The sequence below is a fragment of the Grampus griseus genome, assembly GCF_964374135.1.
Source record: "Grampus griseus genome assembly, chromosome: 2".
NCBI classification, from domain to species: Eukaryota; Metazoa; Chordata; class Mammalia; order Artiodactyla; family Delphinidae; genus Grampus; species Grampus griseus.
Window position 1 is genome coordinate 76,531,140 of NC_139018.1, and position 70,166 is coordinate 76,601,305.

The following is a 70,166-nucleotide window of genomic DNA, read 5'->3' on the forward strand; positions in this document are numbered from 1 at the left end:
CGGTACGTGGGCCTCTCACTGTTGTGGCCTCTCCCATTGCGGAGCATAGGCTCCGGACGCGCAGGCTCAGCGGCCATGGCTCATGGGCCCAGCCTCTCCGTGGCATGTGGGATCTTCCCGGACCGGGGCACGAACCCGTGTCCCCTGCATCGGCAGGCGGACTCTCAACCACTGCACCACCAGGGAAGCCCAGTCACAGAGATTTTTAATTGGTACATCTGATTCTTAAAATGACTTGCCCAGGCTGGAGCCACGAAAATGCAAGCTGGGTGGTCAGCTGACTTGAGAAAAGGATGCATGAAGGAAGGGAATGGGCATCACCCGGAACAGGTCCAAAAGGGTCTGTGTGAAGCCCACTGTATGCACAGCCACAGCTACTGCCTAGGAGAAAGCAAATATGATTCCAGTGGAACTGCCAAGCTCCAGACCCAGGCTGTGCAAGACAAGGAAGTAGGTACCACCTGAGAGGAGAGGAAAGAAGAGTCAATCGGTCTCACCAACTCCCAACAGGACCGGGGGCCCTAAGAGGTCATGGAGTCACAACAGACTCACCAGCCTTGACTTTGCCATTGGTGGAGATGGCTGAGATAGACAGGCTGTTGATAGTAGTGACTGAAGCCGAGAGCAAGGTAACGAGCAATCTGAGCCCTGGAGTGGGATGGGAATGGGGCTCCTTTAATTCACTGAGGCCGAGTCCCAAATCCCTTCCTACTGTCTAGCAGAGTGCTGAGCCCACACCTATGCCAGCCTGAGCAGTGATCCAAGGCAGCTGCAGGTAGAGGATGATGCCCCTGATCATCAGGGAGGGAGGAGTCACGGTCACCCTCAGCCCTTTCCTCTCACCCTCGGAGGGACCCTTGAGACTGTCCTCTGGAGCGAAGTTCTCTTTCCCTGCTTCCATCCCGAACCTTTGGGAACCCTAAGCACCAATCCGTTACCATGACTCCCATGACCCAGATAAAGCCAATGGGGCCTTGCCAGGCCTGGCCCCCGAATTCTCCACATCATTTTTGGGGAGTATGGCTCCACATGGGGCTCCTAAGCAGAGGTGGAAGTAATACTGTCCCCTGGCTGAGATGCCAAGACCCTGCCCCAATCAGCAGGTCAGCAACAAGAAGGACGGCCAACAGACCTGGAGGTGCTATGGGGGGAGGTCAGCCATAACGCATTTAATGGAGGGTGGACGATTGCACAGAAGAGCAGGTTTCATCCAACCTTCGGGGATTCGCTGTGGGGTATGGGTCCTGCCATGGTGGAGCCGAGCAGAGCCTCCAGAGACACATGGCTGTGGTGGAGCTGTCCCAGGACCATGGGGTTGGCAGAGAACGCAGATCAGGGTCCAGTGTCCTTGTCCTTGTTGGCAGAGGGAGGGCAGAGGCTGACCTGGGGTTTGTCTCTGCCAGATAGCGGTTCCTCCTCTTCCTGGTGGGGGCCCAAGGTGTTGGCCACCTTGTCTTGCAAAGGGGAGGCCATAAGAAGATCCACACAGAGGCTGGTCACTATTGCCCATTTCACAAGCCAGGACAACCATGGGCTGCCTCTCTGTTTACCCATTTGGAGGAGTGCAGCCCGAGGGTTGGGTTTGGCTCTCTCACCACCAACTCCACGTTGGCACAGGGAGGAAACCCCTCGCTACGGGTGGGTCACCCGTGGTCGGTAGCCCTGACCCATGCCCCTTCAACTCCCACACTCCTCTGCCCTTGTTGGACCAGATGGATGGGTTATATTTGAGTTTCACGTCAGGATTGTTCGCTCCAGGGTCCCAGCTTTATCATGCACAGAAAAATCAACAAAGGCCAGGACTGACCCCAAACACACGCTTCACTCTTTCTCCCCACTTTCCTGCAGGTGTGCAGAGTCCAGACTTTCTTCACGCACCCCCTCCAGCCCAGTCCAGTGAAGGAAGCCTTTCTGGCCTGGCTCACTCCACCAGATCCCCACATCCTACTTGGCTTCTGAATTTGCCTCGCTCAGCACCAGGGCATGACCTACAAGTGGAAGGGGAGAGGAGGTCATATCAGGTCAGGCCCAGGGGATTGGGTGTCAGAGTTTGGGCACCTGGAGACCAGTCCCCAGCCTGCCAGCACTGCCTATAATTAGCTGGGTTCGGTCAGGGACGGGGCCCCGGGGGCGCGTTCCCTCTGCCACACTGTCAGGAGTAGAGCAGGCTCAAGTGAGAGGGCAAGCAGAACGCTGGTGTCTTAGGAGGGTGACTACTGGCATGGGGGCAAGACGGGCAGGGTACAGTTCCGGGTACTGGATGTTTACACATAGATCTTGCGTGCTTTGCTGCACCTGGGGAACCGCAGAGTCGCGTGGTGTGGCCTACACGCTCGAGCCCTGGGATGGGGGGAGGGGGTTGAAGTAGGAAGAGGGACTGACATGTCGCCGGACTGAAGGCAGGGCTTCCTCTGGCCTCTGTGGGCCCAGCTCTTACCCTCTCTTCTCTTTCCTCTGCTTACCTGCAGCAATCCAGTGAGCTTGGGCCATGAGCGTCTCGGACTCGGCACATCGTCCCTCAGACCCTGAACAAGTCTCTCTTCCAGTCCAGAAGGACGGCCTTGGCCTCCCTTTGCCCACCAGGAGAACCCCCTCCTGGCCTCCGTTCCCAGACCAGGATCCTGGTTTGCCTCCCTTTCCTCTGGAAGAGCCTGGCCCCAGGCCCATGGCCCCGGGGAGCCTTCCCTCTCCAGCCTTGTCCCTAGAGAAAGAAGAGGAGGAGGAAGAGGATGAGGACGGAGAAGACGCAGAGGAACCCGAGGAGCTGCACAGCGAGGCGCATCCCAGCCAGTTTTTCGCGGAGGCACAGCGGCTGCGAGAGCAGAGGTTGTTGCTGGATGAAGACGTGTCAGTCGGGGGGCGAGTATACGGGGTGCATCGGGTGATCTTGGCTGCAGTCAGCAGCCTCTTCAGAGGCAGGTTGCTGGGCAGCAGAGGTCTGCAATGCCCCCTCAGCCTGGATGTAACCCCCGGGGCCTGGGAGGCCGTGCTGACCTTTGCCTATGAGGGGGTGCTGGGACCCGCCCCACGGGAGGATGTGCTGGTCGCGGCTGAAGCCCTGGGCGCACCCCGGGTGAAGGCTGCGGCCCAGTGGGGACGCGAGGGGGCTGGAAGCACCCGGGAAGATGAAAAGCAGCCCAGCCAGGCAGAGGAACTGAGAGAGAACCTGCGCACCATGGAGCTCCTGTACCAAGAAGGCATCGGGTGTGACCTGGAGCTGGAGGCAGACGGCTGCCGGCTGCGGGGTGAGGGTCTGTGGGGCATTACATTAATGCAGGCGCATATGCCACCTGAAATGGTGTGTGCAAGCAGCGGGTGGTTCGGTCCCTACCATAGTGGTTTTGATCCCTGCTGCGGTCAGAATTTCCCCAGGGTGACCTTTGGCACCTCTCCTGACCCACTGAGAATGGAGCATGCGCAGTTGAGTTGTTTTCTTAAGAGCACTGACAGATTTATGCTGTGGCTTTCCCTGTGCCCAGAAACAAGAAATTTACAGTCAGCTGGCTGGAGCTAAGGGTATATAGTCCATGCCAGTAGAACAAGCAGGAGGTGATTGACTCAAACAAAGATTAACCAAAGGCCCTTCTTGGCATCTTCTATTTAGGACACAGGAAAAGCCAGAGGAACACAGTGGAAAAATTCAGTGTGTCCTTTCCCCTAAGTGAGCTTGACACCATGGCAGACGTGGACCCCACAGCTAGTGAGCAAGGTCTGGTACTGTTTGGCCAGAATCTTAAGGCTACCAGTTCATGGCACTTTGAAGTTAACTCTGCTCATCACCAGGAAAGCTGAAGAGGGTTGAATAAGTTGAGATTTATTCAGATTCTACTAACATTTAGTGAGGTACTGGGTACCAGGAATTTCTTTTACACATGCCATCTCTTTTCATCTCACTGAAAACTAGTGAGTTAGATATCATTATCCCTGGGTGCAGATAAAGAATATTAAATTCAGAGATGTTAACAGGTGAAAACCAGGATACAGGCCCACCTCCACTAACCCAGTCTGCTGTCACTAGGTCATGCATTGCCTCCTATGCAGTCAAGTCAAAGACACATAGCACCTGGCAAATGGAGTCAGAGTGCAGACACATAAAAGTTTAACATTAAAAGGGATTTGTTTAGATATTATCTAGTTCAGCTCTTACACTTTATTGATAAGGAAATCAGTCTTTAAGACAAGTCCAAAGTCACATAGCTACTGCTCATTGGAGGAATGACTGGCACCCAAAGTGCTTCTGGGACTCCCCAAAGGAAAAGGATCCTTGGGCTGCTCTAACAAAAATACCACAGACTGGGTGGTTTAACAATAGAAATTTATTTGTCATGGCTCTGGAGGCTGCATCAGGGTGTCAGCAAGGTCAGGTTCTGGTTAGGGCCCTCTTTCTGGTTTGTAGATGACCACCTTCTCACTGTATCTTCACGCAGCAGAGAGAGAGGGAGATCATCTCTCTCATGTCTCCTCTCATAAGGGCACTAATCCCATTCATGAGGGTTTCTACTCTCATACATAATTACCTCCCAAAGGCCCCACCTACAGATACTATCACGTTGGAGATCAGGGCTTCAACATATGAATTTGGTGGGGGCGGGGAACACAAACACTCAGTCCATAACAGACTTCTAAAGTGTTTGTTATCATTTCCAATAGCACTAGATGCAGGGGGAATTTAAAATTTCATAGTTATAAAATTCTCACGAGGGTTTGGAATTTAAACATCCTTGTATTCAATATCACTGCTTTCACTTCCTTTAAGAAACATTCCAACTTAGTGGTGGAAACCTGTCACTTAAAATTCTAAGGAATAATGATGAGTGAGAAGGGGCACAAAATACAAGTGGTTGTGAATCCTTTGTCAGTGGCTCTGAGCTATAGTCTGATTGATGGTATGGAAGATGAGATGGCTTACCTGCTTTACGGAATGCAGATTTTCTCAGGCAATATGGAAGCTGTCACTAATGTGACAGCTTGGGAAGCACCAAGCTACTACCTACTGCTCAAAAAGACAGTGGAAAGCCACGCCGATATCACCTGCCCTTTGAGAGAAGTGAACATGCTGCAACTGATCAAAGCAGCCTGAGGTTCATCAGGCTCACTGGGAGCTTGGGTCTGTGTGACCTGCCTGAGAGGACTTCTAGAAGCATTTCCCCTCTTTTTTTTAAAATAATTAATCAATTAATTTATGTTTGGCTGTGTTGGGTCTTCGTTGCTGTGCGCAGGCTTTCTCTAGTTGCAGCGGGTGGGGCTACTCTTTGTTGCGGTGCGGGGGCTTCTCATTGCGGTGGCTTCTCGTGTTGTGGAGCACGGGCTCTAGGTGCACGGGCTTCAGTAGTTGTGGCATGCGGGCTCAGTAGTTGTGGTGAATGGGCTTAGTTGCTCCGTGGCATATGGGATCTTCCTGGACCAGGGATCGAACCCATGTCTCCTGCATTGGCAGGTGGATTATTAACTACTGTGCCACCAGGGAAGTCCTCCTCTCTTTTCTGTTATGAAGCATTTCAAACATAGCAAAGAAAAGAGAATATTAAGATGAACACTCAAACACCCATCACCCAGGCTTAACAATTAACATTTTACTATATTTGTTTCATTTCTTTATTTATTTTTTGCTGAAGTTTAAAGTAAATCTCAGACATTTCACTCACAAATACTTGGGTATGTGTCTCTCTAAAAGAGGACATTTTCTCATGTAACCACAATTTATCATATCTAACAAAATTAACAATGATTTCTTAATATCGCATAGTCCACATTGAAATTTTCCCACTTGTCCAAAAATGTGTCTTTTAGAGCTGCTCTGTTCAACCCAGGAGCCAATCAAGGTTTGCACTGAACTCAGATATATGTCTCTTAAGCTTCCTTTACTCTCGTACAGTCCTCTCTCCCTTTTTTATGACTTATTGAAGAAACAAGATTAGTTGTCCTATAGAGTGCTCCATGTTCTAGATTTGTAAGCATTTTCCCTCATGGTTTTGTTTAACTCATTCTTTCAGCCTCTCAATTTCCTATAAACTTGAATTTAGATCTGAAGGTTTGATTAGATTTCGGTTAAATATTTTGGTAAGGATACTCCATACTTGATGCCAACTGCCTCAAATTGAGTTACATTAGGGAGCATATAAGGTCTAGTTATTTTATTTTATTTTTTTTGCGGTACGCGGGCCCCTCACCGCTGTGGCCTCTCCCGCTGCGGAGCACAGGCTCCGGACGCGCAGGCCCAGCGGCCATGGCCCACGGGCCCAGCCGCTCCGCGGCATGCAGGATCCTCCCGGACCAGGGCACAAACCCGTGTCCCCTGCATTAGCAGGCGGACTCTCAACCACTGCGCCACCAGGGAAGCCCAGGTCTAGTTATTTAATAGCATTTTTGAATAGGATATTTTCAGAGTCACAAGGGCCATGCAGATAAGCAGGGAACTGATACACAAGTATGCTCACTGCAGCCTGACATCAGTTACAGTGATCTGCCCAGACAGCCCCTGCATGGAGATAGAAAATGAATCACTGCCTTTCACTAGGACTCAGTTTCCATATCTTAAAAGGAGCAATTGAAGCAGGTGATTTTGAAGGCTTCCCGTTTACAAGCACTAAATCTTGGGTAAGAGGAGATGGCAGTTAGATGAGTGTGGCTCACAACCATTCCTGAGTGTGGTACCACTTTCTGAGTAAAATCTGACTAGCAGAATGGCTGACGTCAGTGGCTCTTATAATTGTAAAGAACTTTATTCTGTGCACAATATAGAAAGACCTACATAAGTTGCACACCGGTCTTTGCAGTTTATCTTGTACCCCCTCTTAGCAAATGTTCTCTGTAGCATCTTCACTTGATTGCTCAAGACCCTTTCTCTAATTGGCCTGCATCAGGAAGACTAAAGCAATGTTTTTCAAAGTGTCTTCAGGCCACTAACATGAGAATCATGCAGGGTGCTTGAATATGTGAAAACACAAATTCCTAGGGTCTCCGTCTAGAGCTACTGAATCAGAATCTCTGGAGGTGGGTCCATGAAACCTTCACTGTAACAAGCACCCCACGTGGTTCTGGTGCATATACCGCAGTTTGGCCTGTGGTCTTGGGTGGTTGGCCCAAAGTTGGGGCTGTGAAGACAGGGGAGTGCCTTGCAGTTTGCAACACTCTGGGTCCCCCTCTGCTTCTCCCTCTTGCAGTGCACCGAGCAGCCCTCGCCTGTGGCAGTGAGTTCTTTGGGGCCATGCTCCTGAGCGGGATGAGGGAATCCCAGGGCACAGAGGTGTCTCTGCATACCATCTCTGCCCAGGACCTGCGGCTCCTTGTCTCCTTTGCCTACTCTGGGGTTGTGCGGGCAAGGTGGCCAGGACTGCTGAGAGCCACCCAGGCTGCTCTGCGGTACCAGAGCTCTTCCTGCCTGGCTCTGTGCCAGAGAGCCTTGGCACAAGGCCTCAACCCTGCCCGTTGCCTGGCCCTGATCCCCATGGCTGAAGCCCCTGGGCTGGAGAGGCTCTGGAGCAAAGCCCGTCACTACCTCCTCACCCACCTGCCTGCTGTGGCTTTGTGCTCCACTTTCCCATCTTTACCGGTCGCCTGCCTGGCTGAGCTCCTGGACAGCGATGAGCTACACTTGCAGGAGGAGTTCGAGGCCTTTGTGGCTGCACTGCGTTGGCTAGCTGCCAACCCGGACACCCAGGAGTCAGAGGCCAAGGCCCTGCTTCGATGCGTCCGCTTTGGCCGTATGTCCACCAGGGAGCTGCGGAGGGTAAGAGCGGCCAGGCTGCCTCCACCCTTGAGCCCGGACCTACTGCGTCAGCTGATGGTGGAGGCTGAGGTTCCAGGACAAGAGAGGCGGAGGGAGCCTGACCAGGCACTAGTAGTGATTGGCGGGGACGGGCTCAGATCAGACATGGCCACGAGACAGCCGTCCCGAGGAGTGTGGTGGGCCCGGGCCTTTCGCTGCGGCGTAGGACTGGTTCGAACTGTGGAGTGGGGACGGCTGCCTGCCCTGCCTGCCCCCGGGCGCTTTCGGCACGGGGCTGCGAGCCTAGCAGGAAGTGAGCTCTACGTGTGTGGCGGACAGGATTTCTACGGCCACTCTAACACCCTGGCTTCGACTCTCAGGTATGGCCCCCTGAGAGCGGCCGGTCCCAAGGTGGGCAGCTGCGGGAGGTTGGCAGCCCAGCCAACCGCAGACTCCCAGGGTCACTCTTCCCATCTCTTGTCCCACTGTGTCCAGGTGGGACCCCAGGCAAGAGGACTGGGAGGAGATGGCACCTTTGTGCCAGGCTCGGAGCTTTTTCCCCCTGGTGGTGCTGGATGGACTGCTTTATGCCCTGGGTGGACGAGACAGTGGTGTTGCCCTCAGCTCTGTGGAGACTTATAGCCCCAAGCTCAATATCTGGAGGTGAGCAGGGAAGGGGGTGTTTCAGGCATCAGGGAGAGGCTAGGAGTCTTGGAAGAGGAGAACGGAAGATGACTGTTGCCTGATCACGTGCCCTGTTCTCCCACAGGCCGGCACCTGCTCTTCCAGCACCACGCTTTGCCCACGCAGCTGCTGTTTTGGAGGGCCAGCTGTACGTGAGCGGCGGCTGCAGTGGGACTGGCCAGTACCTGGCCTCGTTGCTGCACTATGACCCCAAACTTGAGAAGCCGGGGACACTTCTGAGCCCTATGGGGGTACCTCGGGCTGGCCACGTCATGGCTGCTCTGGGTGGGCGGCTGTATGTAGCGGGTGGGCTAGGTGAGACTGGGGACCTGCTGAGCTTCGAGGCCTATGAACCAAGGACCGATAGCTGGACTCACCTGAGCCCCCTGCCCTCGCCCCACGTCGGGGCTGCAGGCGCTGTGCTGCAGGGGGAGCTACTGGTGCTGGGGGGCTACAGCCACCGTACTTATGCCCCCTCCCACCTTATCCACGCCTTCTGTCCTGGCCTGGGCCGATGGCTGTGCCTGGGAACTCTGCCGAGGCCTCGGGCTGAGATGCCTGCCTGCATCCTGACACTGCCCACCGTGCAGCAAATAGCTTTGGTTCCCACACGACACCAAACTAAACCTGCCGGGTGAAGGGGGAGTGGCGGTGGATGGCGTGAGGAAGGGATAAGAAACATTTTGAGAGGATAGAAATGATGGGGGCAGGGATAAAGAGAAGGCTTTATTCATGCTCATGTTTCATTCTAGCACAGTGCTTTACAACTCACACAGCTTTTGTATGTATGATCTGCATTGAGGAAAAGGTGGTTCTGGAATTCCTAGGGAAAGAGCGTTGGGGAAGGAGAGGCAGCTGAATACCTAGGTAAGGAGAGGAGACCCAGGGGCAACTGTACAAGGTTTAGATTCTTGGTGGGGAAAGTGCATCTGGCTGGGCAGACAGTCAAGAAGCGTCAATGGCCAAGGTGTAGGGGCCATGAGAGGTCAGTTGGGAAAATGATATTCTGATCAATGGACGAAGGAGAAAAACGTGGAGAGGCCATCCGTGAAAGAGCTGAGGAGTGTGGGGGAAGGACTGCGATTGCTGCTTCTCTTTACTCTCCAATCCCTGGGACACCCAAACCCTCCTGAAAAGGTTCTTTCTCGGGTAAACTTGTAGACCCAGTCTAGCGTTTCCTCAGCCATACAGCACAGGCTGCCCCTAAGAGCCTCTTGGTTTTCAATCTGAGGAGGATGCTCCTGTCTGGACCCGGCACAGCACAGGGGCCCGAGATGCCAGGGCGACGAGGTGGGAGTGCTGCAGGCGGGGAAGATGAAGACGGGAAGGAGGGAGGCGCCCATGGCGGCAAAGGGATGAAACAGGATTTGAGGGCATGGGGTGGGAGAAGTCAGGAGCTTGGCTTTGTTTTGGCTGGCTTCTTTCCTTCCCTTTGGGGTGAATCGAGGGATCAGGAGAGAAAACAGTACAGTGTGGTGTGAGGTCCTAAGTTGTGAGAGGAAGTGGCAGAGAGAAGAGTAAAAGGCAGAGGAGGCCCAGAAAAGTGGTTCCTTCCTCTGTCCCTTTCTTCCAGAGTTTTTTGAATCCATTTCCCTTTTTCTTGGCCAGGGAAAGTTGAGTCAGATGTTTCCTCTCTCTCTTCCTCCACCCTGCTTTTCCTTCCCTTTTTTTTTGCTCTCTTCTATCTTTTCTCCTTTCTCCCTCACAGTTATTAATTATCTCCTGTGTGCCGGGTACGATGTGGGGCACTAAGGATCCCAAGGTCAGGGAGCTCCCGACCAGCACACAGACTTGTAAGCAAATACAAGTTTGACAGTGGACTTAGAGGTATGTACACTTGCCTCATGCCTCTCCCGAGAGCCGCGTACCTCACGTGCCTCGTAGTTGAAGGTATGAGAGCCCAGAGGATGGAGGAGGGAACTCTGTCCAGGGAAGACTTCTGTTAGGAAGGCATCATCAGATGGGTGTAGATTGAACTGGGTCTTGAAGGCTTCCTGGAAACTCACCTTCAGAGAAGGAGGGAGGCATTCCAGTCAGAGGAAAGAAGCAAATGGGGCATGTGGTGCCCTGTGTCTCCATAGCGAAGGGGAAGTCAGTATTCCAGGGATTCTTCAGAGAATTCTGCTGCTGTGCCAGCCTACTCTCTTCCCTGGAGCCTTCCTGAAGACAGTGGCTTTCACCTAATTGTATGGTCTCTTCCTCCACAACTCCCCTACGTCTTTCCTGTCTGGTATTTCCACTTCTGACCCCTGAACAGCTTAAGGCAAAGAAGGGCCACTTCTTTGTGCAGGTCAGTTTTCTCTTACCCTTGCTAATTTAGATTCTCATGCTGCTAAGGGTGAGGTGAGGGGGCCTCCCTCGCATCTTTCTTCATCCCGGCCAGGAGAGACTTGACATGTTTTTGTTTATTGTTTTGAGATTTCATTATTTTATTAAGGTTTCCTTCTATATCTCTGTTTAGGAACGTAGCTGAAAATGAGGAGGGGTAAGTAGGCTATATAAGAGAACAGAGAAGAAAGATTGAAGAAGACAGGGAAGAAGGAAATCGGAAACACTGAGAAACTACGAGGATTGAGTCTTTAGGGTGAACTTCTGTGAGCATGCTCTGTGATTTGTATGCAAAGACAGGCTTAAATAAAGGTTTCACCATGACTGAATCATTCTTGTCTGAGTTTCTCTATTGTAAGAAACATTCAATATCCCTTGTAATTTGGCTTCTGTCTCCACCACACTACTGAAACCATCCTCCTTCATTGTCACCATGACCTACTTCTCACCAAATCAAACAATCTAAGGCCATTCTCATTTTTCTTCATCTTTCTGCAGGAATTGGCTGGCTTGAAAATTGGCCTAAACATTTCTCCTTCCCTGGCTCCAGAGATAGCACACTCTCCTACTCTTCTTACTTCTCCAATCCAAAGAGGTGGCAGAAAGTCAAATCATAGTGTCCAAGAGGGGCCGGTGCCATCCCAGGCAGAGCTGACAGCCAAAGGGCCCGAACTATGTAGATGGGGGAGTTAGCTGCAAAAGGCTCTAGCTTTCATTACTTAGGTTTTTTTGTTTGTTTTTTGTTTTTGGCTGCACCCCACGGCATGCGAAACCCGTGCCCCCTGCAGGGGAAGCACAGAGTCTTAACCACTGGACCACGAGGGAAGTCCATTTGTGAAATTGTGGTTAGAATGAGAAGAGAGGAGGAGGTTTCTGATGTGAAGCAGGACACTGATCTTGCTCTTGGACCACTCTTCAGTGAGAGGGGCCTGATACAGGCAAGGCAACAAGCTGGGGCCCTGGGCAAGTGCACTGAGATTCAGGGTAGTATTTCGACCCCAGAAAGGAAATAGAGTAAGGATCAGGAATTGGGACAGAAATCATTCCTACGGAGCAGGCAATCATGGCAATCCAGGGATTAGGCTACAGTGTGGTGAGTTCCTAGAGATGCAGGATTCTTATCTCTGGTAAATCAGATAATGAACTAAGGTGTTGTATGTACTCCCCTACTACCTGCCCCCACTCTTCCTTCAACTCTTCCTTTGTGGGTGAAGGTGGAATTTACACACCTGCGCTCATCTTTTCCAGGTCAACTCAGGAACTGGATAGAACTGGGGGTGTAGGTCCAATACCAATAAGTGTGTTGGACTATATGAGTCTCCTATGCCTAATTCTGGGTTGCCCATGTGCTTCTCTTACTTTGCTTCATGATCCTCTTCAGAAAGCTCACCTCTCCTCTATCCCAAGCCTTAATGACTCAACTGGGTTCTAGTCGTATTATTATTATGTTTTTTTTAGCAGCCCTCACCTCTACTTGGATTTACCACTGTCATCGGTTCAGACTCATCATGCTTTGTTGGCACTATCATTTTTCCTTTTTCCTAGACACAAAACTTTGTAATCATCTTGAGCTTGCTCTCCTCTTATCTTTTTCTTCACTCAACTCATCATGTAATTTTGTTTTTTTTTTGTGGTACACAGGCCTCTCACTGTTGTGGCCTCTCCCGTTGCGGAGCACAGGCTCCGGACGCGCAGGCTCAGCGGCCATGGCTCACGGGCCCAGCCGCTCCGTGGCATGTGGGATCTTCCCGGACTGGGACACAAACCTGTGTCCCCTGCATCGGCAGGCGGACTCCCAACCACTGTGCCACCAGGGAAGCCCTCACCATGTAATTTTGAACTACTTAAATAGAAACCTTACTGGTCTCTTCTCCAGATATTTTCCCTGTCAAATATACTATATATATGTGTGTGTGTGTGTGTGTGTATATATATATATATATATATATATATATATATATATATATATATATATATATATATATATATAATGCCCTGGACATCTGGAAAATCGACAACAGAAAAGCTTAAAAAATGAAAAAAAAAAGGGGGGGGGTAAAAATCACATAGAAATCCTACTAGCTGCAAAACTAAGTGCTATTCTTTATCCAGACGGACAGTCCAGGAGGTAGAAGCAACAATGTCTAACCAAAAGAGTGAAAAACTGGATAGAAAGATTGTTTAATAGAACCACGGAATGAAGAGATTTTGGATAGTGCAATTCAAACCCTTCTCTACACAGTGTAGGAAGCCAAGGCAGGTGGCATAGTCTGGATAATGAACAGGAAGGCTTTTCAATGAGAGCAGTCTCCAGGTGACATACTTACAACATCAGGACCAAGAGACTCGCTGAGACAAGCATCACAGGTTAGGTCTACAGGCAGGACAGTAATTATGACATAATTACTCTGTCAGGGCCACAGACTACATTCCAAATCCTAGCTAACTCTTGGGATCAAGGGATCATAGGTGGAAAAGTGTGAATTTATCACAACTTCTGCTAATACAACTACAAAAATATACATACATTACATATATATACATGCCTATGCATAAATACATGCATGAATACATGTATATGTCATTAGTGGTGAGATTATAGTCGTTTTTTCTCTTAGAGATAGAGGTTTACGGTATTATTATTATGGCTGACGATTCAAGATACAATAACCTGTATTTCTGATTTAGAATTGTGAAAAAAATATAGCTTGAGAGTGTGAATTAGAGTGAATTAGAATCAGTGTCTTGGATTCAAGCCCCAAATCAATTGCTGTTTTGGTAATCATGGGTAAGTCCTTTAATCACTTTGAATACCAGTGTCTTTTTTTAATATATATACATCTTTATTGGAGTATAATTGCTTTACAATGTTGTGTTAGTTTCTGCTGTACAACAAAGTGAATCAGCTATATGCATACGTATATCACCATATCCCCTCCCTCTTGAGCCTCCCTCCCACCCTCCCTATCCCACCCCTCTAGGTGGTCACAAAGCACCGAGCTGATCTCCCTGCGCTATGCAGCAGCTTCCCACTAGCTATCTATTTTACATTTGGTAGTGTATATATGTCAATGCTACTCTCTCACTATGTCCCAGGCTCCCCTTCCCCCTCTGTGTCCTCAAGTCCATTCTCAATGTCTGAATACCAGTATCTTAATCCATAAAATAGAGATAATACCTGTGCTATCAACATCATAGTGTTATTACAGTCATGAGCTCCAGAGCTTGGGATAGTCCTAAGGATCTCTACACACATTTCAAAAAGTGTACCCTGGTACTCTGAAATTAAGTTTCCAGGCTATACCCTTTTAGATTAGCAAGCTAGGTGACACCAAACAGGGTGGCCAGTGTGCTGTAGCACCCCTGAGACCATGAGTGCCATACAGAGGGCTACAGGTTTGTCCCCAGCTACTCCAGACTAACACTGCTCCTGAGATAGGGATATGGATTCATGTGGACTCCAGCTGAGGCTAAGGCATTTAGGGAGCTAGAGGTCTTCTAGTTGTATACCAGCTTGACTCATTACCAGACAGGTAATCTGAGCCTCAATGCATTGCACACTTTTCAAGCAAACTGTCACTGATTAAAGCCAACTCTCTCACAACGGAGTAAGAACTGCTTGTTTTAGAATATAGCTAACATTGTTTAAGTGCCTGCTATGTGCCAGGCAGTGTGTTAACTGCTTTACATGCATTATCTCATTTAAATGCCAAACAACCCATAAAAAGTGGATGCTATTATTATCCCCATTTTACAGATAGGAAAACTGAAGCTTAGAGGAGTGAATTTACTCACCAAAGGTCACACAGTTTATAAATGTTGAGCATGTATTTAAACACAGGTAGAAGGACTTCCAAGCCTGCTGTCTTTATTATGCCACATCTCCAAGGCAGATTCACCTCCATGGAGTGGTAGGCTTTATTCACAAAGCTCATACTTAGACTCTACAAGTGGGAGCAGTTAAAGGGTATTAATATCTTTAAACAATCTATAATGGAAAAGAATCTGAAGCTCCTCTGGGATGCCAAGTGCAACCAAATAAGTGCTTGTCCATAAATCACTGCTTGGGTGATTCTTTGAAGCTGGCAGTGGATAGACTGAATAGAAGCACAAGCTGTGAATCTAAAGGTAAATATTCACAAAAGGGAAAAGAAAAATCTGGTGAAGCCAAGGGTCTTTATAATCCCCAGGCACTCACTGCCCTCTTAGCTTCTTATCAGAGATCTACCCTTCCCAGTTCAAAGTCTACTCCCTCCAGGAAGTTTCTCACGGTCCCCCCTTCACAGAATCCTGAGTTTGTTCCTTAGTAGAATATAGCATTTCTCATAACTTGCCTTGTATTCTTGTGTCTCCTGCATGTGTCTGTCTCCTTTATGAGGCCGTGAAGTCTTGAGAAGAAGGCATGTTTTATACACTTTACATACTGTCTTGCACTTCACAGGTGCTTAACAGATATTTATTGACTCAAAATGGGGGAGGATAAGAAGTGTGCAATAAAACTGACTAGAAGAGGTGAGCAATTTTAAAAAATTTAACTACAATTGATGTACAATTTCAGGTGTACAACTTCAGATTCTTTTCTATTATAGACTGTTACAAGATACTGAATATATTTCCCTGTGCTATACAGTAAATTCTTGTTGTTTATCTATTTTATATATAGTGTTGTGGACCTGTTAATCTCATACTCTTAATTTATCCCCCCACCCCTTTCCCCTTGGGTAAGCATAAGTTTGTTTTCGAAGTCTGTGAGTCTGTTTCGTAAATAAGTTGATTTGTATTTTTTTTTTAGATTCCACATATAAGCAATATCAGATATTACTTGTCTCTGACTTACTTCACTTAGTATAATCATCTCTAGGTCCATGAATATTGCTGCAAATGGCAATATTTCATTCTTTTTTATGGCTGAGTAGTATTCCATTATATATATATATATCACATCTTCTTTATTCACTCATCTGTGGGTAGACATTTAGGTTGTTTCCATGTCTTGGCTATTGTGAACAGTGCTGCTATGAATATAGGTGTGCATGTATCTTGTCGAATTAGAGTTTTCATCTTTTCTGGATGTATGTCCAGGAGTGAGATTGCTGGATCATATGGTAGCTCTATTTTTAGTTTTTTAAGGAACCTCCATGCTGTTCTCCCTAGTGGCTGCACCAACTTACACTCTCACCAACAGTGTAGGAGGGTTCCCTTTTCTCCACACCCTCTCCAGCATTTATTATTTGTAGACTTTTTGATGATGGCCATTCTGACCATCGTGTGAGGTGGCACCTCACTGTAGTTTTGACTTGCATTTCTCTAATAACTAGCGATGTTGAGCATCCTTTCATGTGCTTGTTGGCCATCTGTATGTCTAAAGGTGAGCAATTTTAATAGGTGGTAGGGCCTTTAATAAAGGGGCTTCTAAGGGCTGAGGAGATGGCACAACTTCACCCCAGAAAGTAGTAAGTCTGGACACTGCACTCATCAGTTGGATATTGCAGCTTAATACCACTGATCAACAATAATGGGTGTAGGTTACCTATGGAGGAGAAAGTGAGTCATCCTCTAAGAACTTGCAAATAAGCTCTATGAGAGTTAACCCAGTGGGGAATGGAGTGCCTCCTCAGCTCTGGTAGTTGTTCAGTTGGCAGAATGACAGTAATCTGAAGAAAGATTGCTTCAACTCAAGGGAGTGGCTAGTTTAGAAAAGCAGGACTCAAAGGAACAAATAATACAGGGTGCATTTAGCACTGTCCACTGAAAAGAAAAGCTGAGTTTGGACTTTGTAAACATCTTGTGAATTGAGAGATTTCCTCTGTTGCAAGGCAGAGACAGTTCATCTGGCTGTCTCAAAATCCAACTGAAATATCCTTTAGAGATCAGTCAGTTACTGTCTCTCTGCCTAGAGAATCATTCTTGACTGGTGATTTTCAAAATGTGGTTCCTGGATCAGAGGTCAGAATCCCCAATACCCAAGAGTTTCCTAGAAATGCAGATTCTCAGGTCCTATCCTAAACCTACCAAATCAGAAATTTTCAAGGGGGGGTGAGCAAAAACCCTAGTTTTAATCAGGGGTTCTTAACCTTTAGCATGTATCAAAATTGCCTGAAGAGCTTGTAAAATACAAATTGCAGGGCCTGGCCCCTAGGGCTTAAAAATGCAGACTCCAGACCCCACTCCACCTGTCTAGATCTGTGCTTCTCAAAGTTTAATGTAAGTGGGAATAATCTGGGAATCTTGTAAAATTACAGATTCTGATTCAGTAGGTCTGAGGTGGGGCCTGAGAGTCTGCATTTCTAACAAGGTGATGCTGATGTTGCTGGTCCACAGCCCATACCTTGATTAGCAAGACCCTAGGGCAGAGATTCCCAAACTTGTCTGCACATTAGTATTATCTGGGGAGTTTCAAAAACTTCTAATGCCGGGGTCCTCCTCTGAAGATTGTGATTTAATCAGTCTAGGGTGTGGCCTGGGTTTGGGGATTTTTAAAAAAGATTTCCAATGGTTCCAATGTGCTGGCTTTGAATTTCTTTGCTCTTGCAGCTAACCAGAAAGGAAACTCTAGATTCTCCTAGTCAACCAGGAAGCAATGGTCACCAGTTGCTACTCTTCCTGTACCACCAGTGTGATGCTAAAATACATTATTTATAAGTTGTAGTTCAGGATCATAAAGGCGACAGAAAAATATTTCTTTTAAAAATAGTGTAGGGACTAATGGGGTAGGTGGTAAGAGAGGCATCTTAGGAAGTTAGGTGGGATCTGGCTCAACAAATTGAGAATAAAGGATGCCCCTGATTCTGGGCTGAACCTTCAGTTGTTACCTGAGAATGCAAGGGTACCTGCTACCCTTAGGAAAGGGATATTTTCCAGAAGACAGATAATCTATCTTACATGAGGTAAGCATGTTTCTCCTGCTAATATCTGTTTGGCCCTGCTCTTTATGAAACAGCACCAGCATTACCATCCTAAAGGTCACTTGTCCCTTTCCTGAGCCTGGTCCCACTTTCTGAAAACAGTTCCGCATTAGCCATTCAGGATGGCTCCCAAAAATTCTTTGTCCAGGGACCTATCCCAGATGGACATAAGCTGCTTAGTTCACTCTGCCTTAATTATTTGATATCTACACCCGGTTACAGGCCATTGCTTTAGACTTTCCGTCTCCTTTTATTTCCATTTTCACCAAGTAACTTTCGCATGAATTAAGAGTCCCACTATACTATTTGATACCAGGACAAAAGGTGTCCAGATAGGCAGCGAACATGACAAAATCTTTTTCAAGAAATGGTGTTGGAAGATATCACTAAAGAGAGGAAATTTAGCAAAAGAGCGGAATTTGGTAGAAGCGGAAACCTGAGGGACAGGAGAAAAGAGGACGAGGAAGCGGGGGTGAAGGGGGAAAGGCGGCGAGAGGGAGTGGGACTAACCTCTGGCCCCAGAAAAGGGTGCAACGCCCTCACTGCAGTTGCATCGCCAGCCGCGCCTCTCTCCTCCCCGCGGGCCGCGACCGCCCCGCCCCGCGTCTGCGACGGCGCGCCGTCTCCTCCCCGCTGCCCGCCCGGCCCCACCTCAGGCTTCCACTCTACCCACCCGCGGAACCGAGAGCCCGGTCCTTTTCCTGCTGCCGAGGACTGAGCGGCCCCGCGTGACAGCCAGCTGCTCCAGGCCCGGGTGGCTCCGGGGACGGTCGAGCGCCGGCAGCAGCTGGCCCTGGCCCCGGGTCTAGGCGTGGTTTCGGCCGCCGGGGCCGGTGGGAAGGGCCTAGCACGGCCAGGTAGTGACCTCCCGAGACTCCTCTGGGCAGGCGCCGGGAGGGGTGCCTCGGCCCTGCGCCTCCGGCAGCTCCGGGAGCGGGTGTGGTGTGTGAAAGGGGGAGTGGGAAGGATGAGGGAAAGGGAGGGCCCGGGGATAGAAGGACACAGGAAGAAGGTGGAAGAGACCAAGTGAGAATGGGTCGCTCTTCCTTGTCTGTGTTCTCCTTGGAACGGAAACCCGGGCTGTGCTTAAGCCGGGTAGGCTGTCACACAGCCAACTTAAAAGTGTGGTGGCTATTAATGTGTTAACACGGCAAGGTCTCCAAGGCGTACTAAGTGCAGAATAGTCTCTAAAGTATGATCCTCTTTGTGTAAAACAAAACAAAACAAAAAGGGGGGTGGTGGTGGCTATGGGGGAAGGGAAGGTACAGACCTATACATATATTTGTATATGCAGAGAAAGTGTCTGAAACTCTTCATATAAAACTTAGCAGTGGTTATCCCTGGAGAATGGAATTAAAGATGGATATTTTTACTTTTCATTTGTAGAGACTTTTACTTTTCATTTGTAGGTTAGCTGAATCTCCCTTCACAAACACCAGGGTGTGAAAAACATGTAACTATTTTTCTGTTAACTTAATTTTTTTTCTTTTTTTAAAATTTATTTATTTTTGGATGCGTTGGGTCTTCGTTGCTGCATGTGGGCTTTCTCTAGTTGCGGCGAGCGGGGGCTACTCTTCGTTGCGGTGCACGGGCTTCTCATTGCGGTGGCTTCTCTTGTTGCACAGCACGGGCTCTAGGCACGCGGGCTTCAGTAGTTGTGGCTCGTGGGCTCTAGAGCGCAGGCTCAGTAGTTGTGGCACACGGGCTTAGTTGCTCCGTGACACGTGGGATCTTCCCAGACCAGGGCTTGAACCCCGTGTCCCCTGCATTGGCAGGCGGATCCTTAACCTCTCCACCAACAGGGAAGCCCTGTTAACTTAATTTTTGTTATGAGATGACTTCTTTTGAAAATCTTGAGTCGATTCTGAGATTCCCCAGTCCTTTCGCTGGGGGCTTATATAGTGCAAAGACATGAGGGAAATGTACAAGCCTATATAGGCCATCATTCTTGATGCAATTTGCCTGCACTTATGTCCAGTGAGATATCCATTGTCCTTTCTGGTTCTGGATTGTCAGTCGATTCAAGTCTTCTTGGAAGTATTCTACATTCCTGTCCATAAGCTCTTGCATATTAAGGATTAAGCAATTGACTTAACAACATACTTATTCCTAAAATACATAAATGTAAATAGGAGATAAGCATTTGTCCAAATAAGAGAGTATGCACATTCCTAATGATATAAATTCAAGCATCCTCTCAGGCAGAGGTTCTTAATTGGTAGTTAATGGAGATTCTAGGAGGTCCGTGGGTGGACTCCCTGAAAATTGAATGCAAAGTAGTATATACTCGTGTTTTTTCTGTGAAAAAGCTCCATGGATTTCACCAGATTCTCAAAAGCTTATGAATCCCACTGACTAGACATTGTGGCAACAATGGTGAACAAGGCTAAAGAGTCTCTGTGCTCAGGAATTTATAGTCTGGGGGGATGAAAGACAAATGACCAGGCAATTACAATATAGAGGATGTGTTCTATGCTAGAGGAAGTACAGTGTGGGAACCTAGAAGGACCACCTGTACCAGACTGGGGGCTGGGTGTCACCTGAGGCTCCTTGGAGGAATTGACTATTAAACTGAGGCCTTCAGAGTGAGAGGGAAGTAGAATTTGGCCTAGTAAAGGAGGGGCTGGGGAAGGGGGGTGGTCTTGGTAGAAGGAAGAATGTTCTAGGCCTCTGCCTATGCAAAGTCCAGAGTCAAGAGATACCTTGGCAATTCATAAGCTGAAAACAGTTTGTATGGTTCAAGCTTAACGTTGGATGGGAGTAGCAGTAAGAGGTGAGGCTGGGAGATCAGAAGCCAGGTTATGTGTGTGATGCTGGGCATGCAGAGGTGAATAAGACACAGGAGCCCTGACCCTCAGGGAGTTTTATTTTATTAAGGAGAAACCAGGAACAAGTAGGCAAATGGGCTAACAAGATAAATTTTTATTATGATGAAATAAACAAGGTGTTGTAAATGGTGGCTGGGGTATGTATTGGGAGCTCCTTTAGGCAGATCTACATACTGTGTGCCACGTGGATTGGAGGGTTTCAGCGATGACGGTGGCAGGCAGAACAGAGAATTGGATAGATCTGGGAGACATTGAGGGAGTAGAATCAATAGGATTTGGTAATTTATTGGATGATAACAATAATAAATAATAATAGCTTCTACTTATTGCACACTTACTAACTCTAAGTGCTTGATATATTTTTTCTTATTTATTCCTATACAACTCTATGAGGTAGGCATTTATTTCAGTTTTGTGAGAGTTTAAGGAACTAGCCCAAGGTCCCATCAGGATTCAAACTCAAACCTATTTTATACCAAACCCTTGTAAGCATAGGGGGCAATGAGGAGGAATGGATTTGGAGGAGAGGTAGAAAGATGATACATTTGGGATCTATGGAGTTTTGGGTACCTTTGAGTCATCCAAGTGGAGATGTCCAACAGGGGAATGGATAAATGAGTATGAAGCTCAGATGAGATCCAGGTCAAGGAATAAATAGTGAGTTGCCAGCATAGCAATGTTATGTGGAGCAACAGAGTAGGTGAGACCACCCTGGGAAAGTATATAGAAGGGTTAGAAAAGAACTCTAAGCAGCATCAACATTCAAGGAAGAGCAGAGAAAGAACCCCCCCCCCCAAGAAGGTGTGATCAGGGTTGTAAGAGGAAAACCGGGACAGCACCGTGCAAGTCAAAGGGAGAGTTTCAGTGAGGCAGTGATCACAGGGTCATATTCCACTTGAGAGATGAAGTAAGATAAGCTCCAAGATATGTCTATTCTTATAGTAAGAAGAATTCCATTAGTTACCTGAGAGGACAGCCTTGGAGGAATAGTGGAAAAAGAATCCCATTTAGTTGGTTAAGAGTGAGTGGGAGGCAAGGAAGTTGAGGTGGTGAGTATAGACAACTTGATCAAAATGTTTGTTTCTCTGGAGCTAAGAATCCAGAGTCCAGATTACGAGTATGGCTCCTGTGCTAAGTTGGGATCCTACTGATAGCCCTGGGGGGTCTCCTTTACCCCTTCATGTGGAGACATGTTCCTTTCCTCTCCAGCTCTTACTTTTTATTTATTTATTTATTTATGTCTGGGCCGGGTCTTCGTCGTGGCATGCAGCATCTTTTCTTTTTTTTTTTTGCGGTACGCGGGCCTCTCACTGTTGTGGCCTCTCCCGTTGCGGAGCACAGGCTCCGGATGCGCAGGCTCAGCGGCCATGGCTCACGGGCCTAGCTGCTCCATGGCATGTGGGATCTTCCCGGACCGGGGCACGAACCCGTGTCCCCTGCATCGGCAGGCGGACTCTCAAACACTGCGCCGCCAGGGAAGCCCCATGCAGGATCTTTTAGTTGAGACATGCGGGATCTTTTAGTTGCAGCATGCAGACTCTTAGTTGCGGCATGAATGCGGGATCTAGTTCCCCAACCAGGGATGGAACCCAGGCCCCCTGCATTGGGAGCACGGAATCTTACCCACTGGACCACCAACGAAGTCCCTTTTTTTGTTTTTTAAACTTCCTTACTCTTAAGCTTCTACCTCACCTTTTCCCTACTCCTTTCCCTTAGAATACTCCCTGTATACATCCTTGGAATGAACCCAGTCCTGGAAAAACAAATATTGGTTGTTTTCTGCCTTCAGGTCACTGGGATTACCAGGAGGACTATGGGAAAGATTTAGTCCCAGTACGCATGCACTCCCAATACAGCCAGCTGCTCATTACCTGTCTTTCTCTCCTTCTAGGCATATACTGGTTGGGCTCCAGCCATGGCGAAACTCCATGGGCATGTGTCTACTCACCTGGACATCCTCTCCTTGGAGAACCGGTGCCTGGCCACACTTCCTGACCTGAAGACCTTGGAGAAACCACATGGGCATGTGTCTACCCACTCAGAAATCCTCTCCTTGGAGAACCGGTGCCTGGCCACACTTCCTGACCTGAAGACCTTGGAGAAACCACAGGGGCGTGTGTCTACCCACTCAGACATCCTCTCCTTGGAGAATCGGTGCCTGGCCACACTTCCTGACCTGAAGACCTTGGAGAAACCACAGGGGCGTGTGTCTACCCACTCAGACATCCTCTCCTTGGAGAACCGGTGCCTGGCCACACTTCCTGACCTGAAGACCTTGGAGAAACCACATGGGCATGTGTCTGCCCACTCAGACATCCTCTCCTTGGAGAACTGGTGCCTGGCCACACTCCCCACTCTGAAGAGCACTGTGTCCACCAGCCCCTTAACCCAGAATCTCCAGATACCTCACGTGGTGCAATCTGACCTGTGCAGCCTGAGTGCCAGCAACCACCTGCTCTCTGAGCCTCCAGCCTCAAGGGCTCAGTGCTTCTCTGAGGGTCTAGGCCTTCTGACCTGCCCCAGGGTCTTGAAAACCATCTCTGCCACAGAGAGAGCTCAGGAAGCAGCTTTGGTAATAGCTCCATCAGTTGTCTTCACTGCAGCCATGTCTGTTAGAATGTCTAGTCACTAGCTTTCAGTGCCACAGTGTCCCTGTGTGCTGCTCTGTGTCTGTGTACCTTCTTTCCTCAGAGCCTCTTCCTGAGGCATCTTTTACCCGAGGGCTGTCTTCATGAGCGTCATCACTCTTACTGCTTATCTAGTGCAGAGATTCTGGACAATAGAGCATAAGTAGGTTTTGTCCTTGGAAAGCCTCTTCTCGGGAGGAGAGCTGATATACTATTGCAGTAACAGAGTCAATCAGGTGCTTTTGAGATCTTACAAGGCATGAGAAACAACTACAGTACCACTTCTCTGTGTTTGCATGTGCAGACACACGTCCACTTGTACACATCTATATAAGCACGTTTAGTATACAGGTCAGGATCGGTAGACAAACACACATTCCTTCTATGTAGACTTGAGATTTGGACTGAGGGAAAGGCAAATCTGAGCCCTCTACCATTTTTGCCAATTATAAGCCACTCGACCTTGGGCAAGACTCTTAACCTTTTTTTTTTTTCTAGATTAATTTTTATTGGAGTATAGTTGCTCCACGATGTTGTGTGAGCCTCTGCTGTACAACAGAGTGAACCAGTTACACGTATATACACATCCCCTCTTTTTTAGATTTCCTTCCCATTTAGGTCACCACAGAATATTGAGTAGAGTTCCCTGTGCTGTACAGTAGGTTCTCATTAGTCATCTATTTTATACATAGTAGTGTATATATGTCAATCCCAATCTCCCAGTTCATCCCACCTCCCCTTCCCCCTCTCTGGCATCCACAAGTCTGTTCTCCACATCTGCGTCTCTACCTCTGGCTTGCAAATAAGTTCATCTGTACCATCCTTCTAGACTGCACACATTAGCGACACCACACGATATTTGGTTTTCTCTTTCTGACATACTTCCCTCTGTATGACAGTCTCTAGGTCTATCCATGTCTCTGCAAATGGCACTATTTTGTTCCTTTTTATGCCTGAGTAATATTCTATTGTGTGTATTTACCACATCATCTTTATCCATTCCTCTGTTGATGGACATTTTGGTTGCTTCCATGTCCTGGCTATTGTAAATAGTGCTGCAATGAACATTAGGGTGCACGTATCTTTTTGAATTATGGTTTTCTCTGGGTATATGCCCAGGAGTGGGATTGCTGGGTCATATGGTAGTTCTATTAATATTTTTTAGTTTCCTGTTTTCCATAGTGGCTGTATCAATTTACATTCCCACCAACAGTGTAGGAGGGTTCCCTTTTCTCCACATCTTCTCCAGAGTGGTCCACTCTCGCCACTATTATTCAACATAGTTTTGGAAGTCCTAGCCGTGGCAGTCAGAGAAGAAAAAGAAATAAAAGGAATCCAGATTGGAAAAGAAGAAGTAAAACTGTCACTGTTGGCAGATGACATGATACTATATATACATAGAAAATCCTAAAGAGGCCACCAGAAAACTACTAGAGCTTATCAGTGAATTTGGTAAAGTCACAGGATACAAAATTAATACACAGAAATCTCTTGCATTCCTATACACTAACAACGAAAGATCAGAAGGAGAAATTAGGGAAACAATCTCGTTTACCATTGCAACAAAAAGAATAAAATACCTAGGAATAAACCTACCTAAGGAGACAAAAGACCTGTACTCAGAAAACTATAGGATACTGATGAAAGAAATCAAAGACAGCACCAACAGATGGAGAGACATGCCATGTTCTTGGATTGGAAGAATCAATACTGTGAAAATGACTATACTACTCAAAGACTCTTAACCTTTTGAAGCTTTAATTTCCTCACCTTTAAGATGAGATCAATGAAAATCCACGTCATAGGGTCATTGTCAGGATTACAGCTACTGCCATCTTACATTTATTTAGGGCTTTGCAATTTGCAAAGAGTCATACATACATGACCCCATTTAATCTTGTAACAGCCCCATCAGGTAGGTGGCAGGGAATGAGGAAGCTGAGGCTCAGAGGGTAAGCTCACGATTGCTGGGCGATTGATCTGGGACTTGGTCCTTCTTCTTCTGACTCTAAAAATACCTTAATAGCCTCTTGGGAGGTGTGTTGTGAAGGGCCCCAGGCTCCTAGGCTGTGACGTCCGTAAGGAGATGAAAGAAGCCGGAAGATCATGAAGCATCTGAGCAAAGGCTCAGAATGTTGATCTGGGAAAGGGCGTGTGTGTGATACTGAGAGATCACTCTTGTCAGACTGGACAGATCCATGCTGGGGGGTGAGGGGAGAAGAGTTTAGGTGCTAGAAGGTAGATGTGGACTCTTCCTAGCCCTGGATGCTGCTTTCAGATCTCTGTCTTGTATGAGGGGCTGTGGGTGAGTGCTGGGATTCATAGCTGTCACTATCCCCAGGGCCGATGGTCTTCTTCTGGAGAGAAGAAGCCAGAAGACAAGGAATGGGCAGAGGTTCAAATACCTTTTTATAGTCTAAGCTTGGGAGAGGCGGAGAAAGTGGAGGAGCTGACCCTGAAGCTCACCCCTGGGGACTCTGAGTCCCGTCCTGAGCCTGCTGACCAGGCCCTTCAGGAAAAGAAGGTAAAAGTTCCAGAGCTGGGGAGAGGTTGATGGTGGAGTGGGGGGGCCTAGGGAAGTTGGGTAGAGTGGGCACCAAAGGCTGATCCCCTCCACAGAGAGAAGGGGAGGGAACTCTGGTTTCTTACTTCCTGATCCCCTTTTCTGACCTCTCAGCCGGACAGACATCTTCCTGAATCTGGGTTCATTCTCTCTGTCTTTGGAAGTTGGCCTGAGTGGATGCTTAAGTTGGTCCTTATTACGTCTTTTCTCCTTTCTTCCCTCTCTTTCCCAATTCCCAGATGGTTCTAATGAGCTTCCTCTGTTCTACTCTGGTGTCAGACGTAAACACAAATGATGCAGCTTCCTCTACCCAGGCGTTCCTCCTCCAAGTCTGTAGTGAACTTGCCCCCTTGGAGCCTGAATTTATACTCAAGGTATTGTGACGTGAAAGAGGGGATGGGAGTGGGAAGTTAGGAGGAAGGGAATTTGGTTATGGTGTGTCAGGGGGATGGTGAGAGGCTTTATACTAGGGGCTGAAGGAACTTTACTTAGGAAGGTAGTAGGATCTCTGGGTGAGCCTGAGGCCCAGTCCCTAGGGTTCTCTGAGGAGTGGGGGAAGATAGGATTGAGAAAGTATCCTAGGGTTTGTTTATTTAGTAGGTACACAGGCTAAGTACACAATGCTAGGCCTTGAGGGTTACACCAACAGATAAAACGAAACTTGGACCCGGCTCTTAGGGAATGGTATTATTAATGGTATTATTAGCGAAGCAAAAACGATCCCAAATATTATATAAATGCAAATGGAGTAGCAGATAGTGAATGTTTCAGAAGCAGAAAAGAGAGGGAAAATGTTTCCTATGAAGCTTGGGAAGATGGCAGGATAAATCAGCAATTTGAACCGTGGGTAAGTTTTTGATAGACATGGATGGTGGGAGGTCTTCCAAAGCGGGAAAAGGACAAGGTTAAAGGCCCTTAAATTGGGATAAGTAGACTTAGGAGAAGACTGGTGAATAAGGGCTAGATCATGGAAGATATAGAATGCCAAGCCAAGAGGCTTGGATTTTATATTTACAGACAATGTGGAGGGCTCAGGAAAGGTTTTATGCAGGCAGATTAGATAAGCAAATTAGGGCATGGTGCTGTGCAGAAGTGGCTGAGAGGCCAGCGCTCCCTACCCTGTGCCCTAGGCATCTCTGTACGCCAGGCGGCAGCTGAATGTCCGGGATGTGGCCAACAAAGTCTTGGCCATTGCTGCCTTCTTACCAGTCTGCCGCCCCTACCTGCGACGATATTTCTGTGCCATTGTCCAGCTGCCTTCTGACTGGATCCAGGTAGCCAGGTTCTACCAGGTATGGCATTCAGTTCCCTGACTTTTGACCCTCACTTGGTTCCCTCTCCTTTGCTCACTGCATCTGTGGAGAAAATTCTCAGACACTTTGGCCTGCCCTCAGCTGTCCTCAACCCCGGTGCCCAGACAGGACAGCTTCTCCTGGTACCAGGCTGGGTTGCCCAACAGGGAGAATATGATTGAGAAGGGCTGGACTGAGTTTGAGGAAACTTGGTGTTATTCCGGACCTCGTGTTTCCAGTGAAGAGAATAAGAATCTGAGAAGTCTGCCCTCAGGTCCAGGACCACAGAAATTGTCATTGTAGAGCTGGGGCTGGGGACTTCCTATCCTGTGCTGTCACTTAACCCCATGAAGTGCTCTCATTTTGTTTTGGAGGGTCTCACTCCTGAGGATTTCTCGTCTCTCTGACAGCTCCTGGCTGGAGAAGAGGAGGACAGGCTGGTGCCCCTGCCTGCCTGCCTGCGTGCTGCGATGACAGACAAATTTGCCCAGTTTGATGAGTACCAGCTGGCTAAGTATAACCCTCGGAAGCACCGGGCCAAGAGGCGCCCCCGCCGGCCACCCCGCCCTCCAGTCAGTCCCTGCCTCTACCCTGGTCATTCACAGCCTAGGCCCTTTTCCCCCGGAAAGTGAGAGGGATGAGGGAACACGCTGACCTCCTTAAACAGCTGACATGTTTCTACCACCAGGACAGAAGGAGTCAGAGAAATGCAGAGGAGCTGGGTAGAGCTCAGAGGGCAGAGAGGGCAGGGCCTGCCTTTTTCCCAGCCAGTTTCCTTTGGGGTAGAGATGGGCCTTCAGGGCTATTGGAATGGGTCTCTCTAGGGACAGCCTCCACTTCCCCTTTTGAAATGGCTTGTCCTGTCCCTACAGAAGGAGCATACATTTTCTGAGACACAGAAATACTTGCCAAAGTTCATTCGGCCTCTTCGAGATGAACAGAGGATGGTGAGTGCCTTGTTCTGGGGTTCTAAACATACACGTACGGTCTTTTCTCAACTAATGTTTAGAAATGGAATTCCATTTGGTCCAGAAATACTACTAGTGGGTATGGTAGGCACATGCCAACGTCCTACCTGGATAATTCTCAGCTGCGATTATGGGGTTTTGAGAGCCCCGGGAAAGGCTCCTTTTATTTCCATTTTGCTCTCCTTGGTGTCGTTCTTTACTGACAGATGGCACATCCAGCTGGATAAGTGAGTTCAAAACATTATGAAATATCCACCTTCCACAGGAAGTTTTAAAAACAAGCCAAACAAAAAAAGCTTTTTTCTTTTACTTTAATAACAAGACACTGGTCTTCGCCGTTAAGAGCGTAGAAGCTGGATTCAGACCATCTGGGTTTGAATCTCCCCACCTGCCCCCCCACCGGTTGCTGGCTCTGTGAACCTAGGCTGAATGGCTTCCTCCCTCTTGCCTCATTTTACTCACATATAAAATGGGGATAATAGCAGTACCTTCTTCATTGGGTTTTTGTGAGGATTAAATCAGTTACTGTATTTAAAGTATTTCTAACAATACCTGGCACTGAGTAAGTGATGATTTCATCATCATCATCATTAAAATAGACTTTTAGGAAAATATATTAGTATTACAAGAAAATACATCCTCAGTTGGTCCATTGGTCTTTTCTCTTCATCCTATTAATACAACCCAAACTTAGCTCTTCTAACAGAAGATTCTGAAAGCCAGCTTCTTTCATTTTTTAACTCCTCACAGCCTACATTGTGCTGATGCCTCCATTTACACGCTCCAGGCCTCAGCGATTTATTTATTTATTTATTTTAAAATTTATTTTTTTATTTTTTTATTTTTGTCTGCATTGGGTCTTCGGTGCTGCGTGCGGCCTTTCTCTAGTTGCGGAGAGCGGGGGCTACTCTTTGTTGCGGTACGCGGGCTTCTCATTGCAGTGGCTTCTCTTGTTGTGGAGCACAGGCTCTAGGCATGTGGGCTTCAGTAGTTGCAGTGAGCGGGCTCAGTAGTTGTGGCTCACGGGCTCTAGAGCACAGGCTCAGTAGTTGTGGCGCACGGGCATCGTTGCTCTGCGGCATGTGGGATCTTCCCGGACCAGGGCTCGAACCCGTGTACCCTGCATTGGCAGGCGGATTCTTAACCACTGTGTCACCAGGGAAGCCCCCAGGTCTCAGTGATTTAAATAAGAGCTGCTTTTCCCTCTTCCTCCCTCTAAGAACAAGATGTTTTCTGTTTATTCAAGCCCCATCTTTCTTGTCACCACCCAGTCATCCCATGTTAACCATTGATAGTTCAACCTTGTGTAAATGAAACACGGTGACCCCATAGACCTACTCTGTTATGTTCATCACAGAAGCTCTTGCTGTTGGAGAGTTTTACCCTCTATTCCTATTCTTTGCCCAAATCGACCTTGGGGAAAGAAATTACCATAGTTATAGGATAGTCTTGGTTTTTGTTTTCTGAAGAAAGTGACCATGGTCATAGATTGAATGACCCCTGTGGGACTTGTGGATATTTCCACAGTTTGAGGCAACCTGCAGTGCAGTGTCAGAGAAAAAGAATGAGCCAAGTTTCACCCTGAAGAAGTTGGTACAGAGACTGCACATCCATGAGCCTGCACAGCTTGTCCAGGCCCTCCTGGGCTGCAGGTGAGAAGATGTACCCTGAGCACATGCTCCATCCGGGTAATGGCCTGATTCTTCAACACCCATGGCCCCAATCCCTGTAGTTGGACCCCAGCAACATTAGTTTGGGCAGACCTGGCCTTAAATGTGACTCACTAGCTTTGACTGACTCACCATTCCTTTTCTCAGTTATTTTCAGCTGGCTTTGAAATCCTAAGTTTTTCCTCCTCTGTTCCAGATACCCCTCCAACCTACAGGCCTTTTCTCGAAGTCGCCTGCCGGGGCCCTGGGATTCTAGCGGAGCCGGGAAGCGGATGAAGCTTGCTAAGCCAGAGACCTGGGAGCGAGAGCTGAGCTTGTGGGGGAACAAAGCTTCCGTCTGGGAGGAACTCATCGGTAAAGTAACCTTGACCGTCACACCTCTTTCCTCTCTTCCTCATTCATGCCTCTATGTTTTGGACCCTGACTAGAAGCTTTCCATGGCATGGTGCAGTTATTCTCTTACTTGGCAGTTCCATCACTGAAAATGATTGCATTTATCAGGTCTGCCATTGACCACACCAAAGTGAACGGTGGCACCTGCTTTGAATAGCACTGGCATCATAGGTAGGTCATAATTCCAGATGTGGTTAGGTGATACACAAGCCTTTATCAACACATGACAAAAGCAGTACCTTCTATCTGATTTCACTTGTGTCAATATCTGTGTAACTCATCCAAACAAGGTAGGACTAGTACGTGGCATACTGGAATCTCCACCAAAACCCTTTTTTTTTTTTTTTTTTGGTACGCGGGCCTCTCACTGTTGTGGCCTCTCCCGTTGTGGAGCACAGGCTCCGGACGCGCAGGCTCAGCGGCCATGGCTCACGGGCCCAGCCGCTCCACGCCATGTGGGATCTTCTCGGACCGGGGCACGAACCCATGTCCCCTGCATCGGCAGGCGGACTTCAACCACTGCGCCACCAGGGAAGCCCCCAAAACCCATTTTTTAGGACATGGATGTTTTAGGTAATTTGCCCACACTGATAAAAAGAATTCAAATGGGGAAGACCAAGTTCCTTTCAGTCTTCTCTTTCTGTTTTTTTTGCTAGTTTATTTTTAACTATAGAAGGATCTTCCTGTTCCATTTTTTCTTTTATGTCCTCTTTCATCTTTGAAGTCAACCTCTTTCTGTTGAAAAATACCTGATTGTAGCCCTTTTGACTGCTTGAGTTTTGTGGACTTCATATTTTGGAGCTTCAGAAGCCCAAGTTGGCTTTTATTGCTCTGTAAGCTGCCATTTATAGGTGGTACTCAGGGCAGCCCAAAAAGCTTAACTGCTTATATCGTTCCTCCCACTTTGGGGTTGTCACTAGTGCTGTATGTATCAGAATCACCTGGGAATTAAAACACACACACGCACACACACACACACACACACACACACACACATACACACACACATGCTTGACAACTTATTCTGCAATGTTGATACAACTTTGGGTAGAGTAGGATAAAGGAGCCTGGATGGCAGTCAGCATGTGTTGGTGGTTCTAGTATGCATCATCTCCCCTTTCCTCCCTCTGCCTCTGAAAATTAAAACTGCTATTTATCTGGGTTGAGACCAATGCCCATAATCTAAACCAGTGGTCTCCAGACCACTGGATCATTTATTGCAGAAACAATTTTTGGGATACACCAGAATATATGTATATATATATTAAAAATTTTTTTATACATGTACTAATCAATTATGTACTTTAGGAACTATATAACATATAATTATACAAATATAGATATGAAAATTAATAAAATAAATATAACTATAAAATATAAGATAAAATATAATTAGATATACAGATCCCTCTCTGGAAACCAGAGGCTCATTAACGACTCATTAATGAATTATTTGGAATGAAATCAGTGAATTTCTCAACCTATAGGATGAATATTCATTTATTCCTCTAGTATCATATCAATAAATATGATATTGAACTTAACTTCTTATCAAAGTGATCTAGAAAATCTTTCATACGTAGCAACATTTGAGCAAAACTAATGAGTTGACAGAGGATGCAATAGTTCATGAGTTGTCACACATCATTTACATTGCGTATACAACATAATTGTTCTACACAGTCTGTAAATCAGAAGTATTATGATTGGAGAACCCCAGGACTTCCAGCAGGCTTAAAGCTTTCTAGCTATAATTCAAATGAGACTTACATCACGTTAAAGAAGGTACCACCACTTTCCCAATGAAAGCTGCTGATGGTAGGGCTAGTGCCTGGGATGTGGGTGGGGACTAACAGGCCTGGTCTGTAATGTAGTCTGAACGCATCTCTGGGTGTTAGCCAGGAAAAATATCACACCTCCTATTTATGTTGACCTTTATCTAAAAGAAAGAATGTTTCCAATGTTTACTGTACAGATTGAACCCCTGTAGTCACTTAGTTCATGTTACATGGTTATGTGTCATGTATGATAGTTGAGGCTTCTTGAGGAAGAGGAGGCGTTCCACAACACAAGGGCATTGATGGGGCCCCCTCACTCTTTTTTGGTTTCTGCATAATGAGACTTGTTGCAGCTTATCTTTGAATTGTAAATGGCTTTAGAATTATTATTCAGTATTAACCAAACTAACCCTCTAAAATTGACATAAGCCTTAAAATGATTATTAAGAAGCTATGACTTGGGACTTCCCTGGTGCGCAGTGGATAAGAATCTGCCTGCCAATGCAGGGGACACAGGTATGGTCCCTAGTCTGGGAAGATCCCACATGCCGCAGAGCAGCTAAGCCTGTGTGCCACAACTACTGAGCCTGCGCTCTAGAGCCCGTGAGCCACAACTACTGAGCCTGCGTGCCACAACTACAGAAGTCCGCATGCCTAGAACCCCTGCTCTGCAACAAGAGAAGCCACTGCAATGAGAAGCCTGTGCACCGCAACGAAGAGCAGCCCCCGCCTGCTCGCTGCAACTAGAGAAAGCCCCCACGCAGCAATGAAGACCTGAGGCAGCCAGAAATAAATAAATAATTAAAAAAAAAAAAAGAAACTATGGCTTGAAGGTAATACTAATATCACAGGGACAAGTGAACAATAAGAAAGTGACAAGTGAAATTCTGCTTCAGGGCAAATCTTTCTCACCTATCTTTATTTTATTTTTCTTTTAATTAAAAAAACTTTTTTGGCCATACCGTGTGGCATGCGGGATGTTAGTTCCCTGACCAGGGATTGAACCCGTGCCCCCAGCAGTGGAAGTGCAGAGTCTTAACCACTGAACCGCCAGGGAAGTCCCTTTTTCACCTATCTTTATTTTTTTAATTTATTTAAAAAATTTTTTAATTTATTTTATTTATTTATTTTACTTATATTTATTTTTGGCTGCATTGGGTCTTCGTTGCTGCACGTGGGCTTTCTCTAGTTGCAGTGAGCAGGGGCTACCCTTCGTTGCAATGTGCAGCTTCTCATTGCGGTGGCTTCTCTTGTTGTGGAGCACGGGCTCTAGGCGCATGGGCTTCAGTAGTTGTGGCTCGTAGGCTCTAGAGCACAGCCTCAGTAGTTGTGACGCACGGGCTTAGTTGCTTCGCGGCATGTGGGATCTTCCCGGACCAGGGCTCAAACCCGTGTCCCCTGCGTTGGCAGGTGGATTCTTAACCACTGTTTCACCAGGGAAGCCCTCACCTATCTTTAAGTAAAAAATGATGACTATTTAATCAGCTCATACAAGACATTGACCAAAAAACTTAAGAATTATCAAGAAGACTATTTGAAATACCAATTTACACTCACAGTTAATGGTGAACCTTTACTTTAAATGTATATCCTGCCTTGAAATATTAACTAATGATTGTACTACATGTATATAATTTATAAGATTACACTAGGAAATTTCTCTTTAGCCATCTAAAAACTTTGGAAATCATTACTGTGGATTAGAGAATGTATTTTGCCTGTTGAGCCCCATCTCAGGGCTGGAGCCAGCAGGCAAAGTGATACCCTCAGTTGTTTATTGAAATAGCTAATCCCATAAACAGTGTTGATTAGGTTTTGCTCCAAGCTCAGGCAACCCAGTTGTTATCTTTCCAGACCTTTAAAACATTTTGGGTAGGATAGATCATATGTTCGTACCTCATTTGCTCCAACCTGAACATTCTGCATGGCTCTGGTCTCTGACCTCTCTCACTCGTCCTTTGTTTGCTTTTCTCACCCGATGTCCTACCTTCCATAGACAGTGGGAAGCTTCCCTTCATGGCCATGCTTCGGAATCTGCGCAACCTGCTGCGGGTTGGAATCAGCACCCACCACCACAACCTTGTGCTCCAGAGACTCCAGCATGCTGTACGTGTGAAGGGCAGGGAGTCAGCCTTCTCCTAGTGGTTGGGGAAGGTCATAGCCACCAAGCTATTTCCATATGGGCTGTAAACACATATGGAGCTTCAGATAGGTTGAGGGAGACAGGTTTGGGGGTTCATCATCCCTTAGAGTATAGAGTATAATAACTTTCCTTTTTATTTTCTGAGATCATTTCTGTGATTTAGCTAACTTCAGAGGGAGTCTGATATAAAAGAAACAGGGAACCTTCTGTTACTTCCTCTCCTTTCCTCGTATTCTCACGTGACATCTTTCTTTATTCTTCTCCACCTTTATCTAATATCCATTTTGGTCTTCCTCACCTTCCCACAGATCTAATAGAGTAGTTATCTCATCTTCCGGGTCCCTGGAGCCTCTGATGCTCCCCATGCTTCCTGGTCCTCTGCTCATGACCCCTCTCTTGCTTTGCAGAAGTCAGTGATCAACAGTCGGCAGTTTCCATTCAGATTCCTTAATGCTCATGATTCCATCAATGACTTTGAGGCTCAACTCGAAAAGAAAGGTATTATCTCTCTTCTTCCAACTCCTGTTTGTCTCTCATGCCTGAGAATAGATGAGACAGCAGCACTGGTATTTTCAGCCTCTTGCCTTCCAGTCTCAGGGTATGGGGTGGGCAGAGGTCAGACACTGGCCAGCCCAAAGGATCAGGACTCAGGACAGGCAATGATGGGAAGACAAGATGAGGGAATAGAAGCTGCCTGACTCAGATACTTACCTGTCGCCACCCAGAGTTGCCACTTCCTTCCAACACAAAACTGATAAAGCGGATAATAATTAAAAACACAAGATATGGCAAGAAGTGTGCCTATTCCTGGCAGTTTTACAAACCAAGTCGTCGGGAACTTCGGGCAGCAATGATGATCCCCGTGATATATGAGCAGCTCAAGCGGAAGAAGCTGAAAATACACAAGGCCAGGTGTGTGTGTGAGTGTGTGCTATCTGGGAGCAAAGGGTGGGCAACAAGAGGCACCCTGAAAGGGCTTGGGAGTCATCTGGAAACCCCAGCTTTTATTCTACAATGACATGCTTGTCAGTCATCCCAATGGCTGAGACTTGCCTGTTTCCAGTCTTCCCTCGCACAGCAAACCTTGTCTTTAACATTGTCCTGTAGAGAGATCATGAAACAAAATCTGTGTTTGGGCCTCCACTCTATTATCTGTGATTGCCTTATTGGTTTCTGTGGACTCCTTCAGCCTGTGTAGCATTTCCCTTCCTATTAGTACATGATAGTGCCTCTCTGCTTATGCTCTGGTTCACATTTTCTTTCTTTTTCTTCTCTGTGATATCTGTTTGTTTTTCTTTTTGTTTCTCTCCTCTGTGTATTTTCTGACCCATTCACTTTCCTTTTCCTTTTGACACATGTAAAGATAGTTATCATCAAGCAGACTCAAAGTCAGGCATAAAACCTGTTCTGTAAGCTTGGTGAAGTCCCAGCACTCTGTCCTTTTAGATGCATCCACAGTATCTTCATTCGTTTTCATTCAAGACAAATTCAGGGCTCATCTCTAACCTTCTAGTAGGACTCAGTGGCCAGGACTCACCTGAATCAGTGAATCAGTGGCAGAACATGGGGCCATTAAAGAATTAAGCTGAGGATGCAGTCCAAACAGGATGTCTTTGCTGGCCAGTTTGGTAGCCACTAGCCACAGGTGGCTGTTGAGCTCTTGAAATGTGGCTAATGGGAACTGAGATGTGCTAGATTTCGGGGCAGTGTGAAAAAGGATGTAAAATATCTCATTTGTAATTTTTGTATTAATTACGTGTTGAGGTGAAAAACTATACGTATATAAGGCTAAATTAAATGTAATATTAATGTGTCCTGTTTCTTTTTACTTTTTTAAATGTGGCTGCTGGAAAACCTTACATTACATGTGTAATTTCAATTTAATTTCATTTCATTAATTGTAATTTATTTCTACTGGATAGCACTGGTAGAGACTGCTGGATTCTCTAGATTAAAAAAACTGAAAAAATTTAAACGTGTACAAAAGTAATGAGAATAATACAATGGACTCCCATGAAACTGTTAGCCACTTTCACTGAAAATCTAGATTTTGTCAGTCTTCCTTTCCTGATCCCTCTCTTCCCTTTTCTTTTTTTTATGAATATTTTTTTAAATTAATTAATTAATTTATTTTTGGCTGCATTGTGTCTTTGTTGCTGCGCACGGGCTTTCTCTAGTTGCAGCGAGTGGGGGCTACTCTGTTGCGGTGTGCGGGCTTCTCATTGCAGTGACCTCTCCTGCTGCAGAGCACGGGCCCTAGGCACACGGGCTTCAGCAGCTGTGGCACGCGGGCTGTAGAGCATACACTCAGTAGTTGTGGCACACTGTGGCACATGGGCTTAATTGCTCCGCGGCATGTGGGATCTTCCCGGACCAGGGCTCGAACCCATGTCCCCTGCACTGGCAGGCAGACTCCCAACCACTGTGCCACCAGGGAAGTGCCCCTTTGAAGATGTTTTAAAAAAAACAAATGCCAAATAATATGATACATCTTATTTCACCCCTCCATATTTCACGTGTCTCTTAAAACAGACGTTTTCTTATATAATCAGAATGTCATTAATATAGCTAACAGAACTGAAAATAATTCCTTGGTATTATCATTTATTACCTAGTCTATATTCAAATTTCCCAGTTGTCTCAAAAGTATCATTTCACAGGTTTATTCAAATCAGGATCCAAACAACGCATACACACGTTACATGTAGTTATTAAGATTTACTTAAATCTCTTTTTAATTAATTAATTAATTAATTTTATTTTTGGCTGCATTGGGTCTTTGTTGCCACGCACAGGCTTTCTCTAGTTGCGGCAAGCGGGGGCTACTCTTCGTTGCAGTGCGCGGGCTTCTCATTGCGGTGGCTTCTCTTGTTGCGGAGCATGGGCTCTAGGCACACGGGCTTCAGTAGTTGTGGCTCGTGGGCTCAGTAGTTGTGGCTCGTGGGCTCCAGAGCGCAGGCTCAGTAGTTGTGGCTTACGGGTTTAGTTGCTCCGTGGCATGTGGGATCTTCCCAGACCAGGGCTCGAACCTGTGTCCCCTGCATTGGCAGACGGATTCTTAACTACTGTGCCACCAGGGAAGTCCCAGATTTACTTAAATCTCTTAAAATCTTTTAATTGTTTTCATGCCATTGACTTGCTGTGGAAATCAGGTTCGGGGGCCCCACAGAAGGTCCCATATTCTAGATTTGTCTGCTTCTCCAGTGTCATCTCACTTGTTTCTCTATTTCGTGTACCCTGGGCATTAACTCTAAAAGCTTGAATAGATTCAGATTTAACTTTTTTTCTTACGTGAATATTTCGTAGGTGATCCTTTGTACACAATGAGTAAGACCACCAGAATTTTTGTCTCCTGGTAGGACACAGCATCAGGAGGCACCAGAAGCCTACCGGTCCCACTCATAGTGTTGATGATTGATCAGTGCTTTTAGGTTATGGTAGCCTGATTTCTCCACTGTAAAGTTAATGGTTTATCCATTTGATAGTCTATGCCCAAATCAGTTGTTTCATTAGCAGTTGCAGAATGGGGGTTTTCTATCATTTCCATATTTATTAGCTAGAACTCTAAAAAGAACTTCCCTCATGAACTAAAGCTATTTAGTTACTTTGAAATAGAGATTGTCTTGGGAAGGTGGGATGAATGTTCGATTCTTTCTCCTTTAATTGCCATTTTTTAGAGTAAGAAGTTAGCATGTGTTCTTTAAATTACAATGTAAAAATATGTAGCAGTTAAATCTTGCCTCATGAAGTAAGTATGGACTGATGTGGTCAGCATGGCAAGTGATTTCAGAGAATGGGTCTACAGATGACTTCTCTCCTGCCATGAGAATGGATCAGGATGGTCTTGTAGAATGGGGGCCAAGGGAAGCTCTGTCCCTGTTTTCTCTACTGACATTGGAGATGGGCTGTGGAGGGGGTGAAGACTTTATACTTGAGTGGCAAGTTCTCATCTTCCCATCCGCCTCAAAGTGGCAAACAGTGAAGCCCCTGTCTGTTTCTTTCCTGTCTGCAGACAGTGGAAATATGACCGTGCAATGCTGGCTCAGTATCGACAGGCCCTGGAGACAGCTGTGAACCTCTCCGTCAAACACAGCCTGCCCCCGCTGCCAGGCCGCACCCTCTTGGTCTATCTGACAGATGCTGATGCAGACAGGATCCTTCCCAAGAGCAACCCACAAGGGGTAAAAGAATAAAAAGATGGGGTGATGTTGGTAGGATGCTGGAGATCCTGAGAGGCATCCTGTTCCCAGACCTGGTTCTCCCAGGCAAACACTCAGAACTAAAATAAATGACATGCATTTGCTTCCCAGTGTCAGACCTTGGTTCCTAGGGATAATTCCTAGAATGTGGTCTCAAGCATGTTCGTGGATCGTAGCACTAACCTTTCACATTTGGCTGGTCCTTAATACTCTCTAAATTTCTGTCACCAAAATATGTGTTATTTTCACCTCCTTACATCCCAGTGTTGAATTAGGGCAGGGATCCTGGCCCTTCTCCACCTCCTACCTGGTCAACTCTTCCTGGGGACTGCTGAAGCTGCCCCATCTTAGTAGGGGATTTTGTCCACTTTTCCCCAACCAGTGGAGACGTTTGGCCTCTAGAGCTGGGTGGGCAAAGGTGGATTCTAAAATAGGGGAGTCTTATTTTACCCTGATGCTTGTCCAATCAGCCCCCTCTGAACTATGTGCTGCTGTTGATTGCAATGATGATGACACGGACAGAGCAGGTGGATCTCTTGCTGTGTGGAAGTGGCACTGTGAAGACCGTTGTGATTAAGGCAGAGGAAGGTATCCTGAAGACTGCCACCAAACTCCAAGCTCAAGTACAGGTCAGACACCCACCATGCAAATATATGTGAATAGACAGAGGCCTGGGAACAGCCTGACTAGGAAAGGCTCGGTTACACTCAGTTTAGAAGATTTCTTTCTTTTTTTCAAAAAATATTTATTTATTTATTTGGTTGCACCAGGTCTTAGTTGTGGCAGGCAGGCTCCTTAGTTGTGGCTCCCGGGCTCCTTAGTTGCAGCTCACCAGCTCCTTAGTTGCGGCATGCAGGCTCCTTAGTTGTGGCATGTGAACTCTTAGTTGCGGCATGCACATGGGATCTAGTTTCCTGACCAGGGATGGAACCCAGGCCCCCTGCATGGGGAGCATAGAATCTTAATCCACTGCGCCACCAGGGAAGTCCCTCAGTTCTGAAGATTTCTTGAGCAGACTATAGTATTTGTTGTTTAATGATCATCTCCCATGCAACCACATGACACGAGTCTCTTTCCTTCAGGAGTCGGATGAAAAGTGTGAATCGTCCCTGCCTACTTTTGGGAAGCACTTGCTGTCCCTGGCTACCCAAAGGGTCCCTGTGAGTACTGCCCAGTCCCTGAGAAACCCTCCCCTCCCCAACATTTTCCTCCACACTGATGTATCTCATTTCTCAAAGCTTCCTTGCACGCTATGCACAATACCCTGCTGGCTGCAACCCCCAGTCATTGACATGCTGGTCAATATTTAACAACCAGCAATCTGGAAAAATAAGTCTTGGTTAATAGCATTTTCTAATTTCCATGATGTAATTACTCCTTCCACGGCTGATTTCAAGCTACCAACGTGCTGTCAGTGAACACAGAGTGGGGAAGAGGTACTCAGAGGTGCTCAGCACAGTTTGTATAGTATTTCCACAATAGAGATAAAGTAAATGTAAATAAGGTCAAGAGTAGATAATAGTGAAATGTAGTAAAATAATTAGGAAGTAATGATTTTTTAGTATTTATTACCTTTGTCTTTAATATAATTTATTCAATTATAAGCTTATACAATTTAATATTTAAAGACGGTCCATGTTTAACATCTGGCTCACAGAATTCCTAAAAGTTTGACAGTCAGCTCTTGTCAGCCTGAATGACCAGCTACACACTGCCCCCCCGCAAACTCCACTTTATGTTAAAATTTTATTATTTTTATTAAAAATTAAAAAAATTTTAATATAACTTTTAAAGGTTACTTTCTATGTACACTTATTACAAAATATTGATTATATTCCACCTGTTGTACAATACATCCTTGAGCTATCTTATACCCAGTACTTGGTACCTTCCACCCCCCGACCCCATATTATCCCCCGCCACTGGTAACCTCTAGTTTGTTCTCTGTATCTGTGACTCTGCTTCTGTTTTGTTTTATTCACTAGTTTGTTGTATTTTTCAGATTTCACATATAACTGATATCATACAGTATTTGTCTTTCTCTGTCTGACTTATTTCACTTAGCGTAATGCCCTCCAAGTCCACCCATGTTGCTGCAAATGGAAAAATTTTGTTCTTTTTTATGGCTGAGTAGTATTCCATTTTGTGTGTGTGTGTGTGTGTGTGTGTGTGTGTGTGTATGTATGTATGTATATACACACTAAATATATATACATACACCACATTTATATATATGTGTGTGTATATATATATATACACACATACACACACCATATTTCCTCTTTTTTTTTTTTTTGGCTGTACCATGTGGCTTGTGGGATCTTAGTTTCCCAACCAGGGATTGAACCCGGGCCCTTAGCAGTGAGAGCACGGTATTCTAACCACTGGACCGCCAGGGAATCCCATATACCACATTTTCCTTATCCATTTATCTGTTGATGGACACTTAGGTTGCTTCCATGTCTTGCCAACCCCAAACTCTACTTTGATGCCCCTCAAGTCAGGGTGGTGTGGGCTTTCCCACCCTGGGTGCTCTCAGAAAAGGCCGTTTTCACCCCACCTCAGAGTTTTCCTAATTCCCCAGTCCTCAGAGACCTCTTGATGTCCTGAGCTCTTTGGTACCTCTACTATCCCTCTGTTCCTCATCTTAGCCCCTCCCTTTTCATCTTACAGGTGGACAGAGTCATCGTCTTTGGCCAGACTACAAATGAGAAACTGATAAATGCAGCCAAACAGCTTTTCTGGCAACACGTGAATCCCAAGTGCCTCTTTGTTGGTGTTCTCCTAAGAAGGACAGGTTACCTGTAAGGGCGCTCACATTCCTTGCCCAGTGCCAGCAGATAGAGATCCATATTTCCCGTCTACCTCTACTAAAGTGTGGGACATTCGCACTCACCAGACCCCTCCCCATTTCTGTCTCTTACCTCTATTGCACTTGAAGTGCTAGAACCTTCTCTGAAGTCTTCAGGCTGGCTCCATACCCCTTCGTGATTGTCCACCCCAGTCCCAGCCTAGCACAGAACCTTATTAAAAGTGCACAGGTAGGGTGTCCATCCTAGGATGTTAGGGGCAGTGACTCTGTGTTCTTGGCACTGTTTCTGACTGGTAGTGACTACTCTTCCTTTACCAGATACACAGATTTGAATCCCAATGACGTGACACTCTCAGGCTGCACTGACGGGATACTGAAGTGAGTACAGGATGGACACTGGAGAGGTTGGGGACTTTGTTAGAACACTTTTAGAGATTATCTGTGGCCTCTGCTCTGTTCACTTCCTTTTTTAAAAATAAATTTATTTATTTTATTTTTGGCTGCATTGGGTCTTCATTGCTGCATGTGGGCTTTCTTTAGTTGCATTGAGCGGGGGCTACTCTTCGTTGCAGCGTGCAGGCTTCTCATTGCGGTGGCTTCTCTTGTTGTGGAGCATGGGCTCTAGGCGCACGGGCTTCAGTAGTTGTGGCACAGGGGCTTAGTTGCTCCGCAGCATATGGGATCAGGAATTCCTGGACCAGGGATCGAACCCATGTCCCCTGCATTGGCAGGCAGATTCTTAACCACTGCACCACCAGGGAAGTCCTCACTTCCTTTTTAAAAGCAAGATAAAAATTTATTCCTCTTTTACAGCTGTCTAAGCATGGCAACAACACAGTATTACAGGGACCTGGGCATCTTCTATCTGTTGCTCTACCATCCTCAAATACTCTGCTTCCACCTCATAGTTCATGATGGCTGCTCCAGCTCCAGCCATTAGTTTTGTATTACATCTAGTAGGAAAGGAGAAAAGGGGACATGGGAAATTGTGCCGTTTGCTTTTAAGGGAACAACTCAAGAGTTGGTCATATCACTTCTATTCATTCTCTGTGGCCTCTGCTCCATTCCGTTTCAGAGGAAATTCCATGTTAACTTTATTTATTTATGCCAGATCCAGAAATCTTTTAACTTTGTTTTTCTCTCCGCTACTAGGATTCCCATTTATTTGTTTTTTTCCCCTGCCTTTTCCTTTGGATGCCACCCATTGCCCCCTACTCCTGTTAGGAAGCCTCATACAATTCCCTCCCTCTCCAGGGAGCTTTCATGGCTGGTACCGAGCTGATCAAGCCCAGACTGGAATAACCTGAATCTTTACACCTTCATTCAGCCCAGTTGCCCGTGGCCCAACAGAAAGCCTATGATAACCACGCACACAGCAGAAGAAGCTCTAACTGGGTTTCTTCTTTGTTCTTTCATTCCTGTGGTTCTGCTGCCTCACTTATTTCAAGTCTACATTTACTGTTTATGGTCTTCTTAAGGAGCTCCAGTTAACTGGGTGAACCTAATCTTGCCATATCTTTGTCCCCTGCCCCCTTGGAAGATCTTCCTGATTCTTACTCTGCTATTTCGCTCTCATTTATTTTGTCACTCTTTATGACAGGTTCATTGCAGAGCGTGGGGCCTCCCGCCTTCTAGAACATGTAGGCCAAATGGACAAAATATTCAAGATTCCACTGCCCCCAGGGAAGACAGAGGTCCAGTCTCTCCGGCCACTGGAAGAGAATACTCCAAGCCCCTTGGCTCCTATTTTCCAGCGTGGGTCAGTCTGTGTTTTATGCCTTTGTGAATTGGGAGGGGCTTCAGTCGAAACCTAGAGAAAGTCAGGAGACTGAAATTCTGACTGTAGAGATGCTGCTTGTTCTATTCGCTGAGGAATGCTTCCTCTTTCCCAGGTAGGGGTGTCTCTAACACAGATGGTAAGCATGCCTATTTCTCTACTAGGGAAAGGGGTTAGGATGCGAGGCACGTGGCAGGCACCAGGGCTCAGGCAGAGGGCTTAGGGGCGCAGGCTCTGGCTTTTCCATCCTGGCTTTGCCACATAGTAGCTTGAAACTTGGGCTAGTTGCTTGATGTCTTAAGCTGTAGTTCCTTGATCAGTACAATGGAGGTAATGCTTGTGCTTACCTCACAGTGCTGTCATGAGCATTTCACGGGCAGAGTGTAGGCGCGTAATAATTATTGCTGACACAGGAGGAGTGCCCGAGAAATGGCAAGTGGGTTTATTTATTTATTTATTTTTGGCCATGCCGCGTGCCACGTGGGATCTTAGTTCTCTGAACCTGTGCCCCTTGCACTGGCAGTCCCCAGGTGGGGTTTAATTTCTAGGCTCTGCAGTTGAGGTTACAAGCAGGTTATTCTCTGGAGGCCTGCTGGACTCCCACCCTGCAGTCTTCTGTATCTGACTTGTCAGTGCTGACGGGAGGTCACAGCCCCGCGTGTGGAGCTGGGCCGTGGGCTGATCCCTGGCTTTCCTGCAGATGGCGCAGCGTCCGGCTTTTCATTTCCTCCACTTTCCGGGACATGCATGGGGAGCGGGACCTGCTGCTGAGGTCCCTGCTGCCAGCACTGCAGGCCCGAGCGGCCCCCCACTGCATCAGCCTTCATGCCATCGACTTGCGCTGGGGCGTCACCGAGGAGGAGACCCGTCGGAACAGGTATGGGGGCCACAGAGAAGAGGGGCTGGGTCGGCGATGAAGGGCTTGAGTCGGGGAGCTGACCTGGGCAGGGCTGGGGCTGCAGGGTGGCTGAGTGCCAAGGGTACGGGGTGCTCTTTGGATGCTATCGGTTGTGAGCCAGAGCCCCGTCTCCCTGACACGATGCCCCTATAACCATCCTTCAGGCAGCTGGAAGTGTGCCTAGGGGAGGTGGAGAACTCGCAGCTGTTTGTGGGCATCCTGGGCTCCCGCTATGGCTATGTTCCCCCCAACTACAGCCTCCCTGACCATCCTCACTTCCTCTGGGTAAGGCAGACAAGGTTGGGGCAGGGATGCGAGAAGCCTCAGTATGTCTAGAACCCTGGGACTCTGCACAGGCAGAACCTTGAGACCTGAAGTGAAACACAGGTAGAAGGTTCTGTGAGTGATCAAGTCCTAGATGAGGGAATTCCTTTGGGAAATACCTCTGGGTTGGCCATGGGGTGCGAGAGGTAAGTGGTAGGGCTGATTAGGCTTTGCCGTCAGACAGAGCTGGGTTCTGATCTCCCTTCTGTCATTGTGCAGCATTATGGAAAACGGTTTATCTTAATCTAGCCTCAACTTCTTCATATATTAAAGAGAAACAGTGATGTCTACAGTGCAGGGTTATTCTAACAATTAGAAATCTACTTTAAAAATGCTCCACGTGTGAAAGGCGTTCCATCAACGTTAGCTATTAGCTGTATTTTACTGGCTTGTATCTGGAGGGAGAGAGGAACGTTACTGAGATGAAGGGGCCCTGGGGTCTTGGCAGGTCTCAGAGGAGGGGATCGTGTGACCAGGACTGAACCTACCTGCTCTCTGGCCTCTCCCTGCAGGCCCAGCAGTACCCTTCAGGTCGCTCTGTGACGGAGATGGAGGTGATGCAGTTCCTGAATCGGGGCCTCCGCCTGCAGCCCTCTGCCCAGCCTCTCATCTACTTCCGGGATTCTAGCTTCCTCAGGTACCTTCTGTTGCCTCCGGGCCTCAGTCTCCAAAGAAGGCCAGACAGGCTCAGTGGACGGGTCTTCTGTCCGTAACATTCAGAGCACAAGAGGGGGACCTAGAATGGAGAAACAGGGACCAGAGGGCTTGCCTTGCAGCACCAAAGCAGCCTTGCAGGAGATCTCCCCTTGAGGGGTTTCAGGGAACCACAGCCAGGTCTGGTGGTCGGGGACGGAGAGAGGCTGGGGTCTGAATCCAGCCCCGCTCTTGGGGTGTCTTTGGTGGCCAGCTCTGTGCCAGATGCCTGGAAGTCTGACTTTATTTCTGAGTCGGAAGAGGCTGCCCATCGGCTCTCAGAACTGAAGAGCTACCTGAGCAGACAGGAAGGGATCACCTGTCGCAGGTGAGCTGGGAGAGGTAGGGAACACCTGCACGGAGCGAGGTGGTGAGGGGGCCCCGGCCCGCTGTGACCCTGCTTGTGCTCGCTTTTCCTGCAGATACCACTGTAAGTGGGGTGATGTAGCAGCTGGCCGGCCCTATGTTGGGGAGCTGGAGACGTTTGGGCAGCTGGTTCTGCAGGACGTGTGGAATATGATCCAGAAGCTTTACCTACAGGTCAGCAGGAGCTCTGGTGGCCAGGGGAGTGGAGAGGGGCTAGGCTGGGCCGGGTAGTCCTGGGTGGGAGGTAACTTGGTGGGGGGCACAGTGAGTTTTAGGCCTGGGGTCCTGAGGAGCATGGAAACATAGGTAGTCACTGCCCCATGTGTTCTCAGCCTGCGGCCCAGCCGGAACAGCCAGTGCCCATCCAGGATGATGATTTGGTCCAGGCCGCCTTTCAGCAGCTGAAGAACCCACCGAGCCCTGCACGACCGCGCCTTCTTCAGGACACAGTGCAGAAGCTGAGGCGCCACCGGGGGAGGCTGAGCCTGGTGACCGGGCAGTCGGGACAGGGCAAGACCACCTTCCTGGTACAGAGTCTCAGAGGCCTGGACAGGAGGGAGGGCTGCGTGAGCTCAGGAGGGCTAAGGAGGTGGGAAACAGGAAGCTTGTGCATGTGAAATGTGACCATGTTTTCTGGTCTCTTCCCATGCAGGCATCCCTTGTGTCAGCCCTGCAAGCTCCTGATGGGGCCACGGTGGCCCCCTTAGTCTTCTTCCACTTTTCAGGGGCCCGCCCTGACCAGGGTCTCGTCCTCACCTTGCTCAGACGCCTCTGTGCCTATCTGCATAGCCAACTGCAAGAGCCAAGTGCCCTCCCCAGCACATACCGGTGTGTTTCTCCCCCACTCAGCCCAGCCTTGTTGATAGCACGTGACACCACCCCTGCCGACCTTGGTCTTCCTCCTGCATACACAGGGGCCTGGTGTGGGAGCTGCAGCAGAGGCTGCTCCCCAAGTCTGCTCAGCCCCTGAAAACTGGCCAGCCTCTGGTGCTGATCATCGATGGGGCTGACAGGTTGGTGGACAAGCGCGGACGGCTGATCTCGGACTGGATCCCTAAGACCCTTCCCCGGGTAAGTGTGAGAAGGAGGTGGGGTGGGATGCAGCAGGGAGAGGGACCTCTCCAACAGCGTTCTCCTCCTCTTCCTTCAACGTTTTTACCCTGTTGCCCGAATCCCACAGTGGGTGCACCTGGTGCTGGGTGTGTCCAGTGATTCCGGCCTGGGGGAGACACTCGAGCAGAGCCAAGGTGCCCATGTGGTGGCCCTGGGGCCTCTGGAGCCATCTGCCCGGGCCCGGCTGGTGCGAGAGGAGCTGGCTCTGTACGGGAAGCGGCTGGAAGAGTCACCTTTCAACAACCAGGTTGGGTGTAGGCCAGGGCGGGTGGGTGTGTGGGGTGAATCTGGGAGCTGGGAGAACCCTGGATGCTGAAGCTAGCAGCCGCCCCACACAGACCAGCTCCTTCATTTTCTCAGCCGAGGGAAGTTGTCAATAAGATAACTGCGATTCCTTATAATGTCACCCATTCCTTTTCTCCTGGTGAATGGCCTCTCCAGGGCCTGTCCGGGCGAGGGGAGGAGAAAGCTGTGGCTGTCGAATGGGGTAGGCTGAACCGCGGGGGGGTTTCTGAAAACGGGGCTGGCTGGCTAGAGCAGTGCGGGGCAGGGATGGCTGTGTCCTGAGGTGATGCCATGGTGGGGCCTCTGAGAGGAGAAGCTGCCCTGCACTGGGCTTGGTGCCAGGACGGAGGGCAGGGGGTGGAGGGCTGGCTGTGGCCAGGCTCACTGGTCCTGTGCTGAGTCTCTGAGTCTTCAGATGCAGCTGCTGCTGGTGAAGCGGGGGTCAGCCCTGCCGTTCTACCTGCGCTTGGTCACTGATCACCTGAGGCTCTTCACGCTCTTTGAGCAGGTCAGTGGAGGACGTGAACGCTCACTCTTCATCTTCGAAGTCCTAATCCCACTTCCCAGTCTCCATTCAGCCTCTTTCTCCCACCCTCATCCTTTGCCATCTTGTGATCACCCATTCCGCATCCACACCCCCAAGCCCTGCTTCTCTCCCACCAGCGTTGCTCTTTCCTTGTCATCCCTTCGCATTTTTTTTTCTGATGTCCCTTCCCCTACCCACAACCAAAGCTGCTTCTCCCCCTCCCCTCACTGACTGAGGCCCCTCCCTGTCCCCTCCCAGGTGTCTGAGAGACTCCGGACCCTGCCCGCTACCGTCCCTCTGCTGCTGCAGCACATCCTGGGCACCTTGGAACAAGAGCATGGCCCTGATGTCTTTCCCCAAGCCTTGGCCACGCTTGAGGTCACCCGCAGCGGTCAGTACTTGGAGTGGGCTCGGGGGTTGCATGACCTTTAGTTCAGTTGGGGCCTCAGCAGGCGGTGCAGGGAGGGACTAGGTGTCATGGGGATGGGTACATTGCGTGGTTTAGGGCCTCAGAGAGCTTGGGTTTTTAGGTCTGACCGTGGACCAGTTGCATGGAGTGTTGAGTGCCTGGCGGATACTTCCCGGGGGGACCAAGACCTGGGAAGAAGCAGTGGCTGCTGGTAACAGCGGGGACCCCTACCCCATGGGTTCGTTTGCCTACCTCGTCCAGAGTCTGCGCAGGTATAGGTGCCCTCAGCTGAGCTCCCACTGACTTCTGTACCTCCCTGTCTTTGAGCCAGGGCCCCATGTGATCCTCCCTTCATCCTACCCTTCCCTCCGTATAGCCCCTGACACTTGTCTCCCAGACCCTGAATGGCTGTCACTCAAGTTACCACTGTTTGAGGTGGGAATGGGAACCCACAGCTGTGCCAGATGCTCACGTACAGGCCTGCTCCCTCTTGTCCTGCCTTCTCGCCCTCACACGGGATCAGTTTGCTAGGGGAGGGACCCCTGGAGCGCCCTGGTGCCCGGCTTTGCCTCCATGATGGGCCCCTGAGAACAGCCGCTAAATGTCACTATGGGAAGAGGCCAGAGCTGGAGAAGATGGCACACATCCTCATCGCAGGTGACTGCAGCCCAGTGAACCCCCGGGACGCTGACTGTGGGACCTGGTACTCCACATCGGCTGGCCCCCTCACCTGCTACCCCAGGGGGTGGATGGCTCTTGCTGTAGCCTGAGGGATGTGATCTTTGGAGATGCTTCAGGGCCGAGCCCGTCTCAGTGTCTGTTCCTGTGACCCACACCTGCAGCTCAGCTCTGGAAGACGTGTGACCCTGATGCCTCAGGTGCCTTCCGAAGTTGCCCTCCTGAAGCTCTGGGAGACCTGCCTTATCACCTGGTTAGTCCCCGGATGCTACAGGCACCCTCTCCCAAGGAACTTCTTTGGCTCTTCTGAGACCCCTCTCCCCCATGACCACCACCGTCATCTCCACTGCTGTTATCACCCCCACCCCCTTCCCAAACTCCGTGTACCTTTCTCCTGTCAGTTTTCCTGCCCTCGTCCTTCAGGTCCTTTGTCCCAGCTCTTAAGTCTAGGTCTTAGCTGCACAGACAGGGTCCAAGACTAGACAGTCCCTCCTCACCAGCCTCATCACATCCCTAATGAATCCAGTCTGACTTTCCCAGCTCCAGAGCGGGAACCGTGGCTTTCTTGCAAAGTTCCTTACCAGTCTCCACGTGGTGGCTGCACACCTGGAACTGGGTCTGATGTCTCAGCTCCTGGAGGCCCATGCCCTCTATGGTGAGATGAGTTACTGGGTGGAGTCTTCTCCAAGCAGTGGCTCCTGGGTGTGTTCATGGGGGGCGGCCTGCTCGGAGGGAGGTGTAATGGAAAGAACAGTTGAATTTCTGTTCCAAGGTGAAAAGGCAAGAGGGTAAGCATGTGATTCTTGGGAGACCTTTTGCTTAGGTCTCTTAAACCAGAGGCTCTCACACTTTATTTAGTGGGCATACAATTACTTGGGAAACTTGTTGAAACTGCTGATCCCTGCGTCCCCAGATTCTGGTTTCCTAGGTCTGGAGTGGGACCCAAAGCTTCGTACTTTTAACAGATGTTCCTGATGTGGGACCAGAGGGCCACACTTTGAGACTTAGCATTTTAGACACATCATATGATTGACTTGGTGCTGGGGTTAATGGGGGTCCAGGCTGGCTCCCCAGTGACACCCCACATCTCTTCTATAGCTTCCTCAGTCCCTGACAAGGAACAGAAGCTTCTTGAGGCTGATGTTGCTGTATTTCACACCTTCCTGAGGCAGCAGGCTTCAGTCCTCAGCCAGTACCCACTGCTCCTGCACCAGCAGGCAGCCAACCAGCCTCTGTGCTCGCCCCTTTGCCGCCAGGCCCCCCAGCTCTCCCAGCGATGGTACCTCCAGCGCATGCTACGTTGGCTTAATAAACCCCAGACCCTGAGGGGCCAGCAAAGGTAAAACCCTTGACCCCAGATGCTGGCAAACCCGCCAGAGAGCAAGCTGCAGCCCTCTCTGAAACTGGAGAGTAAAGAACAGACCACAGTCACCGTGGAGAGGGGGGTTCAGGCCCAGAAATGCAGAAACGAATTCCCATCCTCTTCCTTCCCCTCATTCCTCATCTCCTCCCTTTCTTGCTGTTCTTCCTCTAGCTCCAGCCTGTCCCTGGCAGTTTCCTCACCCCCCACAGCTGCGGCCTTCTCCCCCAATGGGCAAAGAGCAGCTGTGGGCACTGCCAGTGGGACGGTTTACCTGTTGGACCTGAGAACCTGGCAGGTACGACACGCAAGGCGGGGTGGGATTTACCTTCAGAAGAGCCTCACGTCCTGCCCCGAAGCCTGAGGCAAGCCAAACCCACCAGTTATCACCCTGTTTGATTCAGCACTATACTAAGCACTGCAAGGAACACAGGGCTTAGGACATTGCCTTTGCCCACCAGGTGGTCAGTTTTTTGAAAAACAAGGCATACAAGGTAAAAAAGGAACCAAAACATAGCCATGTGGCATAGGTAAGAGCTAAGTGAGTTGTGCAGTTACTGGAGGACGTAGGGTGGAGACGGGGAGGCGTTCCGGGTTGAGTGAGGAACCCGGGCAAAGACGCTGGGGGCATGTTCCCTGTAAGTTGCTGAGAATAATGGCAGCAGAGTGCGTGTGAGAGAGGGCGGTAGTACAGTAGGCGGGAGAGGCAGGCTCTGCAGCCACAGCCGCTGTCTCCTCTTCCACCCATGTCAGTACCCCCCGCCCCCCATAGGCGTGTGTGTGATGTCATTCCCGCCTCAGAAGCACCAAACCTTCTGCGACTCGGGGTTACGTACGGGGTTCGAAGTGAGGGGGACGATGTGACCTCACTTGGATCGGGAGGTCCCACTTGAAGCTGTTCGAGCTTGGCCTAGGTCTGGAGTAGGGCCCAAAGCTTTGCACTTTTCACAGGGGCTCCTGCTGTGGGACCAGAGGGCCAGAGTTTGAGACGTAGCAGGGAGTGTAGAGAGCTAAGGGCTCCAGCCCTTCTAGCCATTGCCTCCTTCCTGGTTGGGGCTTGGAGTGGCTGGACATGGACTGGTCAGGGGCGTGTCCTGAGTGCGCTTCCCCGCTCATTGTCACAGGAGGAGAGGTCTGTGGTGAGCGGCTGTGGTGGGGTCTCCTCTTGTTCGTTCCTCTCCGACAACGCCCTCTTTCTTACTGGCTTTGACGGGCTCCTGGAGCTCTGGGACCTGCAGCACGGCTGTCGGTAAGGGGCCCCTCACGTCTCAGCGTGAGGGCCATCCCTGTTTGTTGGAAGCCCAGGGGGAGGGGGACGAGGAGGGAGTCTGTGGCCAGGGGGGCCCCCTGACCTTGTCTCCCTGGGGTAGGGTGCTCCAGATCAAGGCTCACCAGTACCGGATCACCGGCTGCTGCCTGAGCCCAGACGGCCGGCTTCTGGCCACCGTGTGCCTGGGGGGAGGCTTGAAGGTAAGGACCAGGGGGCTGTGGTGGTGCAAGCGGCCCTGAACTCGGGGTCAGCCCTGTGAGATCGTTCTCCTCAGTGCGGCAGAGGCTCCAGCTGCTTGGCCTGCTGAGGGCAGGGGACTGGACAAGGTGGCCCCTGGAGCTCTGGGACTGAGCGGCTCAGGCATCTGTGTCCAGCACCCTGAGTCCTCCTCCCCTTCTCTCTCGTCCAGCTGTGGGACACGGTCCGCGGGCAGCTGGCCTCCCAGCACGCCTGTCCCAAGCCCCTCAACTGCATCGCTTTCCACCCAGAGGGGCAGGTGATAGCCATTGGTAGCTGGGCTGGCAGTTTCAGCTTCTTCCAGGTGGATGGGCTCCAAGTCACCAAGGTGAGAGGAGCCGGGTGGCCCTGGGGAAGGAAGCACGGGAGGGTGGGAGTGGAGAGCGGGAAATGGCGGACACCTGCATCCTGGGTCACTCTTAGTTTGGGTTGAGAGCAGGGCCCTGACATTCCAGTTTCTACCTCTCCACGCAGGAACTGGGGGCCCCAGGAGCCTCTGTCCGCGCCTTGGCCTTCAGTGCGTCTGGGCGGGCTGTAGCTGTGGGCCGGCTGGACGGGATGGTGGAGCTCTGGGTCTGGCAGGAGGGGACACGGCTGGCTGCCTTCCCTGCGCACCACGGCTTTGTTACTGCCGCCCTTTTCCTGCGTGCTGGGTGCCAGTTACTGACGGCTGGAGAGGATGGCAAGGTCAGGTTACAGAGGGCTGGCAGTGGGCTATGAGGAGGGGTTGCAAAGGTGTGGGACTATTTGGGGGAGGGTGGCGCCTTTGCCGAGGAGTCTGGAGGAGCTTGTGCTACGGGGAGGGGTGCGGTGTGTGCACAGTAGCTCTCGGGGACGAGTCTCTGGAAGGAGGACTTTAATGGGGGGGGTAGGTTATCTTTAAGCCCCTTTCTTGGCCCTCAGGTTCAGGTGTGGTCCGGGTCTCTGGGTCGTCCCCGTGGGTGCCTAGGTTGCCCCTCTCTCTCTTCTGCCCTCTCCGTGGCCCTCAGCCCAGATGGCGATCAGGTGGCTGTTGGGTACCGAGCAGATGGCATTCGGATCTACACAATCTCTTCAGGTACCGGAGGGAGGAGGGTTGGAGTGTCTGAGCCTGGAAAGGGCCCTCTCCCCCAACTCTGGCCCTCTTTCTGAGCATCTTACTCTGTTGTTGTCCCTCATTCTCTAGGTTCCCAGGGGGCTCAGTGTCCAGCGCTAGATGTGGCCGTGTCTGCACTGGCCTGGCTCAGCCCTAAGGTGTTGGTGAGTGGTGCTGAAGATGGGGCCCTGCAGGGCTGGATGCTCCAGGGAGGCTCCCTTCAGTCCCTCTGGCTCTTGTCCAGACACCGGAAGCCTGTGCTGGCACTGGCCACGTCCCAGGAACTCGTGGCTGCTGCCTCAGGTACGGCTGGGCAGAGGGCATGGGCAGGGTCGTGAATCACTGTTCCTTTCAAATGTGCTGACACCTTTCTTCGATTTGTGTGTATATGTGTACGTGAAAATACACACACCTATATACCTTTTTTTTTTACAACTTGCAAGTGTCACCCTTTGAGTTTCTGCCTAGTGGGAGATTTTGCTGGGTAAAAGGGATGGGTCTCCCTTAGGAGAAGAGAGACGTTAAGGTGAAAATGGCCTTAGTCCTGTCTAGGTAAGAGGCTTGTTCAAAGTGACACTGTGCACTCTAGGAGAGGAGGGTGTGGAGGTGCAGTCGGGAGTTAGAAGGAGACGGCCGCAGAGCCGGAGCTGGGAGTGCCTGGCATTCCTGCCCTGTGCCTCACGTGGTGAATGGTCCTCGTCCAGGGCCTGGGTGGGACTCACGGCGTCCCTCCCTTGGAGCTGTGCCCTCAGACATCACCTTCAGCCCCCATGATTGCCTTTGTCTTTGGCCTCCCAGGCCTGTGTCACTTCCTCTTTCAGAAAATCTTCCTCTCTCCCCATTTCTAATGCAGAGGACTTCACAGTGCGTCTGTGGCCAAGGCAGTTGCTGGCACTGCCACAAAAGACAGAAGACTTTCCCTGTGGCACTGAGCTCCGGGGACACGAGGGCCCCGTAAGCTGCTGCAGCTTCAGCACCGATGGATGCAGCCTGGCCACCGGGGGCAGGGATCGGGTGAGCTGCAGGGCCCTCCTCCCCGTGGGCCCCCAGCCCCTCTGGTCCTGGATTCTTGAGCAGCTCGCTTCCCACTGCTTCCTCCAGCTTTTTGCTTTGCTCAATGGCCTGTACGGGATCTGTCCACCCGTCCTCCTTTGATATTCCCTCTTTCCTTGAAACCTTTTCCCTGAGATGGCCCTGCTGTCCTATGGTCCTGATGGCTTCCTCTCTTGGGGCCTGTCCAGAGTCTGCTCTGCTGGGATGTGAGGACACCCAAAGCCCCTGTTCTGATTTGCTCCTTCTCTGCCTGTCACCGAGACTGGGTCACTGGCTGTGCCTGGACCAAAGACAACCTCCTGGTGAGTGAAGGGGTGGGGGGGTGGCACAAAGCTCAGCAGGGTTCCTGGGGGAGGACAACGCATCCCACCTCATCCTGTTCCTAATACCCATTTATAATACAGTATATGATTTTCTAACACCCAATATAATAGCTCACATTTATTGAGCACTTAGTATGTGCCAGACATTGGACTAAGCCCTTGGCATATACGGCCTCATTTAGTCTTTACAACACCCTGTGAAGAAGATACTACTATTCTCTCTATTTCATAGACAAGGATATCGAGCTCAGCTAGATTAAAGACCATTTCCAGGGTCATGTAAGTGAAGAAGCTGAGCCAGTAAACTTTATGATAAGAAAGCCCGTGCTCTTAACAAGAACACAGGACTGTCTCCCCAAGGCCTTAGGATGCCCTGTGTCTGCAGGTAAAGGTAGTGCTATGATTTCTTTGGTCCTAAGTGAAAAATGGGTCTCAAATTATGCACTCAGCGTTGGTAAAGCCTAGTTTTCCAACGCAGTCCCTGTTGTTCTCAAAAAGAAATGAGTAGCAGTTGAATAGACTTGTCATTGTCTGTCCTACCCCTGACTTCTAGGCAGCCAGATCTCTCCTGGGCTTGCAGACTTCTCACCTTTGTCGGGGTGAGAGAAAGTTGTTGTTGACTGACATTATGTTAATAACGAGGACAATAGCTACTATTTATTCAATGCTCACTATGTACCAGGCATCCTGCTAAGTCCTTTACATAGATGCTTCAGCCCCACATCAGTAGGTACACTGTCATGATCCTAGTTGAACAGATGAGAAGCCTGAGGCCCAGAGAGATGAACTGGCCCCAGGTCACCAAGCAATGAATGGTGGAACTAGGATTTGAACCCAGGACAGCCCTTGCTGTTAATCACAAGGCTTACAGCCCTCCACCCTCCATTATAAGTATAGAGAAATGCTGGAGGGATGCTGACTATTCCACTCCTCTGCCCTCTGACTCTGCAGGTCTCCTGCTCCAGTGATGGCTCTGTAGGGCTGTGGGACCCAGAGTCGAGACAGCAGCTTGGTCAGTTCCTGGGTCACCAGAGTGCCGTGAGCGCCGTGCTGGCCGTGGTGAGAAGGCAGTGGAGAGCTCACTGGGGGTCCCTGGGAAGGTTAAGGGGGCTTTGGGAGACTGGATGCATTGCGTATCTAATCCCAAAGGCAAAAGGAGTATAAAGAGTGAGATGCTTGGGCTTCCCTGGTGGCGCAGTGGTTGAGAGTCCGCCTGCCAGTGCAGGGGACACGGGTTCGTGCCCCGGTCTGGGAAGATCCCACATGCTGTGGAGCGGCTGGGCCTGTGAGCCATGGCCGCTGAGCCTGCGCGTCCGGAGCCTGTGCTCCGCGATGGGAGAGGCCACAGCAGTGAGAGGCCCGCGTACCGCAAAAAAAAAAAAAATTAAAAAAAAGTGAGATGCTTGGGCCTGAATTAGAGCAGGATTAGGGTATTGAGGCTGAGGGTTGGTGTGAGCGGAGGGAGAGCATGAAAATACAGTATCTCAGTATCATGACCTCGTGGCATGATGGAAGTCCTGAGCCTCCCAGCCCCACTATCCAGGGTGTCCTCATTCTTTGACATCTTCTAGGCCCTTAATGCTGAGCCCACACCTCTGTGGCGGGAGTCGTAATTCCCATGTCCCGCTCAGTGTGACTCTTCTCTTATCCTGTGCTCTGGGGCAGGAGGGGCACGTGGTATCTGTGGGCCGAGATGGGACCTTGAAAGTGTGGGACCATCAGGGTGTGGAGATGACCAGCATCCCTGCTCACTCAGGACCCATCAGCCACTGTGCAGCTGCCCTGGAGCCCAATGCAGGTAATGACATGTCAGCCACCTTCCCGTCCCCGCTGCCTGTTCCCTTCTCCCCTTCTCCTGACTCAGTTTCTGTATCTTATCAGCTGGCCAGCTGGGGTCAGAGCTTCTGGTGGTAACTGTGGGATTGGATGGGGCCACACGGTTGTGGAATCCACTCTTGGTGAGTTCCCTGAAAGGCCCTGGGTGGGGGCAGTGGAGAGGGTATGATGGTACAGCATCCTGCTGTGTCACCTCCCCACTGTGCCATCTACATCCTTTCCTCCTAGGTGTTTCAAACACACAGCCTCCTGGGACACAGTGGCCCAGTCAGTGCAGCTGCTGTTTCAGAAACCTCAGGCCTCCTGCTGACTGCCTCAGAGGATGGTTCCATACAGCTCTGGCAGGTACCTGAAGAAGCAGGTGAGGCGTGGAGAGACTCAAGGTGTGAAAGGGGGGTGTGTTTGTCGGACCAAGAAGGTCAAGGGTAGCCTGCTATCTCCTCTTGTATCCCAACAGTGGTCCAGCTCCTAATGAATCACTTCCTTTCTTCTCCAGATGACACATATATACCCAGGAGTCATGCAGCCGTCACTGCTGTGGCCTGGGCCCCAGACGGTTCTATAGCAGTGTCTGGGAATCAAGCTGGGGAACTCACCTTGTGGCAGGAAGCAAAGGCTGTGGCCACAGCACAGGTGAATCGGGTCAACTTCAGTTCTCTGTTTATGTGAATTCTGCCCTGGCTATGTATCTGATGGTATGTGCCGGGGTTAGAGGTTGCGTAGACGCCTGGGATGGGGAAGAAGGTTAATCCTGGTTCCTCAGAAATACTGAAATAAACTTGTATTCACTAGGCTCCAGGCCGCATCAGTGCTCTGATCTGGTACTCAGCACACACCTTGATTGTTGTCAGTGCTGATGAAAAAGTCAGTGAGTGGCAAGTGGAACTGCAGAAGGGTTCAGCACCCAGAAATTTCAGGTGAAGTGAGGCGGCTGGGTTAATGAATACAGTTACATCTGGGATTTTGCTCAAATCACTCCCTTCTACTTCTGAACTAGGTCAATAGGATGTTAGTAAGCAGGAAAAAGTCACTGGGAAATTGTTTTCTGCTCATCGTGTCAATTTAAGTAATAATTATCAAGTGCCTACTTTATGCTAAGCTCTGGGCCAGGCAGTGTGAACCAGATTGAAATTAATTTTTAACTAAGGGAGCTCACAGTACAGGAATGTGCAGATAAGTAAACTGCCAACAATATGCAGAGTGATTACTGCTATAATAAAGATATATATATATTTTTATATATATATATTTTATATACATATATGTAAAATTCCTGGGGCTGCAGAATTTAAGACATTTACTGTTTACAAAAGAGTTGCTATTTGAGATTGGGCTTAGAGGATGAGTAGGAGTTTTCTGAATCAGTAAGGGAAGGGAATGGTGTTTTAGGAAGAGGAGGTAGCATTAACAAAAGGCATGGAGGCATGAGAGTGCGTGGTGTGTTCTGAGTATAGCTCAGTCTTTGGGTTCTTGGTGCGAGTGGTGGTGGGGAATTGGGTTGAAAAAATGAACTGGGGCCAGGCTGTAGAGGGCACAGTGCTAAGAATTTTGAGCAGAATAATTATCTGAATTTTAGAAAGAGAACTCTAGTGGCCACACGGAGGATGGTTAGTAGTAGATAGATACTAAACGTAGGGCGACCACATTTACAGCTGATGCTCTAGTCCAAGGAAGACAGAACGTGAGCCCTGACCTGGGCAGTGGGGATGAAAAGGAGAGATAAAGACTTAGGCATGTGTTGCCAGTAGAGTCCACAGTGCTTATCAATCAATTGGAGGTCAGGAGGGAAGGAAAGGACAGGAATGTTAGAGATTCCTGGTTTGAGCAGATAAGGTGATGATGGTATGATGAATACTAATTAATATAACAAAAACAGAAAGAGGAACACAATTTGTAGGGATGGTGATATATTTTGTTTTATACTTTACTCCTGAGGAATTCATGGGGAGCTGAGAGAGGTGGACTAGAGTAGAATCTTTCTCTGTCCATGTATCCTTTTTTGTGCTATAGTCTTCACCTGAACCGAGTTCTGCAGGAGGACTTAGGGTTCCTGACAGGTGTAAGTCTGGTCCCTGACGGTCACTCCCTCATCTTGGCCAAAGCAGATTTGCAATTACTGCACATGAAGCCAGGCGATGAGCCCTCTGTAATCTGGTAAGATCCAAAATGTTTTCTCTTGGGCTGGAGAAAAGAGGAAAAGTGGGTTAGTGGCTACCCTGAGTTTGGGTCTAACTAGAACAAACATTGGGGTCTTACGGAGAGGTGTTCCTGGGCTTAGCCTCTTTCTTTCTTATCAACCAGGAGAAGCTATTCAGAAGATCCTATAATGTTGTCCACCCACCAGGACTATGGTGTGTTTGTCCTGCAGTCAATGAACCTCAGAGTTCTTTCTTTCTCAGTAAGTTCTGTCTGGGTGTGTGTTAAAACAAACATTTGTCCAGGACCAATGTTTTAAAGCCTTGGGGCCATGATGGAGGCTAAGAGGAAGGAAGGGAAAAGCAGTTGGTTCCAAATCCCCTTCTCTTCCTTCAACTATAGCTCTACTTAAGAGCATTTTATATTGGGTTTCCCTATAAGATTTCATTGATACTAGAAAGGATTCTAGTGTTTAAAAGAATCGTGGGAAACCATAAACCTAGTTGTTTTCATTGCATTTTCTTCATATCTGTCTTGTCTTGCCACTGTATTAGCAGTGTCTGGAACAGTACAGATATATATCATAGACATTATGTTGGGCAAAAGAAGCCAGACACAAAAAACTACATATTACATGATTTCACCTAAATGAAGTTCAAAACTGGGCTTCCCTGGTGGCGCAGTGGTTGAGAGTCCGCCTGCCGATGCAGGGGACACGGGTTCGTGCCCCAGTCTGGGAAGATTCCACGTGCCGTGGAGTGGCTGGGCCTGTGAGCCATGACCACTGAGCCTGCGCGTCCGGAGCCTGTGCTCCGCAACGGGAGAGGCCACAACAGTGAGAGGCCCGCGTACCGCAAAAAAAAAAAAAAAAAAAAAGAACAAGCAAAACTAATTTATAGTGACAGAAGTCGGAATATTGTTAGCTCTGGGGGTGGTGATACTCTGGTATTGACTGGGAAGGGGCGTGAAGGCGACTTTCCAGGGTGATGGAAATGTTCTATATCTTGATCTGGGCAGGGATTACATGGATGTATACACGTGTAAAATTTTATCAAGATGTCCATTTAAGATTTGTGTATCAGTACTTTCCTGTATCTAGGATACGATTTTGAAAAATCTTGACCAGCCCAGAGCAGAAAAGAGTTGCTTTGTCTGGGCAGCAGTAAGTGATACAAGTAGGCTAATCAAAATGATCTATCCTTTCACAGAGCCAAAAGGAATTAGGAGAGTTTGCAGAGTGCCCAGAATTTGATCTGAGCTTAGAGAATCCTAATAAGACCCTCATATCGGTAACTCAGGCCAAACCTGAATCTGGTGAGTGGTGATGGGAGGGCCCAAGGAATCCAGAGGTGGCCTAGGGGAGGATGGTGGATCCTTCAAAGTCTAAGACCTGGCTCCAACTCTGCCCTTGAAATGGCAGAGTCCTCATTTTTGTGTGCCAGCTCTGATGGGACGCTGTGGAACCTAGCTAGATGCAACGTTGAAGGAGAATGGACCACAGATAATATCTGGCAGGAAAAAGTAGAAATGCCTGAAACCCGAACTCCAGAGACAGACGCGTGTGTATGTGCTGACACGTATACCTGTCCAGCAGTCCCACAGCTAAAGACACGGCAACGTAGAAAGGTGAGTTTGAGGGAAAGGTCACAGACGTTGGGGAGGACGCTCTAGGTCTGACCCAGCAGACTTCTCTGCTTCCTTGTCTGAGGAGGGTCCACTGAAAACTCACCACACCTCTTCCCCTCCCTCCCTAAGATTCACACAGGCTCTGTCACAGCCCTCCACGTGCTGCCTGAGTTGCTGGTGACAGCTTCAAAGGACAGAGATGTTAAACTGTGGGAGAGACCCAGTATGCAGCTCGTAAGTGTGTGTGTGTGTGTGTGTGTGTGTGTGTGTGTGTGTGTGTGTGTAAGGAGGGCTAAAGGGATGTCATAGAGCAAACTTGGGGTAAGAAAGGGCAAAAGATCAAGACTGTGTTCTTCTGTCCTTCTTGCAGTAATGTGCAACTAACCTGTTTCGAAACAAAAGTCATTGGTGTGAGACAAATAAGTAAGGAGGCCCTAGGCTTGTAGCCCACATCTCCCGTTTTTGTTCCCATTGTAGCTGGGCCTGTTCCGATGTGAAGGGGCAGTGAGCTGCCTGGAACCTTGGCTGGGTCCTAACTCTGCCCTGCAGCTCGCAGTGGGAGACACACAGGGCAATGTATACTTTCTGTCCTGGGAATGAAGATCACTGCTCAGGGCAAAGAGACTGCTTGTGCTAGAGATGCAAAGCCTGAAGACACCAGTGGCTACGTTCTTGATACAATTATATAAATAAAAGGTGGGAAAATCTCACATGCAGTCCTGCCTGTGTTCTTAATGTGGATTTGGACCAAGAGGGAAGAATATGAATGTTCTTATGTTTCTTTTCTGATGTAACATTAATCCTTACCAGAACTGCAAGAAAGTGAACCAGATCTTTAGTATTCTTTGAAATTATGCTTTAGAATTCTTGTGTCATTTTCTGGCCCCAGGACCGTAAGGTATGACTCCTACTAGGAGGAGGAATGAAAGTGATGTTGACCAGCACTTAGTCTGAAAAGAAATCTGAAGACCTCTCACTTGTTCAAGGAAGAGGAAGAGAAGGAAGAATGAGTCACTTGGGCCCTGGTTCAGGGTATTTGGAAAGAACTGGGATAGAACCAGGACAACGCTAGGTTCCTGTCACAGAAGCAGCCCCATCTACTCAGAGCCAGCTGCCCAGGTGAGAGGTGAGAAGCCAGGGCTCTGAGAGCAGAACGTGTCTTCTGGCTTTCACAGCCTCTGACAGGGCAAGCGGCAGCCACTTGACTTGGAAGCATTAGTCAGTATAGTAATTTGCATTCTTGGAGGAGATCACAAAAGGGTCTCTCTCTCAAATTGAAGTTCATAAAGATAAAATGAGTTGAAAGGTGGAACAATGCCTACACATGGACTTGCTGTGGACTGTGACCCTCTTAAGTAAACTGTGACCCTCTTATTTTCCTATAAGTCTGTTTTATGGGAGAGGAAGTTCCCTGAGGCCCTTTCTTTCTAAGGGTTAAGGAAGGGTTAAGGGTCTTCGGTGTCCAAGAAGTCAAGGACTTGTGTATGATAAGCCAGAGCTATTACAGGATTTTATCCTGGGTTGGTAGGGTTCTCTCAGAGACATATCACTGCACTCTGGTCTAGAGTTTTCTGGATTTAGGGAGTTGAGGGGTACTCAGTTTCATTCTTACTTTGCCCTGATTCCAGACTTGGAAGGACTTTATCTTATTTCTACCAATGCCTCATATTCTCTCTCAGCCTGGGGATAAAGATGTAAGGAATGCCATCAGCTGATAAGTTTTAATCGTAGGTCATGCTTCTGTCTTTTATCCCATGCCTCATGCAGGGCTCTAAATATACCTTCTAGACTACCTGCTCTACATGAACCTTGTGACTAGAAGTCCAGGTTAAGGTAATTTGAAACTTATGATTCATACTACTACCCAGAAACGCTACAGAGAACCATGGTACAGCATCATCCTGGAAGTCACTGGGTTCAATCTTTTGCCTTTTGTTCCCCTGAAAGCATGGGCCAAGGAAGGAGGAAGCCCTAGATGTCTGTCTTCCATGCTCTAAAAATTCTACAAAGGCACCCCAGCTGAGGATGGAGGAGTGGGGCTGGAGAAAGTAAAGCATACCTTGCTCAGTAGACTCAGCTCTGTTTACCAGGTCCACCTGAAGGGTGTGATCTTTCTTATCTTGGAGATGTAATTGCTATGAGTGAACAACAGGTTCTAGGTAACAGTAAATATGTCCCCAAGGGAGTTGAAGGGAAAATCAGTTTAGGTTTTACGTTAAATATTTTCTGAGTTCTTATCATTAAACAATTTCAGTGTCTCCCAGTGCCTGGATGAGTTCAATTATAGTCACTGGATTATAGGATCATAGGACATTGGAACAGTCTTCTTCAACCCACAGAAGCACCTTTTTCATGTGTCAGTTTTTAACATCTGTTTTTACACATCTGTGCAGTTTGGGTTTTTTTGTTTGTTTGTTTTGGCCGTGCCGTGCGGCTTGCAGGATCTCAGTTCCCTGACCAGGGAATGAACCTGGGCCACAGCAGTGAGAGCCCAGAATCCTAACCACTCGGTCATCGGGGAACTCTCACCACAATTTGTTTTTGAAATCTAGAACATATCTATTCAAAGCTTGGTTTGTGGGCTTCCCTGGTGGCGCAGTGGTTGAGAGTCCGCCTGCCGATGCAGGGGACGCGGGTTCGTGCCCCGGTCCGTGAAGATCCCACATGCCGCGGAGCGGCTGGGTCCGTGAGCCATGGCCGCTGAGCCTGCGCGTCCGGAGCCTGTGCTCCGCAACGGGAGAGGCCACGACACAAAAACAAAGTTTGGTTTGTGGACCAGTGCTGTTCCACAAATTCTTGATGGTTCATTTTCCTGGTACTTCATTTTTATTATATTTTACGAAAGTATTGTTCCATGACAGGTCAGAAATTTGTTTTAACAAGACTGCTTCCCTTTCCCCATCTGTAAAATAGGCATAATAATATTGCCTATTTTTTTAGGGATGTTGTGAGGATTAAATGAGTTAAAACATGTGAAACACTTAGAACAGTAGTTGACACTTACATGGTAAATGTTCAGGAAGTGCTTGACTGTTCTTTTCCTTATCCACTAGTGCAAGTATCACGTTGTTATTCTTTCTCAAAAATGTCTTGGTTATTGGTATATATTTAATCAGTCAGATGAAATCTGGACTCAATTTTTCAGTTAAAAAATATATATATGGGGAACTGATAGAATTTTTAAAAAAGAAAAAAACCCCACTTGTTGGCTCTAAATCTACCTGGAAATAAAACACATCACTTCCACTCATATTTTATATATGTGAGCAAAGCAAGTCACACGGCTCTGCCTATTGTCAAAGGGGAGGGAAGTGTCATCCTACCATGTATCTGGAAGAACTAGGAACCAGATACACAGTTATACCCTCAAAGAACCTGTGTTGATGCTTTTCCAGTAGAATGGCTTAGTCCTTTTTTAAAGAAGATCAGTTAAGATTTACACAGAATATTCCCACATACCCTTCTTCACCCAGCTTCCTCTAGTGTTAACATCTTGCATAACCAAAAAATTAACATTGATACAATATTATTAACTACATATGTGATTCGATTTCCTCAGTTTTTCCACTAATATCTTCATTTTGTTCCAGGTCCAATCCAGAATACCACATTGCATTTAGTCATTATGGCGCCTTAGTCTAATCCTTCAGCTGTGACCCTGTCTCAGACTTTCCATAGTCTTGACATTCTTGGAGATTTCTGGTCAGTTGTTTTGTAGAATATCCCTCAGTTTGGCTTCTGCTGTCTTCTCATGAACAGACTGAAATTATGAATTTAAAGGAAGAATACAAGAGATGATGTGCCCTTCTTGTTACATCATATCAAAAGCAATGATATCAACATGACTTATTACTAGTGGTGTTAACCTTGATCACTTGTAAGGTTGACGCGATGTTTGCTAGGTTTTTCTTACTGTACCTTCTCCATATTGTTTGTTAGAAGCAAGTCATTAAGTCTAGCTCACACTCAAGGGGAAGGGGATTAAGCCTCTAAGAGGGAGATATATCAAAGAATTTGTGGTAATCACCACAAAATCAATAAATTTTGAGGTAAGTTTTTTTAGACTATGCAAATATTCTGTTTTCAATGACTTTTTAATATTCATGCATCAATTGCCTGAGCAATTATGACTGTGATTTTCTAATGATAATTTTCTATTTCCCTCAGCCCTTCTATATTAATTGAAATTCTAAAAGGAATGTTTATCCCCTCTTCCCCACTTATTTATATATTGAGTCATTCACATATCAGTATGGACTCATGAATATCTATTTTACTTTTTGGGAGCCTATTGCATTTTATTACTTAAACTACATAGTATGTATATTTCAATGCAACTTTTTTGGCCACTATTTTTAAAGGAAAAATATATATCACAAAAATTCAGTATAGCATTTTTAATTGAGATATAATTCATTTTCACCTTTTTTTTTTTTTTTTTTTTTTTCTGGCTACACTGCACAGCATGCGGGATCTTAGTTCCCTGACCAGGGATCAAACCCGTTCCCCCTTCCCCGGAGCCTGAAGCACTGGACTAGTGGTGTTAGGGGAGTCCTGTTTTTCACCCTATAATTCAGTGGTTTTTAGTATATTCGAACACTGCAACTATCACCATTAATTCCAGAACATTTTTATTACCTCCAAAGAAACATTGTACCGAATCACTCCCCTCTCACCCCTTCCTCCAGCCACTGGCAATTGCTAATCTACTTTTCATCTCTATGGCTTTGCCTATTCAAGACATTTTATATAAATGGAATCATACAATATGTGGCCTTTTGTGTGGCTTTCACTTAGCATGTTTTCAAGGTTTATCCATTTTGTAGCATGTATCAATACTTTATTCCATTTTATAATAATAATACAATATAACAATAAATAATACAATAATATTCCATTGTATAGATACACCATATTGTGTTCATCCATTCATCAATTGATAGAAATTCTGGTTGTTTCCACTTTTTGGCTATTATTATGTTGCTATCAACAGTCAACGTACAAGTTTTTGTGTAAACATTTCTTTTCAATTCTCTTTACATACCTAAGATCAGGATTAGTAGGTCACATGGTAACTATATGTTTTAACTATTTGAGGAACTGCCAAACTATTCTCCAAAGAAGCTGAGCCATTTTACATTCTCACCAGTAACATGAGAGGTTTCTAATTCGTCCACATTTTCACCACTACTTGTTATTTTTGGTCTTTTTAATTGCAGCCCTGCTAGTGTTTGTCAAGTGGTATCTTGTGATTTTGATTTGTTTCTTTAATATTTAATGATGTTGAACATCTTTTCATGTGCTTATTATTGGACATTTGTATTTCTTTGGAGAAATTTCTATTCAGATTCTTTGGTTGGTTTTTAACTGGGTTATTTATCTTTTTGTAAATAAATTTATTATTTATTTATTTTTTTGGCTGCGTTGGGTCTTTGTTGCTGTGCGTGGGCTTTCTCTAGTTGTGGCGAGCGGGGGCTGCTCTTCGTTGCAGTACACGGGCTTCTCATTGCGGTGGCTTCTCGTTGCGGAGCATGGGCTCTAGGCACACGGGCTTCAGTAGTTGTGGTACATTGGCTCAGTAGTTGTGGCTCGTGGGCTTGAGTGCAGGCTCAGTACTTGTGGCGCACAGGCTTAGTTGCTCCATGGCATGTGGGATCTTCCCGGACCGGGGCTCAAACCCATGTCCCGTGCATTGGCAGGTGGATTCTTTTTTTTTTTTTTGGCAGGTGGATTCTTAACCACTGCGCCATCAGGGAAGCCCCTATTTATCTTTTTATTGTTGAATTGTAAGAGTTCTTTATATATTCTGGATACTGGATCCTCATCATGTTATGATTTGCAAATATTTTCTCCCATTCTATAGGTTGTCTTTTCACTTTCTTGATAGTGTCCTTTTTTTTCTTCCCTTAGTATATTTATTTATTTATAATTAATTAATTATTTTTTTGGCTGCATTTGGTCTTCGTTGTGGCACGTGGAGTATTTTGTTGCATCATGTGGCCTCTTTGTTTCAGCGCACAGGCTTCTCTCTAGTTGTGGTGTGCAGGTTTTCTCTCTCTAGTTGTGGCACACTGGTTCCAGAGTGCGTGGGCTCTGTAGTTTGCAGCATGTGGGCTCTCCAGTTGAGGAGCATGGGCTCAGTAGTTGTGGCACGCGGGCTTAGTTGCCCTGCAGCCTGTGGGATCTTAGTTCCCCAACCAAGGTTCGAACCCGTGTCCCCTGCATTGGAAGGTGGATTCTTTACCACTGGACCACCAGGGAAGTCCCGATAGTGACCTTTGATTAACAAAAGTTTCAAATTTTGATGAACACTATTATTTTCTTTGGTTGATTGTGCTGTTGGTGTCATAGCTCAGAAACTATTGCCTAATCCAAGGTCACAAGATTTCCATCTGTGTTTTCTAAAAGTTTTATAGTTTTAGCTCTTACATTTAAGTCTTTGACACACTTTGAGTTAATTTTTGCATATAGTGTGAGGTAGTATTCCAAATTGATTACTTTGCATGTGGATATCCAAGTTGTCTTGACACCATTTATTGAAAAAACTATTCTTTCCCCCTTTTAGTAGTCCTGGCATCCTTGTTGAAAATCAGTTGACCATAGATACATGTATTTATTCCACAGCTCTCCAATTTTATTGATCTATATATCATCTTTATGCCAGTACCACACTTTGATTACTACAGCTTTGTAGTAAGTTTTGAAATCAGAAAGTGTGAGTCCTCCAACTTTTTCAAGATTGTTTTGGCTATTCAAGATCACTTTGCAATCTCATATGAATTTTAGGTTTGTCTTGTTCACTTGTGCAAAAAGGCTATTGGAATTTTGACCAGAATTGGGCTGAATCTGTAGATCACTTTGGGGAGTATTGCCATCTTAAGATATATTAAATTTTCCAATCCATGAACACAGGGTATTTCCACCTATTTGGGTCTTCTTAAATTTCTTTCAATAATGTATTGTCATTTTCAGTGTACAAGTTTTGTGATTTAAATCTACTCCTAATTTTTTTGATGCTATTATAAAGGGATTTTAATTTCCTTTTCAGACTATTCATTGCTAGTGTATAGAAATACAACTGATTTTTGTATATTGATCTTGTATCCCACAACCTTGTTGAACTTATTATCTCTAATTTCCTTTTGTTATGTATTGTTTAGGGCTTTATATATATATTAGATCATGTAATCTAATATGTATATATTAGATCATGTAATCTAATCTATATATATATATATATTAGATCATGTAATCTGCCAATATAGTTTTTCCTCTTCCTTTTCAATATGGATGCCTTTTCCCTTCTATTCCTTATCTAATTACTGTGTCCAGAATCCAGTACAATGCTGAATGGAAGTGGTGAGAGCAGATATCCTGGTCTTGTTCCTGATCTTTGGGGAAAAACTTTCAGTCTTTTTGCGGTTTTTCATAGACATCCTTTATTAGGTTGAAGAAGGTCCTTTCCATTCTTAGTTTGTTGAATGTTTATCGTGAACGGGTGTTGAATTTTGCCAATTGCTTTTTCTGCATCTAATGAGATGGTCATGTGACTTTTGCCCTACATTTGGCAAAAGTCACAACCATAAATTTTGGTTGATTTTCGTATGTTGAACCAACCTTGCATTTCTGCAATAAATCTCATTTGGTCATGCTGTATAATCCTTTTTTATGGTTTGCTGGTTTAGGCTTGATAGTATTTTATTTTTGTATCTACATTCTTTTTTTTTGCTGAGCTGGGTCTTCATTGCAGCATGTGGGCTCTTCATTGTGGGCTTCTCTCTCTAGTTGCAGCATGCGGGCTTCTCTAGTTGTGGTGCACGAGCTCCAGAGTGCACGGGCTCAGTAGTTGCGGCGTTCAGGCTCTCTAGTTGTGGCACGCAGGTTTAGTTGCCCTGCAGCATGCGGGATCTTAGTTCCTCACCCAGGGATCGAACCCATGTCCCCTGCATTGGAAGGTGGATTCTTGACTACTCGATCACCAGGGAAGTCCCTGTATCTACATTCTTTTTTTTTTTTTAATAAATGTATTTATTTTTGGCTGTGTTGGGCCTTCATTGCTGCAGGCGGGCTTTCTCTAGTTGTGGCGAGCAGGGGCTGCTCTTCGTTGCAGTGCGCAGGCTTCTCATGGCAGTGGCTTCTTGTTGCGAAGCATGGGCTCTAGGCGCGTGGGCTTCAGTAGTTGCGGCACACGGGCTCAGCAGTTGTGGCTCATGGGCTTAGTTGCCCTGTAGCATATGGGATCTTCCTGGACCAGGGCTTGAACCTGTGACTCCTGCATTGGCAGGTGGATTATTAACCACTGCACCTGTATCTACATTCTTACAGTATACTGGTCTATAATTTTCTTGTGATATCTTTATCTGGGTTTAGTTTTATACTGCCTTATAAATGAGTTGGGAAGTATTCCCTTCTCTTACATTTTTTTGAAGTGTATAGTCTAGTTTTAACAGCAGCATACTATTTCAATGAGAGAATATATTTAACTAGTTCCTTATTTATGGGTTTTTTTGCATATAACAATTCTGCAGTGACATCATCTATGTAAACATGTACATCTGTAATTTTTAGGTCAAAGGGTGTGTACATTTAAAATTTTTGATAGATATTGGTAATCTGGTCTCTAAAAAGTTACAAACTATTTTCATTTAAATAACCTTCATTGTTACTAAGGAAGTATGTTGTATGTGTGTGTTTATCTGTGTTGCATGTGTTTACAAATAGTCAAGAAGTCTCTGGATCTGTTTTAGACTCTAGTACTTCTTAGATGGAGTGGGGTACATTAAATCATTCTCCTTCTCTCCCTTCCTCCCTGAGATATATTTAGGCTTAGTGACAGTCCTCCAAGTGCTACCCAAAATTTTGGACATCTGCTGAGACCTAGGATGCTAAGTGGTGGGAGACCTGGTCTGCAGGTGGTAAACAGGGGAAAAAGGCAAGTGAGAAGATTTGTATGGGAAACAATTCAGTCTTTGCTGCCTCTACCCTTCCTATAATACTACCCAACAAACTCCAGTTTGCAGAAAAACTATATTAAATGGAGAAAAACATTAACCTCCATTAGTCTCCCTCAATGCACAGAGGCTATTCTGCTGTGAAAGAACAGAACAGGATCCTGAGTAACCTGCAGCTAGCTGTGGCATATGCAGAGAAGCTGTATTTTCTGTCCTGGAAATAAAGATACACTAACATCAGAAGAAATATGTGCTTGCAGAAGTAAAGCCCGAAGAAGCCAGTGGAAGATTTGTACCGTCTTTATTACAGAAAATATGAGAAAATCGAAAGTACAACGTTGCCTGTTTTCTTGCTTGAAGATCATATTTTCTCTGGTTTGTTTAATATCAACATTCACCACAGCTGCAGGAAATTAAATCGAACCTTTAGAAGGTATCGCATATGGACCTGGTTGGGGTTATAGACAATAAATTCGTTGTAGTTGAGGGTATAACCCTCTGGATTCAGAATTCCTGTGTCACTTGCTGGTCCTAAGGGCACTGTACTCCCATTCCTGCCAAATGGAAGAATGTGTGTCAACATCTGCCTCTGGTTCAGAAGTTTGAATAGAGAAAGTAGAGAGTCTTATCTGGTCAAAAGGAGTTTTCTGACCCTCCAGGCTCTGAGTACTTACAAGGTGATGGCGCACGTAGGACTGGGAGCCATCTTGCCTAGCCCCTTGGTGCTGTGTTTGCCCTGAAGTAATCCTTCTGCCTCTGGATTGGCCCCTAGTAGCTCATTACACTGACCTAGAGCTACCTGCAAAGAAAAGGATCTTTAAATGACCACATCCTACTGAAATGAATGGCTCTAAAGCCAAACAGAAAACTCCATCAGTTCTTTCTTCTCCTACTCCAGCAGAATCGAATGCAGTGGAAATTGCACTTGGCTTCCCTCTCAGGTTCTCCCAGGTGAACCTCTTGGTTCTGTGGCTGAACTTTTCTCTTTGGAAAAATAGGAACTAATAATAAACTAGAAATCACGGATGTGTTCCTGCCTTACCTCTGACAGGAGCAGCAGTCCAGTATCCTTTAGGCGAGTGGCAAAGCAGTAATTGGCACTCTTGGAAGACATGTCAGCAAAGTAGATTCCTTTTCCAAACTGAAACATATAAATAAAAAAAAAACAAGGTCAACTGCCTAACCCATTGTGTTAGAAGGGAGGCTCATACCACTGACCCTGTGTTCTATTATCTTAAATACAATATAGACCCTTCTCCATTTCCCCTCACAATTCTGTTCCAAGAGAAGGCAGAAGCATCAACGAATCTCTGCTTGCTGGGGAGAAAGGAGGGATATCCTTAGGAATTTAAGAAAGGAAGGTCATAGTCAATGCCAGGTCACCACCTAATCCTAATCTAGGAAAAAAAAGAAAGGGGGGAGGGAAGGACTGAGAAAATTGTATTCTTTTCCCTTGTACCTACCTCCAGGGTTCAATTTCTACTCACCATGTAACCTGTGATGGGAGCCTCAGGTGGGGCGATTCGAAGCCCGTGGCTCAGGATTCCCACCCAGTTACTCAGCCTGGAACCATGCCATAGCAGCATCCTAAGGAAAAGCCAATATTATTGTACTCTCTCTTGCTCTCCTGCAAACACAGGCCATAAGCATAAAAAAACACCAACAGCTGTCTCTGCTGTCCTTCTCTATAAGTTCCATAACTGCGCTTCAGGCAAGGGAATGTCTTCCCAAACCCAAAGCTAAATGGAGACCTGTTATGAAGGTCCTCTCTGAAGGCTTCTTTCTCACCCTCCTTCTCTACTTCAAATACATCCAGCAAGGTCATGGTATAGTCACTGTGTGTGGGAGCATGCGTAGACTGCAGGTACTGGGAAATCACCTGTGAAGAAGAATGAAAGAAATGGCTGATGCGGACTCTATAAGAGACCATGGTGAGCTGAAGAACCTCAGGGCTTCTGGTGTAAATTGGCCCAAATGGTCTCACAAGGGCAGCTAGAAAGAGCCCTACCTTCCCAATTCCTAGTAAATAGAAGTTCTGCCCTCAAGTTTTCTCTTAACCAGAAGTAGTCAGAGAACAGGGGGATGGGGAAGGGTGGATCATTTATTTTGTTATGAAAATAAATGATCATTTTTCTTACTTTGAACTCATAACTCTCATGGTCTAAAGGGTGCAAAGCACAATGTAGTTTTCTATAGTGTTGGTCCAGTGGGTGTTCTGGGCTCTGCAGTTCTGTCCTCACCAGTTTAATGGCAATTTCAATGTCTCCCAACGCCTGACAAGATGAGACAGAAAATCAGTGTGGGAGGAACCTGGGGCAAGAGATGTAATACT

At 47.5% G+C, this 70,166-nt stretch overlaps 2 protein-coding genes across 2 annotated transcripts in view; one reads left to right on the forward strand and one right to left on the reverse strand.

Moving 5' to 3' along the window:
• The first annotated feature begins 2,162 nt into the window (after window positions 1–2,162).
• Window positions 2,163–59,578, forward strand: TEP1 (telomerase associated protein 1). The gene is made up of 59 exons (XM_082648065.1): window positions 2,163–2,253; window positions 2,469–3,245; window positions 7,164–8,088; window positions 8,204–8,371; window positions 8,478–8,643; window positions 22,345–23,025; window positions 25,422–25,604; window positions 25,883–26,017; window positions 26,774–26,935; window positions 27,346–27,507; window positions 27,808–27,882; window positions 29,431–29,555; window positions 29,770–29,927; window positions 33,741–33,850; window positions 34,295–34,385; window positions 34,613–34,799; window positions 37,900–38,068; window positions 38,557–38,715; window positions 39,169–39,246; window positions 40,760–40,890; window positions 41,217–41,276; window positions 42,499–42,657; window positions 43,376–43,552; window positions 43,738–43,858; window positions 44,410–44,534; window positions 44,805–44,918; window positions 45,013–45,130; window positions 45,289–45,483; window positions 45,609–45,784; window positions 45,871–46,027; window positions 46,137–46,316; window positions 46,770–46,862; window positions 47,139–47,271; window positions 47,411–47,561; window positions 47,813–47,946; window positions 48,132–48,220; window positions 48,508–48,622; window positions 49,066–49,306; window positions 49,502–49,625; window positions 50,452–50,576; window positions 50,698–50,797; window positions 51,007–51,162; window positions 51,309–51,521; window positions 51,738–51,891; window positions 52,000–52,212; window positions 52,763–52,923; window positions 53,151–53,264; window positions 54,237–54,344; window positions 54,951–55,083; window positions 55,167–55,243; window positions 55,350–55,482; window positions 55,618–55,754; window positions 55,914–56,038; window positions 57,132–57,275; window positions 57,423–57,519; window positions 58,466–58,571; window positions 58,678–58,883; window positions 59,013–59,117; window positions 59,361–59,578. Exons 2-59 carry the CDS (start codon window positions 2,489–2,491, stop codon window positions 59,481–59,483), a joined length of 10,014 nt encoding a protein of 3,337 aa, XP_082504191.1. The 5' UTR covers window positions 2,163–2,253; window positions 2,469–2,488; the 3' UTR covers window positions 59,484–59,578.
• An 8,541-nt stretch (window positions 59,579–68,119) lies between these two features.
• Window positions 68,120–70,166, reverse strand: part of PARP2 (poly(ADP-ribose) polymerase 2) — a 13,206-nt gene continuing 11,159 nt past the window's right edge. Inside the window, exons 11-16 of the mRNA XM_082648096.1 lie at window positions 69,973–70,107; window positions 69,586–69,713; window positions 69,322–69,421; window positions 68,877–68,975; window positions 68,509–68,633; window positions 68,120–68,388 (exon numbers count right to left, since the gene is read on the reverse strand). Of these exons, the coding sequence (XP_082504222.1) occupies window positions 68,229–68,388; window positions 68,509–68,633; window positions 68,877–68,975; window positions 69,322–69,421; window positions 69,586–69,713; window positions 69,973–70,107 (747 nt within the window). The 3' untranslated portion in view covers window positions 68,120–68,228. The remainder of the gene's footprint in view (window positions 68,389–68,508; window positions 68,634–68,876; window positions 68,976–69,321; window positions 69,422–69,585; window positions 69,714–69,972; window positions 70,108–70,166) is intronic.

Bases quoted from the DNA above. Each gene is read 5' to 3' on its own strand.
- TEP1 (XM_082648065.1), top strand. From the start codon at position 2,489: ATGAGCGTCTCGGACTCGGCACATCGTCCCTCAGACCCTGAACAAGTC. The intron at 27,508-27,807 runs GTCAGTCCCTGC...CTGTCCCTACAG, and splicing joins GCCGGCCACCCCGCCCTCCA to AAGGAGCATACATTTTCTGA. The intron at 34,800-37,899 runs GTGTGTGTGTGA...TCCTGTCTGCAG, and splicing joins CTGAAAATACACAAGGCCAG to ACAGTGGAAATATGACCGTG.